Below are 71,718 nucleotides of genomic sequence, written 5' to 3' on the forward strand. Positions count from 1 at the left end.
AAGTGGTCAATAACTTATTTGAGAAGTTAAAGACCTAGAAGAAGTAGCTTCTGGAAAAAGTAGTCAATAACTTCTTTGAGAGGTTAAAAGACTAGTTTCTAGAGGAAGTTAAATGTTGACTGCACCGGGACATTATAAATAGAGCAGAGAGAGTTGAGTGGGTTAAGTAAAGAAAAAGAGAGAAAGAGAGAGAGAGAACTACATGGTTAGCATACGGTTGCTAACCACATGTAGAGGATTGTCTCCACAAGATTGCTAGTACAATTACAATGGTGATTACCTACGAGCTATTTTTCATTCAAGGTGAGTTGGTGGTGTGTTTGAACTAGAGGCCCGATGTTTGTGAGGCTCAAACTGAAGAACATTTGAATCAAGTCGTTTAAAGCACGCTTCAAGAAGTAATCCGTATAACCCCCTTCAATATTATGTTTTTGATTAAAACGCACGAACAATGCCTTTGGAGATACATGCATAGTAGAACTTTATCTTTACTTCTGCTGCATTTATGTTTATTTAGCTAATATATGTTCCGTAAAATCCCAACACCTGGAGCTAGAGCAGGCAGTGCTTGGAGCACCTAGATCCAATGGAAGTTTTTGATGTTTTGTTTTTTTGAGTGACATGGGTTAGCTTAAGGGATAGTGAAGTTAAGCTCCTTTTGACCACTTCTCAGGGTTGACGCATACACTTATGATTAATATCGTGTAAATATTTCTCTATGTTTGCACAATACATGAAAGCTCTCATGTTTATGTAAGTAAGAAGAGGTGATAATCTCTAAGAGAAATGAAATGGTGCCACTCCATCTATAATGAACCGTGTATGTTTATAGATGAATTGTTGGCAAAAATCGAAGGGATGAGATGATTGTGCCATAGAAGATTCCAAGACCTTGTAATATTCATGTTATGCATGCTAATTATTTAGGTTGGAATACATTAGCATAATTACCAGTTAAGATAGGTCCTATTAATACACTAAGAATTAGCTTTCGCTTGCGTTTAGTGCATGATGCCATTGGGACGTCACAAGGTCGGCAGGTCAAGAGACGACATGTGACATCCCGATTTTCTGATTCTATTTTCAATAAATTGAGACGGGCATTTCGTTGGCATGCATATAGTTCTTTTCCTTGAGTTGGCCACTCATGTGGAAACTAGTCTATCGGGTGAAGCTGTTAAGAGTTTCTAATGCATCAGACTCGAGAATTTGACCAGGAAGCGGCCTTTTGACCGAGCTAGTCTGCAAGGGTCATTACGGCACAATTAAAATCAATTAAAGATCAGAGATAGGTCGACTCGATAGAAGCATGCGATCAGGTGTGAGTGATTCCACCAGATCGCACAATTCGTGTCGATCGGCACTAGACCGACTTTTCTATCGATTGGGTACCCTGTGTTCGTATTTGAAATCTTGAGATTACCCCGACAACCGAAAGTCGCCAATGTTTCAAAGATGTACATTGTGGCTTGAGATGATCAACCACATGTCAAATGCATGAAAATCTCTAAAGGCTACCCGGTAGGTTGGGCCGCGCTAGTATCGTGCCAAAGTGAAATTAACCGTGGAATTGAGATCGAATTCAAAAATTGGAAGTCTGGGTGTGTCACAAATCATTTTAGGATCATTGACTTATCGTTGGAAGATTTTTCATGAAATCAGAGTTTTTCAGCAATTAAATCAGAAAATGGCTAATTTGGTTCGAGAAATTAGTAGGCTTGTCTTTGGTCGCGCTTTTGGGACTTAAGTTGGTTCTACGGACAAGTGAAGATGTGAATTGAAGTGTGGTGACATTGGATTAATTTTATGGACTTCAATTTGAACTCAATCGGAAGAGAATTGATGGGAATTGAAGAAATTGGATGTACAAGGATTTGGATTCCAGCGGAAATGATATTGCACCCATTGAAGAATGTTGTGGGAGAGGAGATAGTGGAAGATGACATCATGCGGGTGGTGTCATGCTGATTGAAGCCAAGCGAATGGGGTGTTGACAAGTGGCAAGAGCCCATTGGCCCTCATAAAATGGGGTTTTCCCTCTCACCCATCCCCATCATCTTCTTCATTTGGATTTTCTTCTTGGATTTTGGAGGAGAGAGAAAGCTCCGAACGGAACCAGCGTGCACGCCTCTTCGCCGCTCGCTCGGTCGCTCGACACCGCCACCCATCGCCGAAGATCGCCGCCTCGCCGTCGCGCCGAACCGCCGTTGGCGAGCCCCTCTCGTTTCCCTTTTCCTCTCTGTCCATCGAGCAGCTCTCTCCTCCCTCTTCTTTCGGTTTGACGCCCAGAAATTTGCGAGAGGAAGAGCTGCACGTCCCCTGGAGCCGTCGCATGCCTCCGCCAGTCCCCGTTCGTCGCTCGCTCGACGCTGCCGTGCGTCACCGTCGCTACCCATCCGCCCGCGCTCGCCCGCGCTTGGCCGACGCCCAGCCGCCTCCGTCTATCCCTGTTCGTGCGTTCCAGGAGCTACCGGAGCTCGTCTCCGCCGCCGTGAACCGCCGTACAGCCCCGCCTCAGCCCGCCGGAAGTCCCTAAGCCCATCTCGGCCCTTGTGCGCCTCAACCGGCGCCGGATCTGCCCCCAACCAGCAGCCATCGATGAGCAGAAAAATGGGTATTGCAGCCCGCTTGTGGCCCGTTTCGGCTGCCTTCCCGAGCCCGGATGCTCGGCCCGCCTTGAGGAAAGTCAATCCTCGTGTCGTCCTCGTCGTTTTGGTCCGCTCGGCTCGCTAATCCGGTGAGTTTAGCTCGCTAAACCTCGCTTAGAGGGTTAATTATGCTTTAGGTGTGCTTAGCTTAAGTTAATTAAGCTTAGGTGGTTAGTTTAATTTATTTAATTGTGAATTAGATTAAGATGTTTGTTTAATTTAAAGTATGCTTAATTAAAGGCTAAGAGAGTTTATTTAATAATAAATCCTTGATGTGACATAATAGGATTTTAATTTTCAATTATTTAATTGCTTCAAATTCTGGAAATTTATAATATTATATTATATTCCGAAATTATTAAAATATTATTATATTAAAAAAACAGAAAAATTATTTTTGATCCTGGTTGCTCGAGAATTTCGTGCCGATCATTTCTTTGTGTAGTTGGATTTTGAAATTGATGATTGGATTTTATAAATTAAGTGTGGATCGTGAAAAACATGGATATTATTATTTAATTAATTTTCGGAATAAATTTAATTATTTGATAAATTCTGAAAATTAGTTTGGAACCTTATTCTCACATAATTTCGTGCGATTGCTTTCAGTGTGTATTTAGAATTTGAATTTGATGATTGACTGTGGCAAATGGAGTGTGATTGTGATAAATAGGGATTCTTTATAAAATCCTAAGTGTAGAAATTGATGGGAGATTGGCTGTGATTGACCACCTATTAGAGGTCGTGCCCAGTGAGGCCGTGATGTACCACCTAGGAAAGGTCGTGCCCAATGAGGCCGTGATGTACCACCTAGGAAAAGTCGTGCCCAGTGAGGCCGTGATTAACCACCTATTAGAGGTCGTGCCCAGTGGGGCCGTGATGAACCACCTATGAGAGGTCGTGCCCAGTGAGGCCGTGATTAACCACCTATTAGAAGTCGTGCCCAATGAGGCCGTGATTAACCACCTATTAGAGGTCGTGCCCAGTGAGGCCGTGATGGACCACCTAATTAAAGGTCGTGCCGGGTGGGGCCGTGATTACCACTGATTGTTAAACCTTCCTATAGGGCCGGGATTGAGAGCAATGATTGATTTGCCAGAATGACATGTAATCGGCCGAGTCGATTGATCGCTGAGACGATCCAAGTGGTTGAATTGTCTTGATAATGTGATTGTGCCATGGTTGTTTGGTTATCATAATTGTACATGGTTGAATTATATAAATTGTGCTAACCTGCAGATGAAGGTTGAGGCGAGGTAAGTCTTATGTGTGATGTGGCTAGGCCACCCGGGGCGTATTTTCTTTCTAATAGGGGTTTAGGGGGTTGAACTTGCTGAGACATCGTCTCATCCCGGTTGTGGGATTAAAATTTCAGGTCCCTGGTGGACGGAGCGACCAGATAGCTTTGGTTGGCATTGAGGAGTTGCAGAGGTGAAGTGATAAGATTGGAGAACGTGTCCGACTTGTAAGTCGTAGGACAGTTCATTTTTAAGAGTCGGTCTTTTGTAGACTTTTGGCTGTAGGCTTTCGTCTGTAACTCCGTTGGTTTGTGTAAGTGATTGGTTGTGAAATTGTTTCATGCTTTTCTATCCCGTATTTTATTGTCAGGGGTTTTATAGTACGTTCCGCTTGCGCAATAATAAATGAATGGGGTCGGCGACACTACCTGGGAATGTTGCATTTGAATGACCATGGTGGGATGTTGACGCGCTCGAGGTTCGGGGCGTGACACGACAAGTGGCTAGCGAGGGCTCGGTGAGGGTCATGCAACCTCGAATGACTATTGCCTAGGTCGCTTAGGTCTCGTGACCTCAGGTGAGAGTCATTTGAGGTTGTGCGACCTTAAGCAACCCTTGCCTAGGTCGCGTGCCATATGGGTCAAGTGACCTCAACCTATAGCCACTAGAGCCGGATTTAGTTCACTAGTAGTTGTAGCCCTTTGCCAAATCCAACAAAAGGTTTGAGTTCTTTTTTAATTAAAATATATATAATATAGCCAAAACCCATTACAAAAGTTTTTTTTTTTTTGGTCAAATATTAGTTGAACTCAAAGTTCAATTGCAAAGAGTTTTCAATAAATACAATTCACATTTCCCAAAGGACTTTTGTATTACAAGCAAAGCCCATTTGAAAAGTTGAAAAAAAACCCAACCTTGAAACAGAACCTAATTCATAGCTGGATTGAGGAATCAGCGCAACTTCTTCTTCTTCTTCTTTTCCCCTATTTCCTAATAGAAAATTGAACAACACTAGAGCTAGATAAGGGATTGGAAAGAATGTTGTTTTTGAACTCTCGTAGAGGATAGAACACTCTTGCAGAGTGCATGTGTGGCTATGAATGTTATTTCTGCTATGTTCTTCGGCCTTTTGGCAATACCAAAAACAAAAACTATTAGGGTGATTCGGATGATATGGTCCACACCTCAAATAGAGAACCAAATCAATTATCACTAATTCCAAATTTTAGGTATCGAGAACTGGCTCGGATCCCGTGGTCGCTGCTATTCTCATCAAGTGGTATTTTCACTAATTAAAGAGGCAAAAAAATAAAAATAAAGACTTATTAGTTACAGAAAATTTTCAATCTTTAAACACTAAACATCGAGGGCTATTTCTGTTCTTTTTTCCCTCAACATTCATGCACTTAGTGTATTAGTTAAGAGATTGACGGTCCATTTAATCGCAATAATATAATGAGTCCATAATGTACGAATTATTAGATTGTGACTTGATAAATGCATGATGGCTATTTTTAGTTTTTGATTCAACTAATGCGATTCCGACAAGTAATACACATTAAAATAATTAATAGAAGCTTGAAGGAAAAGAGGACTAGAGTATTTTGATAATAGTTATTACAACTCGGTTGCAACAGGTAATATATAAAGTCCAGCTATCCCAGCTATGGCCATTAACATGAACAAACATTGTAAAAGGTTGCAAGTAGTCATTAATTTTTGCAGCCGAAAGTGTTGACAATTGATGGTAGATGGGGTACCTATCTATGCTTTAACCTTTTCTATTTAGCTCACACTCTCATGTTGACCCTCAAAACCGCTTATTCCTAACCGATAAACCTGACTGACAAGGCGGGCAGCCAACTAGGCATGGCCAAATCTTGTGGGGGTGAGATGGACAAGAGCCAAGCCCAATTAAATATGTATAATATATATATATACACACACATGTGTAAATTGATGATATATTTAAGCTAATTTACAAGAAGTTTAAGGACTTAAATTAAGAAACATATCAGAGGTAGGGGTGCAAATGAAAAATCAACCCGGAAAACATGGAAAAGCAACTTAAAGTGGTCATTTAGCCTTCAAGCGGATTTTATATTTAAGTTATGACTAAGCCAAAATTTCAAATGATCTGATGGTAGCAAGTGAAAAGGCCATCGCTCTGATGAAGCATCAGATGGCTCGACCCCAAAATTTTCCGCAGTTTTATAATTTTGCTAAAATAAACATGATACATTTTTCGTTCCAAAATATTATAGATATTGAATTCTTATCGATTATGAGGAAAACAGGTGGCGTGAAATTTGAAAGGAGTGCCCCAAATGTGCCAAAGAAAGAGTGGCTTTTCGAGGCTGAAAATGGCCCATGCGCTTTTGATGTTCGGCCCATGGGAAAGCATTCCGAACCGGATCAAATGTCACGATGCTCAATCAAAGTAACGACAACTTTTTTTTTCTTTTTCTTTTTTTTTTTTTTAATTTCAACTCCATTTCTTTCATGAAAAATTGATGATTTGAATGGGCCTCTCTCCCATATCGATATAAATGGGAATACCATTTCCTAAAAATAATCATTGATATGATCTGAAATGATTAGTCAATAAAAAATATTTAAATTATCAACACTAGTTTATATTTACATTTTCTTAAACAATGAAAATATTTTTTGTTTATTCATTTATATGTGACAAAAATGATTATTTTTAGAAAAATATTTCAATATCATTTATATTCCACAGAACAAAGGGACCTCATGTCATTTTCTTTTTTTTTACATTAATAACTTAACAATTTCTTTTTTTCTTGAAAATGTATTGAAAAAGGAGTTTGGGCTCCACCCTTTCATTTTTTGGCCAATTGGGTTGAGCCAAAATTTTTGCCCTTGTTGTGGCTAGCAAGGGCTCGTGATGCCCTTGTTGGCCCTTAGTCAATGGTTGGCAAAGGTCGTTGGCGGCTCCATTGGCCCTTTGAACCAAAAAAGCAAGAAAAAGAAAAGGAAGAAAAGAAAAATGAGGAAGAGAAATATTAATTGATTAATAAAAAAATCAATAAAAATTAAAATTATTTACGTCAATAGTGCATGTACTATATAAGACGATTGACATCCATATTAGCGATGTCCGATTAAAATCGATCGAACAAGCTCAATTGACAAATTATGAAAAGGTTTATGACTTAATGAGTAAAGTTAAAAGGTTTATGATTGAATTAACAAAAGTTTAATAGGTAAAGAACTTTGTCGGCAATTTTCCTTGTCTTTATTGTCATGGGCCGATGAGATGGTTGGTTCCAAGAGATGTTACCGTGTCGTTTGGTGGGTCGTTTTAATGTGTTAAGGCCTAAGGCCCCACCTCGGGTCCAACCGAACCCGATCACGTAGGTGTTGCAGATGACCCAACACCAACCTCCTTCAATTCTTCACGGTCGAAATTCCAAGTCAATCTTTGGTGGCTTTCGAAAATGAAAAGTAACATTAAAAGCCAGCAGTTGAAAACCTATTCAATCGAAGGCTGAAGTTAATCTATTATTCACCTATGACTACGAAAGGTATGTGATAGATGGGATGCGTTTGATTTGACTTTTGAAGAATCTTTTCAAAAGAAAATACAAACATCCTTATGTCAAAATGATTTTGCAAAATGCAAGTGAAATTTTATAAATTGTAAGTTAAAAAACATTGAGATATAATTTTGATTTAAATGGCATTGGGAAAATTCATATTTTGTAAAGCACTTCTACTTTAAAAAAATTCGAATCCAATAAAGGACTCAATAGTTGGCAAAACTTCAATTAGGCCAAATCTAGTTAGGGATGAGCCATATCTAACGCCAGTGGCCTCATCTCAGCTTCGGCGACCTCAGGCAATGCAGCCCGAGTTGCACAAACCCATGTGGTCATCGCTTGGGTCAAGCGAACCCAAGACAACCGTCTCAATTGTGCTCACCTAGGTGATGTGGCCTAGATTGTGTGACACCGTGTGAGGCTTGCCAACATCTACATTTGGCCTCGCCAAAGTCTTGCCAACTACCTATCGGTGGCCTGAATCCTTATCAATAACTTGCGTAAGGTAGAGACAATTCTGAAATTATAAAAATTTAGCAAAAACAACATAGCCTGAAAAAGAAAAAAAGTTTTTGCATGCCAAAAATATTTAAAGTTCAAAGCAATTCCAAACTTGCCTTACGCCAAAGAACTTTAGAAAATGCAATTGTATCTCCCCTAACTCTTAAAAAAAAGGGAAATTTCCAAATAAGGACACGAAGTGAATTTTGTGGCACCCCTCGACCGGCCCCCGATCCGCTAGGGTCGCCACAGTTCGCTTACCATTCACTTTTCCTACTAACATGTCACTCGATACCATTTTTAGTTGCGGCGGGTCCATACAACCATGGGGGTTTACATCTTTTATTAACGGTCCCTTGCCCAATTTACATAACGAAAGCATATCCAACAATTCCCTTCCCTACATTCAGAAATCAATGCACACCTACTAAATATTTATAAGTAAAAGCCATACACTTTTATTTACTTAAATTAGATGGACATCATTCATCGGTACATCAAAATGCCGTAGTCTTTTATATTCGGCTACACTCCAAAAGATGACCGACATTTCCTCAAACAGTCATACACTTTAAGTTCATCGATCTGTGTCAGCGTCCAAAAGCTCCTTCCCTTGCTATCCTCCTCATCACGATCACATCAAACCGTTCAAACCATCTACTAATCTGAAATGTTGGTCCCCAAAAGGGGTGAGTACAACCACTCAGCAGATAAGGAATCCAATAACAACTCAATGCATCATGCAAATCATACATGCATTGCAGGCGTAACTTACCTTGCAGCCATGCACATACTATCATGCATCATCATATCAATTTATAATACATACATGTGTATCATCTTCGTATCATACATGTCATCATCATCATGACATCATTACATTACACATGTCATCATCATCATGGCATCATCACATTACACATGTCATATCATATATCATCATGCATATCATCATGCATATCATCATCATCATCATCATCATCATCATCATTATCATCATGCATATCATCATGCATATCATCATCATGCATATCATATCATGGGTGATCATCATTATTTCACATCACATATCATCATCATTTCCATGCATCCATGCATGTAACATCATCACCATATCCTTATATCACATGTGCCATCATCATTACCATGCATCCATGCATGTAACATCATCACCATATCCTTATATCACATGTGACATCATCATTACCATGCATCCATGCATGTAACATTATCAACACATCATGCATACATCATCATGCATAATTTAATTTCAATTTCATTTTGAACTGCCGCATTTCTCTTTTCCCGGGATCAATGTTTGCATCCCACATTCATCACTCACGCCCAATCCTGGCATTGCGAGAAACCATCCGGGCATGTATCCAAGATACAACCGGTCATCCGCACCCCACATTCCGGCATCTCGTATCCCAACTAGCATCACGAGGCATCCGGGCATGCATCCAAGATACAACCGGGCATCCAAAGGGCATCGACTCATTCGAACCTCTAGGCATCTCGCACCCCACCTGGCATCACGAGGCATCTCCGGGGCTCGCCATGAAAATGGTTACCCCTACCCTCCGGGCATGCATCATGATACAACCCCTCACCCTCCGAGTATGTATCATAATACAACCGGGCATCCCGATACTCCCGGGGAAAACCTCTGGGCATGTATTCATAATACAACCAGGCATCCAAAGGGCATCGACTCCTTCGAACCTTTTGGCATCCCGACTCCCGGGGCATCGTCGGCTCACACCTCCGACGGTATCATCATCCACCACAACCACTTCCTCATTTACCATCATCCACATATACCATTTCTTTATCTCAAATTAACATGGCAATTGGCATGGTATCAAAACAAATCACACTTGACATGGAATTCACACTTGCATCTCAATTCATGTGTCATACACATGCCAAAACTTTATCCCATACACATCTCAATTCAATACATGTACATGGACCATGTCACACGCATACCATGACTTTATCACATATACATCTCAATCCAATACATGTGCAAAGACCTCATCACACATATGCCACACAAATAGAATTGAATCCATGGCCAAATAAAAATCCATTTTATTTTATTATTATTTTATTATTATTTTATTTATTTATTTATTTTATTATTTAATATCAATAAATTCCCAAAATTACAAAAATTCAAACAATCACTAAACAAACCCATAGGATGATATTTATTTGCAAAATTCATGGCCAATATGAAATTTTGCCAAATTCCACAATTTTCCAAAACATCCTATGATTCTCGGATTTAAACCAAATGCACAGTTTCCGAATAAATTCGATTAAAATATCCATTCGGCCTCCAAAAATTACGAAATTTTACAGGGTGATAGCAAAGACATTTTCGTGCATCTTTCATGAAGAACTCCAAGTCAAATTCCTTATATATTATTTTATTCAACCTCACGAAGCTTCTGGAACCCTTACCGCATCGTCCAGAATACACATCTCCGAAATACTGAGATTTAACCTACCTATCCTCTTTCGTTTTCTCTATAATTTGGATATGTTATGTATCAAGGTGTCCTTTACAAGTTTCATGAAGAGATCTAGGTCAAATAACCAAATTATGGTCACCATTTAAGTCCATGAAGTCTCGGGTGTCTCGGAACACATCACCAGAATCATCGTCCCCAAGATCTAGCCGATTTACTAGGCTATACTGGTTCATTTCTCTTCAAATTTGATTATGTTGTATTTTAAGATGTTACCTACAACTTTCATGAAGACATCGAAGTCAGATCTTCAACAAAAATCAACATGCAATCAAGAATCCAACAAGAGGTCAGTGAAAACTTCACAGATCTGAGGTCTCCGTATAACAAGACTTAAACCCCTCAAATCTCCATCATTTTCCACGAAATTTAAGTATGTTATAGTAAAATATGTTAGCTACAACTTTCATGAAGATATTACAGCCAAAATCGAACTCTAAACATGCATGCAAGCTCTCACAACATTCTGACTCAAACAGTTCATACGAAAATATTCCAGATCTAGCATCTCCGTAGGATGAGAGTTTGACCCCTCAAATCTCCATCATTTTCCACGAAATTTCAGTATGTTATAGTTCAAGATATTAGCTACAACTTTCATGAAGAAATTGAAGCCAAAATCGGACTCTAAACACACATGCAAGCTCAAACAAGTTTCTGACTCCAAACAGTTCATGCGAAAACATTGGTGCAAGAGTAGAAAGTGGATTCCCAACTTGCCTCTAGACCTCACGGACAGCACAAGCGGACGGCGGCGAACGGGCTCCTTTCTCTCCCTCTCGGCTTCCTCTCTCTCTCGCACGATTCTCTCTCTCTCTCCCTCACTTGGCCGAATGGCTAACCAGCCATTCTCTCTCCTTTCCTTCCCTTTTATATTGCATGCACTCAAGGTTTGCATGAGGGACAAGTGTTCTCATGAGGAGAACAAGTGGCAACAAGGAGAGGACAAGTGTTGGATGACATGCAAGGTTAATGGGCCTTCTTCTTGGGCCAACCTTGGGCCATCAAATGGGCTGGTCGACCACTCCTTTTTGGGCCTCTATTGGGCCGGCCAACTTGGCCCATTAAAAGCTTAGGCCAATGGGCCTAACGCCCATCCTAAAAATTGACATTTTCCTCTCTTTTTTTTTTTTATAAATATTTTAAACTTTAAATTTTCCACATGACCAAAGTCTTTCGACATTTCATTTATTGAAATTTAATTTATAAAGTGCATGGCCAAGCATAGATTATTAATTTATCCTATAGTCCTAAATTCAAAATTCATAAACACAAGCACAATAAGACCTATCCTTAAGAAAACTAATGGCTAACACATAGACCATAGGTAATTTCATTACCTAATTATAGGCTTTAATTTCTCTAGAGGATGACTTGAATTTTGGGATGCCACAAATTTATTTTCTCAATAAGGACCAAAGTGAACTTTGTGTCAAATAAGGATCCGAAGTTGACTCATTGTTTCAAATAAGGATTCGAAGTGAATTTTGTGTCAAATAAGGACGCAAAGTGATCAAGTTAATCTCTATTGAGGACCTTAGTTCGGCAATTAAAATAGGGGTAATTTTGTCAGAAATTTGTGATTGGAAAAAAAAAGGAAAATTCTAAATTAATTAAATTTAGGTTATTCATTTAGATGTTTACGTTTTCTTCTTTCTTCTCCCCCACTGCTCCTCGACCAAATCACTGCCCAGTCATCGTCGCAACTCGATTCTCGTCGCTCCTCGCCTTGCTCGACCAGTGGAGAATTTGGGTTTTCGACTTTGCGGAGGATGGGTACAAGAAATTGGGAGAACTTCGGTCTTTTGACTTTGTAGAGGATGGGTATAAGGAACGGGGAGACTGTAGAAAACCTACAGTTTTCTTTTTTCTTTTTTTCTTAGGAGTTGTTAATTTTCCCTTTTTTTTTTTGGACAAAATTGCCCAAACTCCGGTTGTTAGAAATGTCACATGCTTGATAGCCGGCGAATATTTAGCTAACCAGCAAACTCAAGTTCTTATTGGGAATTGATTCAACTACTCCGGGTCCTTATTTGAGACAATGTGTCAATTTTAGGTTTTTATTTGACACGAAGTTCATTTTGGGTCCTTCTTTGAGAAATTTGGTCAACTTCCGGTCCTTATTTGGAATTTTTCCAATAAAAAACATTAACAGGTGATATTTGTATTTGCCTAAAAGATTGCCTAGAGCCCCTTGGCAAAGCGCTTTCCAAACGCACCCCGAATGGTCAAGTCCATTTGGAGTCATTTCCAAATCAATTAATGCCACAAAATATAGGCTTTTTCTTCAAATATCGTTGCTTTAGCCTAGAGGTCCCAAATTGCCAATCAAATCATTCATCCTTGCACGACTTGTTGCGCTATTTCCGGTCTTTCTCGCTCATACCCACCTACAAATGAGGCAAATTTAAGAGGCGAAAATAACTGTGAGTCTTCTAATATATTGCATCGGCTATCTCCGATCTTTTTTCCTTATGCCCACCTGAAAACGAAGGAAATTTAAGAGGTGAAAATAACGTGAGCCTTATAAAATATTGCATATGCTATTTCCCGTCTTTCTTGCCCATACCCACCTACAAATGAGGTACATTTAAGAGGCAAAAATAACGTGAGTCTTATAAAATATCACATCATCTATTTCTGGTCTTTCTTGCCTATACCCACCTAAAAACAAAGGAAATTTAAGAGGCGAAAATAACGTGAGCCTTATAAAATATCGCATATGCTATTTTCGATCTGTCTTGCTTATACCTACCCAAAAATGAGGCAAATTTAGAGGCGAAAAGAATCTATGCCTTATAAAATATCGCATGGGCTATTTCTAATCTTCCTTGCTTATACCAACTTGAAAACGAAGCAAATTTAAGAGGCGAAAATAACGTGAACCTTATAAAATATTACATCGTCGCCGAAAACAACTTTGCGCAGATTGTTTACAGTGCATATGGTGGCATTTCTGTTTTTGTGAATAATTTTTGTTCAAAAACAATTTTTTTTCTATTTTTGTTCCTTGGACGTGTTTTTGAACATTTGAAAATGTTTGATAACTGCAAAAAAAATTTATTCCCAAAACAGAAATATGTTTAGTACAACCCTAAATATTTTTGTGACTTGAAATTTCTTTTAATTTATTAATAATTTTAAGCATTTTTCTCTTTTCTTTTTCTTTTTCTTCTTATTCTTCTTGTCAGCAAGATCCCAACAAGCCTTGCCATGGTTGGGCGACGCAACCTCACCTAGCCGGTGGTCAGCCATCACCAAGGCTGGCAACAGGTTAGGGGGAGAAGAGGAGGAAGAGAACAAGAAAGAATAGAAAAGAGAAATGTTTGTTTCTTGAATCATTCCCGAGAACAAAAAAGCAATTTTTTTTTTTCTTATTACTGTTTCAAATTTGTTCTCGGGAACAAAACCCTATACAAAGGGATTTATATTCTATTTTTGTTCCAGGGAACGAAAATGAATATATATATATATATATATATATATATAAACGTCACCAAACGTGCCATTAATGGCCCCTAGTGAGTAGACTCCTCTTGGCAATACATACATTTAAGCCGATATTTTGACATCACTTCCGGCTCTTCCTTTACTTAGCAGAAACTATTAATGTAGAAATGAAAATTGATATTTTGAGTTATTTTCAGAAATTGATTCAAATTTTAATGAATCCGTTACTTTAATTCGTCGCCCCCCGAGTAGGAAAAAGGCTTTCGATTGATGTTCGAGACGGATCTATTTGCGATTCCACAATGATCCGACGAATTCCCGGAAGAACCGTTCTTCGGTGGATCGTAGAAAATTAGAAATGGACTTGTGCTCATGTGAGTTTGCTGCCCAAGGCACGGTTGGGCAAAGCTACTGTTTATAATCTACGTAATTAGTATTGTCTCAATCATTAATTATGGAAGCCTTATCTTGAGCATCCTTAATCAATTGGATTTTTGTTTGTTTGTTCATAACAATAGATATGGGCTTGATTTTAATATTATCTATGAGAAAGAGAAGTAATGAATAAAAAAAACAAGATTATAGAAAATCCAATAGGTACCGTAGTTGAATGAATAAAGTTCTACTTTTCCTTAGATTAAAAAAAAAAGGAATTTATTTGCCTAAAGAATAAGGGGTGGACCAATCGTGCTACAAAGCCAAACAATTGTTCAATGAACAATTAATGTCATTGTCTTTAAAGTCTCTTTCTTGTTTGATTGAGATTGAAAACAAAATCGATCGTGAATTTGTCATTGTCGGCAGGCCCTTTTCACAGCTCCTTACCAAGGATTCTCTAAGAGATACAAGCAAACCTAGAATGAGACAGCTTCCCTTACTTGTAACATCCCGGGCCCCACTATGTAATATTGTCCGATTTGGGTCACCCGCCCTGGCGCGGACGCACCGCCATCCCAGCCACGGTCTTTTCCCTCACGGCTTTAAAACGCGTTACACAGTTTGAGGGACCAAGCCTTATAAGCTGACCAAGACCTCCCTCCTTAGGCGATGTGGGACAAGAGAGGAGGTTGTTACACTCTCCACCTCTTAACAGAATAGCCTCCTCTCTTGTCCCACATCGCCTAGGGAGGGAGGTCTTGGTCAGCTTATAAGGCTTGGTCCCTCAAACTGTGTAACGCATTTTAAAGCCATGAGGGAAAAGACCGTGGCTAGGATGGCGGTGCGTCCACGCCAGGGCGGATGACCCAAAGCGGACAATATTACACAGTGGGGTCCGGGATGTTACAAGTGGTATCAGAGCCGACTCCCGACCGAGTGTGGGACCACGGCTTGAATGCTTTGTTACGTGCCCGTGGGGCCATAGCGAGGACGTTATTCTGTTAAGAGGTGGAGAGTGTGATAGCCTCATCTCTTGTCCCACATCGCCTAAGGAGGGAGGTCTTGGTCAGCTTATAAGGCTTGGTCCCTCAAACTGTGTAACGCGTTTTAAAGCCATGAGGGAAAAGACCGTGGCTGGGATGGCGGTGCGTCCGCGCCAGGGCGGGTAACCCAAAGCGGACAATATTACACAGTGGGGTCCGGGATGTTACATTACTCATGTCATTTTTTCTAGTCTTTCGTTTTTTTTTTTTTTTTTTTTTTTTTTTTGCTAAAAAAATTTCATACTTATCTTCACTTCAAAACTCCAGCCCTTTTTTGGTTGCTCGGTGATATTGCCGAAGATATGCCCACCGTCGTTCGGCAAGCTTGGGCAGAGATTTTTGCTCGTTGGATTCAATTCTTTTCTTCTTCTTTTTGGTTGAAACTATTGAAATATTATATTAGAGAAGATAAACATCCAGATGCTAAAGCATCACCGTACACTATATCTTGCAACATAAAAGGAGGGTAAATGTTCCAATTGCGGACCGGGCCTTGATTCCGGTGGGCTTTTGCAGCCCAATCTGCAGCTGCATTAGCTTGTCTGCAACAGTGCTTGAGAGAGAGATTAGGGCACTGGAATAGTAGCTCTTCAACTTCAGCAAAAAGGTTTCGTTCCGTCCATGGCGGCGTCTTGTTCTCCGCGACAATCTCAACCAATTGTAGGCAGTCCAATTCCACTATTAGTTGTTCCTCGTGAAGCCCCTGCTAGATCAGATGTTGAATCGACAAAATGAAAGCATAAATCTCCACCTGGAAAGCCAATTGAGCTGGAAAGCTTCGGGCAAAAACATCAGTGAGAATTCCTTTGTGATTTCTGCAAATACAAGCCATTGATCCTTCCAAACCCTCTGACTAAAAAGCACCATCGATATTGCATTTTAAACTGCCTTTTTCAGGAGGTTTCCATCGTTGATCTTGCATGAGGGCTGAGATTGGAGAGCAATGAGGAGTTGGGTCAACAACCATATAGATCCGGCTCTATGCAAAGGCATCCTCCACTGCTTGGATGGGGTCTGGACTCCGGTTTCTGAAGATGAAGTTGTTTCGCTGTCGCCAGATTTGCCACAACAAATTGGCGAGCACCTCAAATTCAGGGAAGGCCTTCAAATCAGTGGCTCTGGCTGCTACCCAAGCATCAAAACGATGCACTAAGGTAGGTAAGATCTGAACCCTGATCTAAGGATGAGTCCATATCTCTCTAGTCCACGTGCAAAAGAAAAATAGATGTTCTACAATCTCTGGCATGTTTTGAGTGCATAGGCTACAGACAGGAATGGGTGAGATATGTCTGTGAAAAAGGTTCGTTTTAGTAGCAAGGGCGTTCTGACAAGCTAACCACATAAACACTCGAATTTTAGGAGCAGTTTTCATATGCCAAATCTTACACCATAACTTAATGGGGTTCTGATAAGAAGTTGAAGCCACATTGAGTTGGGTATTTAGGTTTGAAGACAGACGATGGTAACTGCTTTTCACTGAATAAACACCAGACGAATTAGCAGTCCATACCAAGTGGTCAGTAAGAAGTAAAGGGTCAATAGGAATTTTTAAAATATCTTCACTGACCTAAGAATCAAAGATTGGAGATAAGAGTTGAATTCCACGCATTATGAGAGTGATCAATGAGATCAGCCACTAAAACCGGTTCGCCATGAGCAGCTGTTCCTCCTAATTTACCCATAGGTAGCCAATTGTCTTCTCTGATATTAATCTGGGAGCCATCCCCAACTAACCAGCGAAGTCTTGGAAGAATGGTTTCTCTTCCTTTTAAAATACTCTGCCAACCCTATGAAGGACGATTTCCTACTTGCGCACATTGAAATGATGAATTCCTGAAATACAAGCCCTTGAAAAGCTAACTCCATAGAGCATTAGGTTGTTGAAACAGACGCCATGCTAGCTTACCAAGCATTGCTTTGTTGAAACTGACAAGGTCTCTGAATCCCATTCCTCCAGAGTCTTTTGAGAGTTTTAAATCTGTCCAATTTCGCCAATGGATGCTTGCATTGCCATTATTATTGCTCCACCAAAACACCAATATATTCTTTTCTATTAATCTGCATAATGATAGGGGGAGCTTGAAGATCGACATGGCATACTAAGATAATAGTCGTTCCTTCTAGCCATCTAATTTGGCATTTACTTTGGCCAAAATCCAGGAAAACATCTCCCGTTTCGATCGCCCCCAATCTGAGGGGATTCCCAAATATTTCCCATAACGATTCATCACAAGTATTCTAAATTCACTTGCTAAATTTTGTTATAGAGACAACGGGCAGTTTTTGCTGAAATACAAACCAGACTTATTCCTATTTATAAGCTGACCCATAGCTAAACAACACTAGTTTAGAATATTTGCAAGATTTTGGCATTCAGAGACTGTTGCTTTTAGGAAGAAAATAGAGTCATCAGCAAAGAATAGATGGGACAAAGTGGGGCAAGCTCTATTGAACTTAATTCCTTGTAAATGACCCATATCCACAGCTTGAGTAATGAGAATTGAGAGCACATTTGTTAGTAAAATAAAAATATATGGGGATAGGGGGTCACCTTGTCTAAGTCCTCGAGATGGTTGGAAATAAGCAAGCCATTCCCCATTGAAACAAACACTTAAGGAGGTCGTTGTAATGCAAGCCATTACCAACTTTACCCATATGTCATTGAAACCCAGCTGCAGCATGTAAGCTTGGAGGAAATCCCATTCAACCCTGTCATACACTTTTTGCATATTAGTTTTTAAAAGAAGATTGAACTTTTTCTTGCTCTTTCGCACTTTAAACTGGTGAAGCACTTCTTGGACCACCATTATGTTATCTTGTATATGTCTGTCCCTAACAAATGCTACCTGTTCTTTGGATATCAAGTTAGGAAGCCAAGGTTTAAGTCTGTTGGCCATAACTTTGGAAATGATTTTATAAGCGAAATTACAAAGTCTTATTAGTCTGTACTGATCAATGCTTTCTGGATGATGAACCTTAGGAACCAATGCAATTATCATTCTGTTCAGACAATGAGGCATTATACATGAAGTGAAGAAGTCTCGAATAGTTTTGATGACATCTTCTTTGATAATTTCCTAGTGATGCTGAAAGAAGAGGCCATTAAGACCATCTGGCCCTAGAGCCTTGGAAGCACCCAGCTGGAAAGTAGCCTAGCATACCTCCTCTTCCGTTACTATTCTCAGCAGATGATCATTTATGTCTGTAGTTACAACTTCAGGGCATTGTTGTAAAAAGGGGCCAAAGTCACGATATCCCACTAACTGATATAAATTGGAAAAGAAACCCATCGTCAACTCCTTTAGTTGTTCGGCTCCCTTATCTAGTTCTGGAGTTCATCTTTTAACATACATATTATGTTTCTTTGTCTTCTTTGTACAGTACTGGCATAGAAAAATTTGGAATGTTTATCCCCCCACCTCAGCCAGTTGATGCGAGAACGCATAGCCCAAAACTGCTCCTCTTGATACCAAATTTTTTGAATTTATTCTCAGATTGAATGGGCCAGCTCTTTATCATTACTCTGATAGTATTTTCTGTTCATGATAGTCTGTAGCTAGTGTTGTAAATGAAGTATACGAAGATGGCCTTTACTGAACTTTGATTTACTCCAACTTGCTAATTCGTGAGAAACTGCCTACAATTTTGATACAAGAGTGGCTTTGTATGCACTGGATATATTCCACGAATTTTGAATTACTTCTTTGCACTGTTGATCTTGATTCCAGAAAGCTTCATAAGTAAAAGTCTTCTTTCACTTGACAGGCTTTGAAGATGTGTTTAGCAAAATAGGATAGTGATCTGAACCTAAAGCAGGAAGGGCTAGCACTTCTGCAGTAGGATACAACTATCGCCATTCCAAAGAGCAAAAGACTCAATCCAATCTCTCATTTACCAAGTCATCCCCTGTTCTATTATTAGACTAGGTAAATTCGCACCCTTCGCTTTCCAATTCTAGTAAAGAGCAAGCACTAATCACTGCTCGAAAGGATGCTAGGCGAGAGTATATAGCTGGTCTCTTGCCCACTTTTTCCCAGGGGTAGAGGATCTCATTAAAGTCCCCACGCACAACCAAGGAAAGGTATTTACAACACCGATATCCCTTATGCTATCCCAAAGCTCTTGTCTAGCCTGGTAAGTAGAAGGAGCATGCAAACAAGTGATGTGCATAGAAGTAGCTGCAGAAATATCATAGCAAAGCATATCAAAATAATTCTCCTCTGACTTCAAGATTGTTAAATCATAAAGCTCAGTCCAAAACACAGCAAGACCACCAGCCAGGCCCACTGGATCCCTTATTAAGGAGTGAGGAAAATGAAACCGACACTGTAATCTATTTAAAACTAACGCTGCATTCTTAGTTTCCATTAAGAAAACTATTTCGGGCTTTTCTTTGGCCAAAACGGCCTTTAGGGCTTAAACTGTCAGGGGGTTGCCCAACCCTTGACAGTTCCAACTAGGAGTTTCATTTGAGATGCGGTGGCTATTTGGGGCCAGCCGCCAATGCCCAATGTTCTATCGCATTTGCAGCATAAATAGGGGTGTCCATGAGTTAAGTCTCATCCAAATCTAATGAGTAGCCAACTCTAGTCTCATACGGGGAATATATCTTTTGTTTCTTGCCTGATCCCATAGCAATGATCGTTCTCGGAATTTTTGGCTTCTTTTGCTTAGGAATCTCCAGGGAAAGAGTCTGAACACTCTTCAATTTTGCCCTTGCAGGTACCAGGTCAGTAGTCCTTGGAGCTGGCTTGACTATTTCCATCATAGAGGAGGATCTTGAGGGGATGACAAGGGTCGTAGCTAGAGCTGCTGAATCAAGAACAATGGGAGGTAGGGCTGGGATTGGCAATTGCATGGCAAGGGGAGTTTCGGGTACAGCTCCATCCATCTGCTCCATAGGTTCCTGTGGATTATAGAACATGTCCCAATATAGGCTATGTTGTCGAACCTCCGCTCGCAACCAGTGACCATAGGCCATTTTCGATAAACCATCGTGTTGATCTTCCTCATAAGGATATTCTTTACAAGTTGTCACATAGTGTCCTAGCTTCCCACACAAATAGCAGAAATGTGAGAGTCGCTCATAGCGAAAATCTAACCATAATGTCTTCCCTTTGATACGAATTAGCGTCCTCGTCCTTAAAGGTTCTTTCAAATCAAGTTCTATCTGGACCCTCCCAGAAGTGTCTAGTTTCACTTTAATTACACGACCTACCTGCTTAACTACTTTGCGCAAGAGGTGTTCAGTGTTCCACTCCAAAGGTAATCCAATGACATGCATCCAGAAGGAACAGTAGGAGAAATCATAGTAGTATAATGGCGTATTAGGTTGCCATGGTTGGAAATGAACCAAATGTCCTGAGAATAGCCATGAACTCCCAACAAGTACTCTCTGTTTTTCAATTTTTGACCGAAATTTGACTATATACAGGCCACCATCACAAAGGGAAATATCAACCTGGTCTAAACACCACGCTTTCTTCATAGCAATTTGGAAAGCAGGAAGATTGACGGCAGGATTGGTAAAAATATTACCTACCAAGATGAGGCGACACTCTTTCAGCTTGTCTGTGGAAGGTACATCATCCCAAACTTCCAATTCTTGTTCTAAGCATAGTCCTCCCAGTCTTTGACACAGCACAGCGATGCGCGAGGAGCTGTCGATCTCTTCTGTTGCCATGAACTTACAAATGCTCAAAACCCTTTGCAAAATTAAAACCCAAGTGTTGCATGTCCATGATCGAAGACCCACATCGCTATACAGTCAAATTCAACCCAAGCAAGATGAACTAAAGCCATAAGGAGATGGGAAAAACTCAGGACAGGGAGAAAATAGGCCATGATGATTCACTTGACCCAAAAAACTTCACATGCAATGTCACGCCCCGATCCTCGGGCACGCACACATCATTCTCAATTGGTCGATTTTATAATGCGATATCCCAGGATTATGTATCGCCGACCCTTTCATTTATTAAGCACATGCGGAAGCAGTTAAAATCCCCAGACAATAAAACGATGGGATAGAAAAACATGGCCATATTTTTCATATTGAAACTTATAACCAAACTTTTATACAAAACACAAACCAGAGTACTTCACAACTTTTTACTCTGTCTCTATTCACCTCAAAAAGGAGATCTCAAAAAAAGATAGAATCTCAGTCCATCCGCACCGTACTCAAGGCCCCTCTCGGGATTATCTTCTTCTCCCAAAAATCCTTCTCCTTAAGTTTCACCGCGAAGTACTCCTTCTCAGATTCCTCCTTAGCTACTCAACGGGGTCCTGAAATGATTTTCCCCAAATTGGGATGAGACTACGTCTCAGGGAGTTCTACCCCACTAAGGCCCGATTAATAAACCATTATACTATAGGCTGTTTAAACACATACAGGGCAGAGGACTTACCTTAGCCTCAGATCCCACCTGCAAGTCAATACAATTCACAATAGGCACCCATTTACTCCAAACAAATCGAACCAATCGATTACATGTCACGCAAATCATTCCCCACGGAGGAATATCTAAAAGTTAGGCCACGTGCATTCTCCAGGACGACATTCCAAGTCTCCGAGCCATGTGCCTCGAACCTTGGGCCCACGTGCATTCTCTAAGGCGACCTCTTCGCCAAGGTGGTAGATCAAGTCACCGAGCCACGTGCCCTTTTAGATGCTATTCTCAAAAGCTGGACCCACGTGCATTCTCTAAGGCACTAGTTCACCAAAGTGACGCATCAGATCACCAAGCCACATGTCATTTTAGATGCCGTTCTCAAACACTAGACCCACGTGCATTCTCTAAGGTACTCGCTTACCAAAGTGACGCATCAGATCACCGAGCCACGTGTCCTTTTTAAGATGCCCGGGCCCACGTGCCTTCTCTTAGGTGCTATCTCATCAAAGTGATGCATCAATTCACCAAGCCACGTGCCTTTTTAGATGCCAAACTCTGTCACCGAGCCACGTGCATTCTCCAGGAGGACATACCAAGTCTCCGAGCCACGTGCATTCTCTCACGCAACCTCTTCGCCAATATGACATATTCAACCACTGAACTCACATGCATTCTCCAGGTGATATTCCAATTCACTGAGCCCACATATTTTCTTTCAGGTGATAACCATTACTCAACGATTTCTCAATTAAATAATTAACAATCAACTCAATATGAATAACTCCTAAAAATTCATAATTAAATCAATTCCATACAAATTGCAGCTCAATTAAATAAACGGACTATGTCACGATGATCGGCACGAGATTTCGGTCGTCGGCCATCTAAATCTTAATTTCCGAAAATTAATTAATAAATATTAAAAATTTCATTTAGCTCAAAATAAAGCCCAATTAAATAAATGGACTTCACCACGGTCACCAGCATAAAATTCCGGTCTGGGCCATTTTGAATTTTTGGAAAATAAATAATTATTTAATTTAATTTCGAAAAATAATACTTAAATACCAAAAATTCCACTTAGGCCCGAAAAGCCTAATTGAAGCCCGATTAGGGTTGGGAAAAATCTCGGGCTGCCCTCAATAAATAGTAGACCACGTCTACTTGCTAATTACACAATTAATTTGTCTAATTCGCATCACAATTGACTAATAAACACTAATTTATTCTAATCTAACCACCTAAACCTAATTAATTAAAACTAAACCACCCTTAAGCATAATTAGCCAACTAATCAGGGATTAGTGAGATTACTCACCGGAATCGCGCGCAAATCGGATCAATCCGACGTGGGCGACGCGAGGAACAACAAACTCCAAAGCGGGCCTCGGGTTTGAGGCCCGGAAACGGCCCAAAAGCGGCCTAAAGCCGCTGGAAACCCACTTCGTGGGGCTGCTGGTTTGGCCTGGTCGAGACTGATCCGCGGCTAAGGCGGCTAGGGGAGGCCGGCGGATAGTGAAGGGAGCTCCGACGGTCCGAGTGATGGCCGAAGGTGGTCGGACAACCGCCGGTGGTGGCCGAACAGGGGCTGGGCAAAGGCGAACAAGGCTGTCTCGCGCGGGGAAGAAGCGCCTGGGTGGAGGAGAGGGCAGGCGGCGTATGGCAGCGAGCAACGGATGCGGGGGCGTGCGGGCGCGGGTGGCGGGACGGTGGCGAGCGGTGGAGCAAACGACAGTTCGGCGAGCTCCTCTGGTCTTTGGTCTTCCGCTTCTGTTCGAACTGTGAGGGAGACAGAGAGCGTCGAGAGTGAGAGAGAAAAAGAGATAAGAGAGAGAAGATGAGGATTGACCGATCAAAATGAAAAGAGAGAGAGAGAGAGAGAGAGAGAGAGAGGAGAGAAGTGGGGGGGAGGAAAGCTGTCCACACGAAGGGGGAGGGAAAGGGGAGAGAAGAGAGAGAAAAAGAGAGAAAAGAAGAGAGAGGGAGAGAGGGAAAAATAAAATAAAAATAATACAATTATTCTTATTTTATTTTCTTTTCTCTTTCATTTTTTTTTATTTTCTTTCGGTCTTCAATTTTTCCTCCGATAATTTCTTTATTGAAATTTCGAACTCGTCAATAATTTGACAGACGATGAGACAGGATCCTAAAAATGAATTGTGACATGCTCAAATATTCGATTCCCGAAACCAAATTAAATTTCATGGTTAGAATCAATCAAACGCGATTTAGTCCGATCCAACCAATTGAGTAGCTTTCAGGGATTTTACTGCAAATACATCTCTTAACGGTTTCACCCAATAAGTTAGTTAACTCGTGAGTGATCAGTTCAAAGAAAAAAGACCATAAGCACATCGACGAAATGCCCATTTCACTTTATCAAAAACAGAGTCGAGTTTCAGAATGTCACATGCAAGCCAAGCTGAGGGATAGGAAAGATTACTAGAAGGAAAAGGAGGTGACGGTTGGAGAGCGATGGAGATTAGAAGGAAGGAATCAACCCGAACGAGAAGTGCAGATTGAGTACGAAAGGAAAGAAGAAAATACAGAGAAGGAAGAGCTCGAGCATATCTCGAGAGGAAACTCTAACATAGGCGAGAGAATTTGAGTGGATAAGATTTGGGCAAATTTCAAAGATGGTTTTTCATTAAAGCTCCAACCAGGCTTGACTAGACAAGCTCAATTCTGACATTTTACGTGGACCCTTTAAATGTAAATGTCATGGCGAGTCCTGATCTCAAGTCCAATCAAACCCAATTATGCATGTCGCAAAATTCCATTAGATCCAACCCCGGTCCACCTGCGACTCACCTCCAAAATGTAAATATATATGGCCTCCCACGTACCTTTCTCAATATGGAGTCGTTTCTAGATCAATTTAATGCACCAACAATGTCATTGAATTCTCCCTGCCTTTCCGGCAAAAAACATAAAGTGATCTCTCTCCATCGAACCTATGTTTTTTTCTTAGAAAAACACGAACGCATTAGGGTTTTCTTTCTGAACAAAAGAAAACTCAAAAAGTTATGAGCCTCGAGGTCCACCACCAAGCATTCCTCCACAACTTATCTTTGCTAATATACCAAGAAAAAGGCCAAAGGGTGAAGAAGCTATAGTCAGGTTGAATTCTCGAGGCGCATATGTTCTCGAGAAAGAACAATTTTGCACGAGCAAATCGTTGGTGCTCGACTCATGAATTCTCTATGGTTTTTGAGTTCCCGTCTGTCAATTAGAATTAGGAGAGGCCAAGGAAGACACGGCGAAAGTAAAAATTTGCTAGTTGTTGGGAGCTCTTAGTCGGCAAAGATAGAGAGTTCGACAAGATGACTAAACAGCCGCCGGCGTCTAGAACAAAGAGAAATTACTGAGTTCCAAGACACAAGGATCGATGAATAAAGCTCGGTTCGATCAACAATAGGGCCTAAGAAATTGGTTTGATGATCTCGGTTGCAATTCCCTCAGGTAAGGTGATAATGGCCCCGTTTAGTTCAGCATTTTTAATGGGTTTTAGGACTCTAAAGTCCCTTGGCCAAATATTGGCCAAATACAAACGTGTTTGGTTCATGTTTTCGCTCAACTTGGGAAAAATATAATTACATCTCCAAATGACTCTAAAGCCCTTAGTCCAAAGTAGGGGTGTAGAGGTACTTTGGGAACTTACATTTTCGGAATGCAAGTCGATTACTATTTATCTTCTTCAAAACCATCACATGGAAAAGCCGATCAGAGGCTGACAACCGCTGGCCAAGGGGTCACGCGTTCTGGCAACCGCCGCTTGAGGGTCGCCAAACCCCAACAACCGTAGCCAGACCTTCTGTGATGCCTAGGATGCGTGACCCAGGCGACTAATGGCCTAAGTCGCGCAACCCAGGCGGCCACCTGAGGTCGCGCGGCCACCTGAGGTTGCGCGACCTCAGGCAACAGTTGCTAAGGTCTACCCTAGGCGACGGCCACCTGAGGTTGCACGACCCAAGGCAACCATCGCCTGGGGTCACCCAACCCAAGCAGCTGTCACTTGGGGTGGTCGCTCGACCCAGGCAGCCCGTCGCCTGGGGTCGCTTGACTTAGGCAGCCTGTTGCCTGGGGTCACGCGACGGTCGCCTAGGGTCGGGTGATCTCAGGCGACGGCATTTGACGGCAAAATCCGGTGGTTCAATAGCCAAATTTGGCCGGTCGGTGACCAGACTTCAAAAAAAAATTAGAAATGTTTTTTTTGTTTTTTAATTTAATAAAAGTCATTTACAAATGTAAATTTTACCAAACAGTATTTTAGTCAAAGTTATTTTTCAATACACGTTAGAATTACAATTCACCAAATGCTATTTGTATTTCGGAAAACTCCATTCACCAAAGGTATTTATATTTTTGTAAAGACATTTCCCAAAAGTTGGACCAAATGGGCCAATGTCCTCCGGAGATCATGTTGCAATAGAGCCGTAGATGATGGAGGCCATTGAATCTGAAGGATAGGCTGTCGTAACCATCGGGAAGTGGAGCCAGGAGCCGCAGAAGCAAACCGTCGTCGTTGCTGGACGGTGGAAGAGTGGAGAGGCGACGACGGTCGAGATGCGGGTTTGCTCGGTAACCATTCGTAAATGCACGTCGGTGAATTTTAAGAGTCGGGTCGCATATATTTGCTTTTTCTTTTCTTTTTTAAACCGTCGGCGATCATCAATAGTAGTATAAATATTGGTTCGGGATCTGTAAAGTGACGTGGGCCGACCAATCAACGAACGAGCTTGACATCATGACCTGCAGACTTGGACCCATTAACCGCGTTACACGTGGCAGTATGGCCAACGTACCCAACCCCCACGCCCACGCTTCCCTTACGCCCGCGCACGTCGTCGTCTGCCATAAACCGAGGAGAGAGAGCCCCACCATCATCGTGCCCTGAATCTCGGCAATGGCGACTTCGGCGAAGAAACCGGCCCCATCCTCGCCGGAGATGCCCTGGAAGACCCGCGTCGCCATCGCCGTCCTCACCCGCGTCACCGACTTCTGCGGCCGCTCCGACGGCACCGTCAACCGACGCCTCATGGGCTTCCTCGACTTCAAGTCCCCTCCCAACCCCGCCCCGTCCGCGGCGTCTCCTCCTCCGACGTCGCCGTCGACCCCTCCCGCCCCCTCTGGTTCCGCGTCTTCACCCCCTCCGACCCGGCCTCCCCCGCTGCTTCCCTCCCCGTCCTCGTCTTCTTCCACGGCGGCGGCTTCTGCTACCTCAGCGCCGCCTCCTCGGCCTACGACGCCGTCTGCCGCCGCTTCGCCCGCAAGCTCCCCGCCGTCGTCGTCTCCGTCGACTACCGCCTCTCCCCCGAGCACCGCTTCCCCTCCCAGTACGACGACGGCTTCGACGTCCTCCGCTTCCTCGACGAGACCCCCTCCGCCCTGCCCCCCGTCGCCGACGTCTCCAAGTGCTTCCTCGCCGGGGACAGCGCCGGGGCCAATATCGCGCACCACGTGGCGGTGAGGGCCTCCTGACGGAGCGGAAGCTCGCGAGGGTCCGAGTGGTGGGGCTGGTGGCGATCCAGCCCTTCTTCGGGGGCGCCGAGCGGACGGAATCGGAGATCCGGCTGACGGGAGCGCCGCTGGTGTCGGTGCCCCGGACGGACTGGTGCTGGAGGGCGTTCTTGCCGGAGGGGGTGGACCGGGACCACGGGGCGGTGAACGTGAGCGGGCCGAACGCGGCGGACGTGGCAGGGCTGGAGGGGTTCCCGGCGACGTTGGTGTTCGTCGGGGGGTTCGACCCGCTGAGGGACTGGCAGAAGAGGTACTGCGAGTGGCTGAGGAGGTCCGGCAAGGCGGCGGAGCTGGTAGAGTTCCCGACCATGTTCCACGCCTTCTACATATTCCCGGAGGTGACCCAGTCCACCCAGTTGGTCCTCAAGGTCAAGGATTTCGTCCACAACCTCCTCTCCACAGAATAAATCTTTCTTAATCTATTCAGAAATCATTGCTAGGAGTTGTGTTGTTTACGGTCGAGGCTATAGGTTCCCAACCTGAAACCAGGAAACCGACCTCCAAAATTTAGAGCCAGGATCAGATCGGGCGGTTCTAGAGCGGCTGGTTCCGGTCTGGTTTTCGGTGGTAGAAAAGCATAGGTCTTAGGACTTGTTTTTCTTTGTACGGTCCGCCTGGGCATCGATGGCGATGTAATAAACCAGAATTTGTTTTGTTGGATGATGCAGTGGTTTGACCTCTCGCCAGCTCCCTTTTTGCTTATGCCACCAATTACCCTCCTTTAATCCGTCATTAATTTTAGATGTAAAATTCTAGTAGTACAAATATTCTTCTTCACTCGAGTCGGTCGCCATGGAGGTGCACGATATTTGATTTGTGGCATGCTCCCGGGCGTGCTTGCGAGACAGACTCGAACGATGCAATTGAGTTGTGTAGGTTGAGATTGCTCATGTCATCCATGTATTTGCAAGACAAATAGGCCCCGATGCCCCCGCGCATCGACTCAATCCCCACCCCACCAATTCCCAAAATAAATCTGCGACTTGCCTCAATGCCCCCGCCGGTTTCGAAAATGCACAATGGAAGTCAGAAGTCGGGCTCAGATTCGGCTATTCAAGTAAACAGAGCCCCAAAAATTACATATTTCCTCCCTAAAATGAGCATGGCATGTCACAAGTAGTCTCACATTACAAGCCATTCTGCCTACTCAGCTGTGATTGCAAAAAATCGCAGCAAGCTGAGACGATCAAATACAAAGGGGAAAAATGAATACGTGAGAGAAGAAGGTAGACCAATCCAAAGTCAGGAGGATAATATACAACTAACGGCAAGAGATGCAAAAAGAATGGCTAAAATGAATCTTACAAGTGAGGTGATCATCTTTCCTCTCTCTCCAGCACTTCAAGTATCATGTTGGCAAGACTAGGACTCTCATAAGAAGAGATCTTTAAGTAGGGAAACAGAAGTGCATCGACAGCTTATCCGATATCATGGAAGCCAGACAAGCTTGTTGACAGCAGAATCTAAAGCATCAACATTCCTCCTCAGAATTTTTCTGAAGCAATGTCAAGGAAAACACAAATGATAGCACAAACCTTTAATTCAACTGGGAAAAAAAAAAAAAAGAAACTCTATGCCTTTTACTTTCCAACGAATGGGTGTCGCTCGTTTGTAAGAAGTAAAATGATGCTTTTCGATAAATTTCTAAGTTCATAGGACAAAAATGTGTTCAGGACAAACAGTGCAACAACCATAAAGACTTTTTCCACCTAGTCAAGGATACAATTGTGTCGCTAGACTTTCCATGCCCTTCATTTCTTCATTTAATCTGCAATAACAAGAATCAAGCCAAAAACTTACTGACACTAGCAAACACTGATTACTAAAGAGCAAAATGTGACTAAATTCCAAATAGCAACAGAGGTTCAACAAGATGTAATGTTTGTCATGACTGATCATTCAAAGGTTTTCTTAAGGTGCATATACGAGAGTTTGAGTTTCCATCAAATGAGGAAAGAAGGGAATATCCACCAACTTAGTGTATAATGAACAGTCTAAAAGCTGGAATGGTGTTAGCAACGGGTTCTTCAGCTGAAGTAATGCACATCCTTTGCTCTTGATTCAAGAAGCTAATAATCTAATGTTCCAGTCACACCAGGAAATCACTCGCATTCTCTCATTGACAATAAGAATTTTTATGTGAAAAGAAAATGCAAAAACCTCACCATTAGTTTCCACAGAAAAAAATTTCTTGAGTCAAGTTAAGCACATCACATGTAAAACATAGAAGAACAGCATTCTTGCATGTAACATGAAAGATAAGGAATGATATTCAGATTAGCAGTTTTCATAAGTGTAGACAAACACAACATGAAGTTCCAAAAGGCAAAGTTAGGCATCAAAGCCTGTCTACCTTAGACAGGAATTTATGTACCGATTTCCTTTTGTTGCTGCATCAAGCACTACAAAAAAGGGAAGGAACAATAAGGTTCAGATTAAAATACACATAAAGAAGCATCCATTAACATATAAAATATCATGGAATAATTTTAATGAGACTATCCTCAACCAATTACCGCCTCTAACCCAACTTAATCAGCACGAAGATTACAAAGATCTCATGAGCTTCATATCAACAGCATGCACTGAATTGCCAAATGTTGTGAAAATCCCATTAATTATCTTCTTTTAGTTACACTTTCAAATCATTCAAAATTACATTTTGTGTTTAAATAGCATTTTAGAAAACCAGCAAACAGCCTTGAATTATCTAGCATGCGAAAACCGTAAGCATGTGCGAATGCATACACATGTATCCATCAATCTCCAACATATATGAAGACAACAGTCCGCCAGCCGTGCGTCCAACTGTTAGATGTCAATACTAGTGAGCAGGTTCCACACATGACCATCATCACTTGATGTTGGGAGAAAATACACATAACATGCTTGCTGACCAGAACAGGTTGGTGGGTTTAGCTCAGCAAATGAACTTATCTCACAGGGCAAATTTGAGATTACAAGTCCATTAGCAGTCATTCATTGTCGGGAAAAGAAACAGATTTTTACTTTATTTTGAGGAACTTACCAGATTCTTGAAGGCGTCCAGCAGCATCATTGAAGCACTGCATATGATCTGTTGAGCAAGAAGTTACCTGCAATTTTACAATACCTAGCCAGATAAACACAGAGCTTGTAATATCGGGAATAGCCACCAAAGAGTGATAGTTCTAATTTCTCTTTTAACAGAATATGGAGCTATTCCAACAGCTCAAGATTCTGATTTTGAAAGGTATCACACCTAAATAAAAATTTAAGACACTTCTCGAAATGTAAATTTTAATAGGAAAGCACCTTAAAACTTCACGCATTTAAGACATCTCAAGAGCACAGTAATATGCTATATTTGGCTCATAATTTTTTCCTTCAATGTGAGTATCATCAGAGAAGCCTCATAAAAATTAATAAATCTTCCATATTTCAAGGTAAATGAACTCCGGACTGCAAATAATTCCTAAAACATACCAAAGAATCTCATGAATTAAATGCAAAAGCACATGGGAAATGTGTCTTCATTGACACTTTATTAATGCTAACAATTCAATCTCTCTCAAATTTATCTTGACCAATCTAACGTGTGACAAAAGTAAACCTTTACATAGCATCAAAGAATTCTCAAAGTTCCTCTCATGGTTTGCTGTCAAAAAGTTACCAAAGAACCTAGATAAATCATCAATCTTCAATCTCTTATTTCTTTTAGCTTCATCAATCTTCAAATTATAATTTGATCGAAATCCCTTCTTATGATTTACTTTCCATGAAGATGACAGGACTGACATATCTGATAATTTTATTAATGCTGCAGCAGTCACACTGAACCATGAAAAGCCAACAGGGATGTCAAATCATTCAGTGTCATCTTTAGGATGCATGAATCTCCTCTACAAATATACGGCATTGAACCAACTTAGGCAAGCTGGGAACGCTAGACAAAAGGGATGAGTCATGGCCACAATTTGATCAAACCAACCTCAGATAGAGCCAAGCGAAGCGAAGCAAATAGAGATGTGAAACTCTCGGCGATAGCAACAGAGTCTCTCTCAACCACTTCAAGAGCTTTAACAATGTCGGTCTGGTTTGGCATAGGCCTCTCTCCAGTGTTATCCTGCCCACTGCGGTCCGTCAGCATTGGCAGAGATGCAGATGACGAATCCTTATCTTGTTCTTCTATCAATTTGTCCTGGTCCCGAGAGTGGCATTTCTGATCTTCATGATCCATTTCCACTAATTTGCCTATGCTTGTGATGCTTTCTGCAGAGCCAGCTACTGGAGGCGGCGATCCAACAAAAAGCCACTACCTCAATTTATACTGCATTTCAAGAGGTGATGAAGGCAGCCCACTCATCATGCACAAGATATAGACATTGTCTTGATCTAAACCCTAATAGAAGTGACCGAAACCGTGACTCAAATCTGCTAAACCGAGCCCCCTACATGAAGATAGCCCTCTAAAATTTACAAAGCAAGGGGTACTGCAAATAGATTTGAACTCCAATTCACATGAACCCACGAAAGAGCACACCAAGCTTGACATGTAAGTGGGGAATATAGAACAGAAAAAGAAAACCCAACTCACCAGACCACCCACCTTGAACTTCTAGGAGATGAGCATTGATCAATGCCCCCAAAAACTAGAACCTTGACATATGTCGTCGACTCAGACCTCGAAATTCCAACGATTTCTCGCCCCAAAAAGTCGAGAGCAAAGCAATTCCTATTTGTGCCGCAAAATCAGAATCGAAAGGGAAAGGGAGAGTTTTCGTCAATTTCACGGTAGATAGCTGAGAAAAATGGGAGCTTTATTTGTCGAAATTGAGGAAAGCAGTTGTCGAGAGCATACCCTTAAAAGAAGAGATGGCGGGTCGCCCAGTCCAAGCTACGACATTCCAATCCGCAGTCAGGCGATCTACCATCAGCAAAGTGTTTAAGCCCCGACGGAGCCAGCCGGTTCATTCGGTTGAACCGGGAACCGGCGCTCAGTTCGGTCCGGTCATTCATTGGCACTTGGGTTGGTCAAAACCTGGAACAAACCGGTTCGCCAACGGTTCAATCATTGGATTGGCAAACTGGACCGTGATTTGTACCGAATTGGACCAGTCTAGCGTGTGAATTGGCAAGATGAATTGCCATTTTCGACTATTGTGTCGGGTTCTAAAGTTGGTCCATCACCATCTAACTCATTGCAGACTAGACCTATTAAAATGGGTCATCAACCCATTTTTAAAACATACAGGTATTAAATGAGTCATAAATGAATTGGTTATATTAAGTAAATAAGTTTAAACATAATATGAGTGTTAAATGGGTCATAAATGGATTTACAACTTATTTAGACCCAACCCATTTCAATAACTCTCTTTTCATTCTTTCTTGCCATCATTCAATCTCACATCCGCTCACTTCACACTCTCATCTCAATTTGAGTTTAGAATTTTGTAAATTGAGTTAAATATGAAATTTTTTAACAATATGAGTCAATTGGGTACAGGCCGGGTATAAGTCACTAGATTTATATTATGTAAAAAATGGGTCATGACGAGTTAAATTAATGTATTTGGATCAGACTACTTTCAACTTGACTCATCTATTTGACTAGTCTACTAGACACTAAGAATTTTTAGAAATGTATGTTTAGACTATCATTTCTATTTTGTAGCTCTCTTTATTAAATGAAAAATGTGATATTTTTGGAAGATATTTTTTAGTAAGTCATCTTCCACAACATTTTCAATTGTTTGGCTGATTGTAGAAAATAAACTAGAAAATATCTTTTGTCATTTGATATTAAAAATCTAATTTAATTTTTCTAAATAGACATACACTATTTAGTAGGGGTGTGAATAATTTGGTTTGGTTCGATTTGTTTCAAAGAAACTAATCTTTATGAAATTGTCATGTTTCGTGCAGCAGGAGAGCATGCTCTATTGGTAAACTATGATAATTCCAAGGGTATTGGGGTAACCATGCATCTACGTTTCGTGTCCCTATTTTATATAAGATAAGCGACAGATTATGATAAGAAGAAAGCAAGTCCATAGTTGTTAAAAAAAAGGAAGTTTTTGCATTCTCTCTTAAATTCCATTAAGCATACTATGAGAATGCACATCTCTCCTATTAAAGGCCCTATTTTTTTTTTATCAGTCATACTCTATTCCTACTCTACAATTCCTACTTTACACTCATTCTCAGACTTTTGACCTGCCTTTTGCAGGGCGAAAGAGTCGAAACCCACTCCTGAAACTTACGCGTCCCCATCCCATCCCCCCTGAGAATGTAGGGATTTGAACCCCTCACCTCCCCCTTCCATATTGGAAGGGTGGCCACTGAGGCGAATCCTAATGGTTTATTAAAGGCCCTATTGAGTGGTTGAACTTTCGAACACCTATATTATACTCTATAGCATCATGAAATTGGTGCCCTTTCACATTCTTTCTTTCCTTTTTTCTGTTTTGACGGGCTCCTGGTTCTTCTATCTAAATTACAAGACCAACATTGTATAAAGGCCAAAAAAGAATAATATTGTATTGGAAGATAATGCGCCTTATTATATTTTCAAGAACCCACTTCGTTTACTAAAAAAAATTGAGATTTTTTGGAGAAAAGAAAGGCGCCAACTTGATGAATGAAGCAAATATATAAATGTGCACATTTTGACAGAAAATTATAGGGATGGGGCAAATACCGCTTGGGTAAAAGTCGGTGCCTCTCTATGTGTTACTTGCAAATTTGGGCCAAAATTATCTTTCGAGTGAAAATTGGTGTCATTCCATGCGAGAGTTAGGACCAAAGGTTGGCTTGGAGACTTAAAGTTGTAAATATTTGCATAAAAACCCAAAAAATATAAATTGGGAAGTAGTTGATACGATTATGATGTTAGAAAAATTATTTGTGGGTTGTTTCCAATGAGATTATTTGGAGTGATATTGAGAAGTTTAGTGGGAGGAATAACTTTTGGTTGTGGTGCATCAAGAGGTGCCATATTAATAACACAAGGTTTGGCGAAAGCATTGAATGGCAAAAATAAATTGTCAGAAACAAGAAAGAGACCGATAAGGTAGACAACAAAACTTATCTAGATGACTTTAACCATTTCGTAAGTTTGTACGCCATAATACAATTTATGAATCTAAGACGTGCTTAGCAATGGATTATTTATTTTTGGTACAAACACATAAGACAAGGACTAATAGCAATATCTTGGCTCCCGCTCAATGCTCAGCAATCCTCGCCATGATTTCATGGGCTTTGTACATGGCTTCCAATGGCAACGCCTTAGGCATATTCATTCCTTCTTCACTTCTTCCTTTCCATTCAAAACACTGGATCAACGATCCCAAAGCCACATTGATCACCCGTTGGGCCATGTTTGCACCAGGACAGGCTCGCCTTCCAAGTCCAAATGACAATAGCTTGCATTGTCCATTATCTTCATTTTCAAATCTTTCAGGTCTGAAACTTTTCGGATTATCCCACAATTTCGAATCCCTCTGAATGCTCCAGATATTGATGAATACTATGGTTTGACTAGGTACATCATAACCACCTATGATGCAATCCTCTGATGACATGTGTGGAACTAGAAGTGGTGCCGGTGGTTTCAAACGTAAAGTTTCTGATACAATGTTTGGAGAAAAGGAAGTTTTGCAATGTCTGTCTCCTCTATCAAGCGTTCTTGGCCAATCACATTATCCAACTCCTCAATAGCTCTTTTTTAAGGAATGCGGATGACTAAGTAAAAAGAACATTGCCCTTGCCATTGTCGAAGCAGAAGTATCGGTGCCTGCTATAAGCATGACCTATAGAAGAATATAGAGCAAAAACGAATTGTCATTACATTGTTGAAATGGAAGAAATGTAAAAGTAATAATTTAAACATTAATATCAGAGAAATCTTACTGCAATCCATAAGTTATTAGATCAGGTATTATAAATGACTTCAAAATTAACAATTGTTTACAATTTAATATGTATATCCGCATAAATGTGTGAGTAATAGGCCATAACTTTTAGCTCATAACCATTTTCCTCTAATTTCATAAATATACTAACTTTCATTTTGAGTGAGGCATTAGATAGAGAGACTTTTTATATTGTTATTCTGAATAGTTAACAGAAAACAAATATATCCATGATTTAAATCTCAATCTTTTCCTGGAAAAAATTCAGTTAAACCTATCAATTACTTTAGACGAATATAATTATATGCTGAACTTCATGAAAAAGACGATTGACAACATAAGAGATCTATGAAATCTTTCAAATTTAGGAAACCTTGTTTTCCTACTTTTAACTATTAGAGGTTGCAATATTTGGATCTATAGATATATCTAGACAATGTTATGTGTTGGTTTTTACGCACGCTCTTTGCTCCTTTTTCTAATTTGAGAGCACGGAAACCTACACTTTCGCAAAACCAAAAACATTCGTCCATTGATATCTCTTCAGTGATAATTACGTAAAGAACAAGTTAATTGATCACAACAAGAATTTACATCTTTTTAAACAGATGTTCAATGTCGCAATCAACTTGCAATATTCATTCTCAAGAAAACTATCACTGTCGATGAATGTACTCACGAGTTTCTAAGGTGTTCAATGTTAGGACATGCTACTATGATCCACAATCAAATACGTTTTTACATATTTGTTTTGCTCTCTAAGGGTTGGTAATATTAAAATGTTGCAATCAAATGGAGTAGCCAAATAAAATCGTCAATGTCAACGGTTTCCATAATGAGGATGTGATGCAATAGATATAGGATTATTTTGGATAATTTTCCGCTTGATTTACCATAGGACCATAATTTACCATAGGACCATAAGATCGTCAAATTCTACGTACCAATAGTAGCCCTTTGATGATCTCATCAGTGTAAAACTCGGGCTGCTTCTCTTGCAACAAAAGCAAATGATCCAGCACGGTCTCCCTACTCTCTCCACCACATCTTTTTCTGCGACTATTTTTCCGTTCTTCAATCAGATTCTGTAACAACGCGTCCGATCTTTTGCTCAACCAAGACACCCTCTTCTCATAATTCCTAAAGAACAACCTCAAGATACTCAAGTAATCCCCTGGATACGCACTAACAGTATATTCCAAAATTTCAGACATGATCTCGCTAAACACCTTCGCCTCCTCGGCATCGGTCACATCTTCCCCATAATACCTCTTCCCAGTCAACATCCTCATAATGATGTTGAATGTCATCTCCCAGAAGATCGGTTTTAGTTCCACCTTAGTGAATTCGTCCCCAGATGATGAGGCTCTTTTGTTTAGATTAAGCAGGAGTCGCTTGATTTCGTCCCTCCGATCGGGCAGAAAGGAGTTTAGACGGGCCGAGGAAAACATCTCAACAGTACAAACACGGCGGAGACTACGCCATTGTTCGCTGTACGAGGCAGAGAGGACCATCGTGTTGTCATACGCAATGTGCCTGCCGGCGACAGTAGAGGGGCGGTTGGCAAGCGTGATGTCGTTCTTAGTACAGCATTCTTCAGCTGCCTCAGCCGACGAGACGACAACCACTCGGCGGTAGCCAAAGCGGAGAGAGAGGACGGGGCCGTAAGATTGGGAGAGGGAGTGGAGGGTTCGGTGGAGGGGGTGTTTCAGGAGGTGGAGGTGGCCCAGGATGGGGATGGAAGGCGGGCTGGGCGGAAGGTTTTTCGGTTGCTTGAACCATGAAGAGAAGAGCTTGAGAGTGAGGAGTAGAAGGAAAGCCAGAGGAAGGGCAGTGTAGAGCGATGAAGTCTCCATGGTTGGGACAAACTTAGTATTGGCGAAAGGCTACGGAGTCCACGCTACTTATATAGAAAATGGTTACATAGTCCTTCCTGGTGATCCAAAGTTCATCAAACGTGGGCAGAGAAAGATCATCAAACGTGGGCAGAGAAAGGTCATCAAACGTGGGCACAGAAAGGTCATCAATCGTCATCAACCACGAAGAGGAGACAGTTTGCATTCTTTCTTTAGTTCCAGTCAAAGGTACTCTCATACTGGACATCTAGCGTGCAGTTCACCTTCCTACCAGATGTAGTATGCATTGTAGCGTCATCCTTCGCCATCTTTTTATTTTGCCTTGAAAAGCTCTTGATTCTTTTTGTTTAGATTAAATAGCTCACTTTGTACTCTAGATCTGCTTAGAAAATCAATGGTGAACTTGCCGGCCTCCCTACTATCTAGAGCGAGCCACCTTATTTTAAGGTCCTAGGACGCAAACGCCTCACACCCCTTGTTGACTGGCCTACATTTTTCTTGCGGTCAAACAGGGAATATAGAAGACAGCAGGAAGCCCCACCCCCCCGAGAGTTTTTCCCCTGTTTCTTCTTTGAGCCTTTTTTAAGCACCCATTCAAGTCTAACCTTCCTATCATATGTAGTACGCACAATATCATCATAAAATCGGTGCCCTTCACCTTCTTTTTATTTTTGTATTGACTAGCTCCTTGTTATTTTGTTTTAGATTGCATAGCTAACTCTATACTCAAAGCCTAAATTTAAGACAAATGAAAGAATCAAAGAAAAATTATCTAAAATGTTAAAAATCTATTGTGCAAATTGCAAGTCAATTTTGAACCTTTTCATTTGGTCGATACAGTCCTAATTTTTTTGACGATTTATCAATGTAATCAATCCTTTTAATTTAAATTTGAAATCACTAACATGGTAGAGCAATTAACGGCGTCTATCATATACAGCACTATCGATAGCTAGTAATTAAATGTACAACTCCACTCGAAACAACATCGTTATGACAAATTCGTAATTTTTTATTTTCTCCTTTCTTATCTTTTTTTTTTTTTGGCTAATTACAAATTGTTAGGGAAATCCCTTATGATGTTTTGAAGATAACAAAATAAATCAAAGGCTACTAACATGTTTGATGGTTGAGTAATAGACCATGCAGATGTTAGAACATGTAGAGGATATTATCAAAGTCGAAGACGGCGGAAGACTGAATGTAACATATGCCCAAAGTATATTCTGAAGATTTCCGGACTTCGTGTCAAAGTCGAAGACTCGCCCCGGACTCAAGACTCAAAGTCCGAAGACGCTGACTTTAGTGTCAAAGTCTGTTCTACATCAGAAGTCTGTCATCTCTGACTAATTCCAGACTGAACGTGAATGCTGAACCAGAAGACAGATTTTATGGTGAAGCTGAACCAGAAGACAGACTCTATGCTGAAGCTGAACTGGGTACAGACCTTAAAGCTAAATCTGTTCAGAAGCAGATATATTCAGACCCAGATTGTAAAGTCTACAGACTCAGATTGTAAAGTCTATTGCTCTCAGACTTTACATCCAGATTCGAGGAAACATAACTCAAGCCCAATCATATAACGGCTAGTGATCTGGTTTGGATTCCACATCAAGATTGATTTGATTGACTCAATCTATTTGATTGACAATTGGATGTTGAAGACGAGATCTTTCTATACGAAGAAGCTTTACTTATGGAAACCAAGATTTCGTTTGTATGGGCGATCGGAATCAATTTGGGATTCTACCTTTGTCACTCAACGGCTATCAAATCTTCTAGATATAGAGCTGTCCAATTGGTATATTGGAAGACGATTCTCCGGGATACTATCCAACGGGTAGTTTGGAAGTGGAGGAGTATTTAAGGAGATCATTGACCGATGAGCAAGTAAGAGACGGAGCGTAGAATTTATAATTCCAAAGTCTAAGCGACTTTAGATCATATACTTGTCTCTTGAGAGCTTAAACGTTTATAATCGTGAGAGAAATACCAAAAGAGTGACTTAGTGAGATAGTGTGATCTACTACTAAGTGTTTGCACTCGAAGTTGTAATCTCTTGTTGATTGCATAGTGGAATCCAGCCAAGAAGGCTGTTAGCGTGGGAGAGTGGACGTAGGCTTGGATTAAGCCGAACCACTATAAATCGTGTGTTCTTATTTTCTTCCCTAACTCCTTTATTTTGTTCATACTAGCACTATCAATTGGTATCAGAGCCAAGTGCTCGGTTTATAAAAGTGTTTTTACTTTTGAGCTAAAGATTCTTTATGGCTAGTATATTGGCACCAGGACTTATGGAAGGGCAAAGCAACACAAGGCCATCATATTTCGATGGAAGAAAATACAAGCAGAATGGCCAGAAAAGAACAATAAAAGAAGATGATGAGCAAGGAAATCTATGCTTGATGGCACATTCAGAATCTGAGTCTGACTCAAACACAGACTCAGAATCAAAGTCTGATTCAGAACCAGACTCAGAATCCGATGAGGAAATCAAGGAAATAAAGGAAAAGAAGAAGTTGGTAAGGAATGTTTTTTTTGGGCACATAATTCTCATTATGCTTGAAATTCGATATATCAGATTTTATAATGATCATATTTTGTTTTATTGAAGAAAGAATCGCATGATTTGTTTTTGTGATTCGAAATTTAATTTGATACGTGTGATCATTTTTGATATCATGCTTAAAGACAAAATAATTTATTTGGTTTAATTTTATACTCTCAGATTTAGTCATATTTTGCAAAGTGAAAATCTGTTTTACGTGATATTAATTTATGATGCAAGATATCATTGTGCATAATATTCTTTCTTTGAATACTTTGTTATGATGAATTAAGAAAGAATATTTGATTATGGAGATTTCATATTTTACTCTAACGTCAAGGAAGGATCCAAATTGATGGATACCAAAAAGGGAAATGAGTTGATTGCAGGAAATTCTTTAAGGGATGAATGATCGCAAATCTATGCAAATCATGATGCAATCAGAAATGCATCTCTTGCGAAGATTGGTAATGTTTTTTTTAATCAATGGTATATTGCAAACATATACCATGGGTAAGAGAATATTTTTATCATCCCGCCTTGCAAATCTCTACGTGCATTTATTATGATTTTGGATGATTGTTTATATCTTTTGTCATAAATATAAGATATTGCAATTTTGGCACGTGACAGAAATATCTATTTTCCTTTTGCAAAATGCATATCTGAAATTTATGCTCAAGGAAATCTCTTTGATCTTAAAAGATATGATTGCATATTTATGGATATTCTTGCTATATTCTTAGAAGATATATTCTATCTAGCAAGTTTGATCCGCAAATCGAAGGAAAATATTACGTGACATTTTTGCAAAGATGATTATCTATTATACAAGAATTTGCAGGTATCAATAGAATCTTCCATATGGATTTTTGGAAAACTCAATCAGAAAATCATGGAGATTCTATATTATCTTTTGGAAGTTCAAAGATTCTATTCCTTATGCAAAAATTTTGCAAATTGTTGAGGAAAACCCGTATGCATTGTACAAAAGCTTATTTGTGCAAAAAGTTTGTTAAGTTTATGCAGGTTGAATTCGAGAAGAGCTTGATTGAAGAAAATAATTTTTTGCCTCGAATTTCAAAATGCAAGTGATCGTTGCGGATGTTGTTGCTACAAAGGAAATACTGAAATAAATTATGTTCAACAAGCAGCAATTATTTCTATTCGCAAATATTGCCATGATCACAAGGGGAGAAAGCAAATCCAAAAGAAAAGGAAAAGAATCGTGATCATCTCAAAAAGGCAACAAATTGAGGGGGGCATTGATCAATTATGGAAAAATCTTTTTGGATTGATCGTGATCTTATTATGAATAGAAGGAAAGGTAAATGTATCAGAATTTGTTCTAAAAAATCCAGTTAGTACATTTTTTATTACCTTTTGTCATTAACAAATCTCTTATTGAGATTATCATTTTATTATGACAAAAATGATAAGTGAATTTTATAATGCATCCAGGATTTTTATTGAATATTTGCTGATATGATCGAAGTGAGCTATATTGCATATCTTCAATATTCGATTTACCTTATAAAAGCTGATTTTTGGAAACTATGCAAGACATATTTGTTATCATTCTCTATGTGATATTTTTTCCATCATAATCGCTTTTTGATTATGACAAAAAGGGGGAGAAGATATGAATATGCATATGTGTTGATTGGTTGATATTATCTATGGCATAATATTGAGCTGAGATTATTTTCTATATATTATTATGCTCAATCTATTTATTATCTTCTGATATCCTTTGATTTAAATTAATATTTTTAAAAGCATGTTTACAAATCTGCATATTCAGAGATTGTTTTGTCATCATCAAAAAGGGGGAGATTATTAGGGAAATCCCTTATGATGTTTTGAAGATGACAAAATAAATCAAAGGCTACTAACATGTTTGATGGTTGAGTAATAGACCATGCAGATGTTAGAACATGTAGAGGATATTATCAAAGTCGAAGACGGCCAGAAGACCGAACGTAACATATGCCCAAAGTATATTCTAAAGATTTCCGACTTCGTGTCAAAGTCTCCAAGACGCCGAGACTCAAGACTCAAAGTCAAGACTCCGGACTTTAGTGTCAAAGTCTGTTCTACATCGAAGTCTGTCATCTCGACTAATTCCAGGGCGAACGTGAATGCCGAACCAGAAGACAGACTCTATGTTGAAGCTGAACCTGGTGTGACCTTAAAGCTAAATCTGTTCGAAGCGATATGTTCGACCCGCATTGTAAAGTCTACGACCGGATTGTAAAGTCTATTGCTCTCGACTTTACATCCAGATTCGATGAAACATAACTCAAGCCCAATCATATAACGGCTAGTGATCTGGTTTGGATTCCACATCAAGATTGATTTGATTGACTCAATCTATTTGATTGACAATTGGATGTTGAAGACAAGATCTTTCTATACGAAGAAGCTTTACTTATGGAAACCAAGATTTCGTTTGTATGGGCGATCGGAATCAATTTGGGATTCTACCTTTGTCACTCAACGGCTACCAAATCTTCTATATACAAAGCTATCCAATTGGTATATTGGAAGACGATTCTCCGGGATACTGTCCAACGGGTAGTTTGGAAGTGGAGGAGTATTTAAGGAGATCATTGACCGATGAGCAAGTAAGAGACGGAGCGTAGAATTTATAATTCCAAAGTCTGAGCGACTTTAGATCATATACTTGTCTCTTGAGAGCTTAAACGTTTGTAATCGTGAGAGAAATACCAAAAGAGTGACTTAGTGAGATAGTGTGATCTACTACTAAGTGTTTGCACTCGGTTGTAATCTCTTGTTGATTGCATAGTGGAATCCAGCCAAGAAGGCTGTTAGCGTGGGAGAGTGGACGTAGGCTTGGATTAAGCCGAACCACTATAAATCATGTGTTCTTATTTTCTTCCCTAACTCCTTTATTTTGTTCATACTAGCACTCTCACAAATGGTCTCCTTCTCCGCGCTTCTCTTGTAGAACTCGACTAGCAACCGCTCCACGATCAACGATCTCACCACATAGGCCCTATTGTTGAAGAGGTGGACCCTAAACTCCTCTTGGAAGGCATCAAGGAGCTTATAAATCCAGGTGATGGAGAGCGTGTCGTTAGCGGTGATGGTGGAGAGGTCAAGGAAGCGACCCGCAATTTGCCTTTGGAAGGCCTCGAGCTCAAGCTCCTAGGTGGTGGCCTCACGATGGTGGGGCTTCATGGAGTGGGCAGAAACAGCTAGTCGTTGCAAAGGCTGAAAATTGAATGGCCAATGTGGGAGCCCTCGTAATATAATGCGCACATCCTCTCATAGGAAGTTTTCGCAAACTACATTAAATCAAAACGAATTAAATCGAGCTTGGATCATATTTCCTCGGAGAATAAAAAGCGATTTCGCAGAGAATTGAGTCAATGTAATCATGTAATTTCATCAAAAATTAGGGCTAAAAACATAGCTCAGAGAGAGAGACCTAGACCCCCTTTTTGCCGGCCAAAGGTGAGGGCTATGGCCTTCAGCAATGAAGTGGAAGGAGGCGAAGACACAAAGGCGAGGGCAATGGCCTTCAGCAATGAAGTGGAAGGAGGCGAAGACACAACAACCATTAAATTACGATGGTCTCACTTAGGCACCACACTTTTCAATTATTGAAATCAAGTGAACTCACATATTCCAAATGCGCACTTAAATGTTCATAACAGAGCTACTACGCCGTGCCATCAATGGAAACGTTGTCATGCACGCCCTTAGCCGGCGGGGAAATATAAGATTTTTACAGGAATTTAAATTAGTTTGAAATATTTTAATTGTGGAGTTTCAGTCAATTTTTCATTATGGCAGTTTAGCCGAGCTAGGTAAACTCATTCCATGCTCTTTGTAGTCCTACATCTTCAAGGGAAAATGCAATTAAATTTTCAAGTTGAAGTCTAGCCCGAAATTTTCAAGGTGGCAATTAAGTCAACCTATATGTCATGATCCGCAACGGGACGTGGAAAAATGCCATCTTCTTCCTTTGACTTTTCTTTCTTTTTTAATTTTCTTTTCTTTTCTTTGTTCTTTCCTTTTCTTCTTTTTTCATCAAGAGAGGTCCTTTTACTACTGATCATCTTTAGCCTCTCAATTGCTCGCCTAAAGCTCCTCAAGCACTCGTCCATCGTGCCCACTACCGCCAAAGCACGGAATGAGCTTACTTAACTTCAGGAAAAATTCAGGGCTTACTTCACCAGGGCACCCACGATGGGCGACGGTGGTTCTAGGCAAAGCTCGCCCAATTCCTTAGAGCCAAGCCTCGCCGACTTTGGAGGAGACTCCACCTCACTAGATCTGGCAAGGTCAGGCTCGCCTCGACACCGATGATGCTTAGTCTTGCTAACGTTGAGGCTAGCAAAGCTCGCCTTAGGCCGGTGAGGCATCGGCCTTGCTCGATCGATGAGCTCTAGGCTCCCTGGTGGAATTGTGTGAGGGCTGCAAACCTAGCCTTCTTGGCAAGGGTCGGGCACGAGACTTCGTAAGGAAAAAGGGTAAAAGAAGGAAAAATAAAAAAAGAAATCAAAATTTATTTAAAAAAATCAAAAATAAAAAAATAAAAATGATAAAAACTGTAATTAGGTAATTTCATCCAAAATTAGGGCTAAAAACAGAGCTCAGAGAGAGAGACCTAGACCCCCTTTTGCCGGCCAAAGGTTAAGGCTATGGCCTTCAGCAATCAAGTGGAAGGAGGTGAAGACACAACAACCATTAAATTACGAGGGTCTCACTTAGGGCCCACACTTTTCAATTATTGAAATCAAGTGAACTCACATATCCCAAATGCGCACTTAAATGTTCATAACAGAGCTACTACGTCGTGCCATCAATAGAAACATTGTCATGCGCGCCCTTAGCTGACAGGGAAATATAAGATTTTTACAAGAATTTAAATTAGTTTGAAATATTTTAATTGTGGTGTTTCTGTCAATTTTTAATTGTGGCAGTTCAGCCGAGCTAGGTAAACTCATTCCATGCTCTTTGTAGTCCTAGACCTTCAAGTGAAAATGCAATAAATTTTTCAAGTTGAAGTCTAGCCCGAAATTTCCAATGTGGCAATTAAGTCAACCTATACGTCATGATCCACAACGTGACATGGCCAAATGCCATCTTCTTCCTTTGACTTTTCTTTCTTTTTAATTTTCTTTTCTTTTCTTTGTTCTTTTCTTTTCTTCTTTGTTAATCGAGAGAGGTCCTTTTACTGTTGATCATCTTTAGCCTCTCAATTGCTCCCCTAAAGCTCCTCAGGCACTTGTCCATCGTGCCCGCTACCGCGAGAGCACGGAATGAGCTTACTTAACTTTGGGAAAAAGTCGGGGCTTACTTCACTAGGGCACCCACGATGGGCGACAATGGTTCTAGGCAGAGCCCTCCCAATTCCGATGAGCCAAGCCTCGCCGACTTTGGGGGAAGCTCCACCTCACTAGATCTGGCAAGGTTGAGCTCGCCTTGACACCGATGATGCTTAGTCTTGCTAACGTTGAGGCTAGCAAAGCTCGCCTTAGGCCGGTGAGGCAACGGCCTTGCTCGATCGACAAGCTCTGGGCTCCCCAGTGCAATTGGGTGAGGGCTGCAAACCTAGCCTTTTCGGCAAGGGTTGGGCGCAGGACTTCGTAAGGAAAAGGGTAAAAGAAAGAAAAAAATCAAAATTTAAATAAAAAATTAAAAATTAAAAAAAAAATGATAAAAACTATTCAAAAAGATTGATATATCCTTAATGGGTTGACTCAGCTAATAACCTTTATAAGTTTAATGGGTTGTAAATGGGTTTAAAGACAAATCCATTTATCGAGCACATCCATAAAATCTTCTCCACGGATTCATTTGAGTCAATGATGTTCTTTTTGAACTCGGTAACCCACAAAAATAAAAACGCTCACCTTCTCCTTTGTTTCAGTGAGAGGATTTCAGCCACACTGAAAGTCCCGCTTTTCATTTCCAATTTTCGATAGTGAAATTTGGGGTAAATCAAAACTAGGGTTCGAGATTAGGGTTTGAGCGCTTCAATGGGAATTTTGGCCGATTTAAGATTTTAGGCTTGGCATTCTTTCTTTAGTTCCAGTCAAAGGTACTCTCATACTAGACATCTAGCGTGCAGTTGACCTTCCTTACCAGATGTAGTATGCACTGAAGCGTCATCCTTCGCCATCTTTTTATTTTGCTTTGACAAGCTCTTGATTCTTTTTGTTTAGGTTAAATAGCTAACTCTATACTCTAGGTCTACTTAGAAAATCAGTGGTGAACTTGCCGGCCTCCCTCCCACATGGAGCGAGCCACCTTATTTTAAGGTCCTAGGACGCAAACGCCTCACACCCCTTGTTGACTGGCCTACATTTTTCTTGCGGTCAACCAAGGAATATAGAAGACAGCAGGAAGCCCCACCCCCGAGAGTTTTTCCCATGTTTCTTCTTTGAGCCTTTTAAGCACCCATTGAGGTCCAACCTTCCTATCATATGTAGTACGCACAATATCATCATAAAATCGGTGCCCTTCACCTTCTTTTTATTTTTGTTTTGACTAGCTCCTTGTTATTTTTGTTTTAGATTGCATAACTAACTCTATACTCAAAGCCTAAATTTAAGATAAATGAAAGAAAAAACGAAAAATTATCTAAAATGTTAAAAATTTATTGTGTAAATTGCAATTCAATTTTGAACTTTTTAATTTGGTCAATACAGTCCTAATTTTTTTTACAATTTTTCAATATAATCAATCCTTTTAATTTAAATTTGAAATCACTAACGTGATAGAGCAATCAACGGCATCTATCATATACAGTACTATCAGTAGCTGGCAGTTAAATGTACAACTCCACTCGAAACAACATCGTTATGAGAAATTTGTAATTTTTTATTTTCTCCTTTCTTTTCTTTTCTTTTCTTTCCAATTTTTTTATATTTGGTTAACTACAAATGGTTTTCTCCACGCTTCCCTTGTAGAACTCGCCTAGCAACCGCTCCACGATCAGCGATCTCACCACATAGGCCCTATTGTTGAAGAGGTGGACCCTAAACTCCTCTTGGAAGGCATCAAGGAGCTTATAAATCCATCTGATGGAGAGCGTGTCGTCAGTGGTGATGGTGGAGAGGTCAAGGAAGCGACCCACGATTTGCCTTTAGAAGGCCTCGAGCTTAAGCTCCTGGGTGGTGGCCTCACGATGGTGGGGCTCCATGGAGTGGGCAGCAACAGCCTAGTCATTGCGGAGACTGAAAATGGAATGCCAATGTGGGAGCCCTGGTAATATAATGCGCACATCCTCTCACATAAAGTTTTCGCAAACTACATTAAATCAAAACGAATTAAATCAAGCTTACATCATGATTCCTCAGAGAATAAAAAGCGATTTCGCAGAGAATTGAGCCGATGTAATCAAGTAATTTCATCTAAAAACAGAGCTGAGAGAGAGACCTAGACCCCCTTCGCTGGCCAAAGGCAAGGGCTATGACCTTTGAAAATGAAGTGGAAGGAGGCGATGACACAACAACCATTAAATTACAAGAGTCACGTAAGGCCCACACTTTTCAATTAATGAAATAGAGTGAACTCGTGTATCCCAAATGCGCACTTAAATGTTCGTAACAGGGCAATGAAGCGGAAGGAAGCAATGACACAACAACCATTAAATTACGAGGGTCTCACGTAAGGCCCACACTCAATAATTAGAGTGAACTCATGTATCCCAAGTGCGCACTTAACTATTCATAACAGAGCTAGGCATCGCACCATCAATACAGCAATGGCAGCGGTGGAGTGACAAGGGGACAATAGTCGCATTCGAGTGGCAGAGCCAGTGGTAATGGCCGCCTTGCAACTTATCAGATGCGAGACAGACTTGAACGATGCAATTGAGTTGTGTAGGTTGAGATTGCTCAGGTCATCCATGTATTTGCAAGACAAATAGGCCCCGATGCCCCCGCGCATTGACTCAATCCCCACCGCACCAATTCCCAAAATGAATCTGCGACTTGCCTCAAATGCCCCCGCCGGTTTCGAAAATGCACAATGGAAGTCAGAAGTCGGGCTCAGATTTGGCTATTCAAGTAAACAGAGCCCCACAATTTACATATTTCCTCCCTAAAATGAGCATGGCATGTCACATGTTGTAGTCTCACATTACAAGCCATTCTGCCCACTCCTCAGCTGTGATTGCAAAAAATCGCAGCAAGCTGAGACGATCAAATAGAAAGGGGGAAAATGAATACGAGAGAGAAGAAGGTAGACCAATCCAAAGTCGGGAGGATGATATACAACTAACGGCAAGAGATGCGAAACAATGGCTAAAATGAATCTTACAAGTGAGGTGATCATCTTTCCTCTCACTCCAGCACTTCAAGTATCATGTTGGCAAGACTAGGACTCTCATAAGGAGATCTTTAAGTAGGGAAACAGAAGTGCATCGACAGCTTATCCGATATCATGGTAGCCGGACAAGCTTGTTGACAGCAGAATCTAAAGCATCAACATTCCTCCTTAGAATTTTTCTGAAGCAATGTCAAGGAAAACACAAATGATAGCACAGACCTTTAATTCAACTGGGAAATTAAAAAAAAAAAACTGTGTACGTTTTACTTTCCAACGAATGGGCGTTGCTCATTTGTAAGAAGTAAAATGATGCTTTTTGATAAATTTCTAAGTTCACAGGACAAAAATGTGTTCAGGACAAACAGTGCAACAACGATAAAGACTTTTTCCACCTAGTCAAGGATACAATTGTGTCGCTAGACTTTCCATGCCCTTTGTTTCTTCATTTAATCTGCAATAACAAGAATCCAAGCCAAAAAAATTACTGACACTAGCAAACACTGATTACTAAAGAGCAAAATGTGACTAAATTCCAAATAGCAACAGAGGTTCAACAAGATGTAATGTTTGTCATGACTGATCATTCAAAGGATTTCTTAAGGTGCGCATATACGAGAGTTTGAGTTTCCATCAAATGAGGAAAGAAGGGAATATCCACCAACTTAGTATATAATGGACAGTCTAAAGCTGGAATGGAGTTAGCAACGGGTTCTTCAGCTGAAGTAATGCACATCCTTTGCTCTTGATTCAAGAAGCTAATAATCTAATGTTCTAGTCACACCAGGAAATCACTCGCATTCTCTCATTGACAATAAGAATTTTTATGTGAAAAGAAGATGCAAAAACCTCACCATTAGTTTCCACAGAAAAAATTTTCTTGAGTCAAGTTAAGCACATCACATGTAAAACATAGAAGAACAGCATTCTTGCATGTAACATGAAAGATAAGGAATGATATTCAGACTAGCAATTTCCATAAGTGTAGACAAACACAACATGAAGTTCCAAAAGGCAAAGTTAGGCATCAAAGCCTGACTACCTTAGACAGGAATTTATGTACCGATTTCCTTTTGTTGCTGCATCAAGCACTACAAAAAAGAGAAGGAACAACAAGGTTCAGATTAAAATACACATAAAGAAGCATCCATTAACATATAAAATATCATGGAATAATTTTAATGAGACTATCCTCAACAAATTACTGCCTCTAACCCAACTTAATCAGCACGAAGATTACAAAGATCTCATGAGCTTCATATCAACAGCATGCACTGAAATGCCAAATGTTGTGAAAATCCCATTAATTATCTTCTTTTAGCCACACTTTTAAATAATTCGAAATTACATTTTGTGTTTAAATAGCATTTTAGAAAACCAGCAAACAGCCTTGAATTATCTAGCATGCGAAAACCGTAAGCATGTGCGAATGCATACACATGTATCCATCAATCTCCAACATATATGAAGACAACAGTCCGCCAGCCGTGCGTCCAACCGTTAGATGTCAATACTAGTGAGCAGGTTCCGCACATGACCATCATCACTTGATGTTGGGAGAAAATACACATAACATGCTTGGTGACCAGAACAGGTTGGTAGGTTTAGCTCAGCAAATGAACTTATCTCACGGGGCAAATTTCAGATTACAAGTCCATTAGCAGTCATTCATTGTCGGGAAAAGAAACAGATTTTTACTTTATTTTGAGGAACTTACCAGATTCTTGAAGGCGTCCAGCAGCATCATTGAAGCACTGCATATGATCTGTTGAGCAAGAAGTTACCTGCAATTTTACAATATCTAGCCAGATAAACACAGAGCTTGTAATATCGGGAATAGCCACCAAAGAGTGATGGTTGTAATTTCTCTTTTAACAGAATATGGAGCTATTCCAACAGCACAAGATTCTGATTTTGAAAGGTATCACACCTAAATAAAAATTTAAGACACTTCTCGAAATGTAAATTTTAATAGGAAAGCACCTTAAAACTTCACACATTTAAGACATCTCAAGAGCACAGTAATATGCTATATTTGGCTCATAATTTTTTCCTTCAATGTGAGTATCATCAGAGAAGCCTCATAAAAATTAACAAATCTTCCATATTTCAAGGTAATGAACTCCGGACTGCAAATAATTCCTAAAACATACCAAAGAAACTCATGAATTAAATGCAAAAGCACATGGGAAATGTGTCTTCATTGACACTTTATTAATGCTAACAATTCAATCTCTCTAAAATTTATCTTGACGAGTCTAACGTGTGACAAAAGTAAACCTTTACATAGCATCAAAGAATTCTCAAAGTTCCTCTCATGGTTTGCCGTCAAAAAGTTACCAAAGAACCTACATAAATCATCAATCTTCAATCTCTTATTTCTTTTAGCTTCATCAATCTTCAAATTATAATTTGATCGAAATCCCTTCTTATGATTTACTTTCCATGAAGATGACAGGACTGACATATCTGATAATTTTATTAATGCTGCAGCAGTCACACTGAACCATGAAAAGCCAACAGGGATGTCAAATCATTCAGTGTCATCTTTAGGATGCATGAATCTCCTCTACAAATATACGGCATTGAACCAACTTAGGCAAGCTGGGAACGCTAGACAAAAGGGATGAGTCATGGCCACAATTTGATCAAACCAACCTCAGATAGAGCCAAGCGAAGTGAAGCAAATAGAGATGTGAAACTCTCGGCGATAGCAACAGAATCTCTCTCAACCACTTCAAGAGCTTTAACAATGTCGGTCTGGTTTGGCATAGGCCTCTCTCCAGTGTTATCCTGCCCACTGCGGTCCGTCAGCATTGGCAGAGATGCAGACGACGAATCCTTATCTTGTTCTTCTATCAATTTGTCCTGGTCCTGAGAGTGGCATTTCTGATCTTCATGATCCATTTCCACTAATTTGCCTATGCTTGTGATGCTTTCTCCAGAGTCAGCTACTGGAGGTGGCGATCCAACAAAAAGCCACTACCTCAATTTATACTGCATTTCAAGAGGTGATGAAGGTGTTGAAGATACCATTGCCATATTGACATTGATTTTAATTGATACCGATTAGTCTATTGTTAGAAAATTAGAATATTGTGTATTAGGAAAATTTATTTTCCTTCTTTTCCACATTATGTATATTTTTCTTCCTAAGATAGTTTTGCTCCTATGTATTACAAATAGGAACCGGATTGTACATCATTAATCAGTGAAAAGCAATAGTATCAGAGCGAGTCTTCTAGCTTCCGCTCCTTTTTCAAGTTTTTTTTCTCCACCTTTCACCCTCGATTTTGCAGAACTTCCGTCCCCATCCTGCAAAATTTTTTTGAGCTAGATAAGCAAAAGGAACAGTATGCCAAGAAACCCAACAACCAAATCTGGAGTCGTTCAAGATCCAGAAGCTTCCTCCAACGTCCAAGAGGTGGATGATTCACCTTCGAACCAACATTCAGATCCTGTAATAGAAAACCAGACACAAGAACAGGATCAATCGCAACTCATGAAGTGCTGCAACGTCCCGTTCAGCCCAATCCGGGGCAATTTTTTCAAGGTTCACATGTACAATGGATTCCTGTTCAAGTTCAACCAGCCCAGAGCACAACGGGGTCTACAGAAAGCGTCGGACCAGGAGGAGGCTCAACAGCAGGATCCGGATCTACTTGGTCCTATCCGAACTCGAATCTCTCGGGTCCGATGGGTCTCCCTTACCCGGGATTCGGACCTAGTTTTTTTCCTTTTGCAGGCACCTTCGGCGGCCGGCCAGAACCAGGAGATGCCCTGTACACAGCCGCTACCGATGGACCCCAGCTCCGCCTGATTTCGCAGCAACTTTCGGGATCGGAGAACTACTCCGTTTGGTCCCGGGAGCTTCGGCGGGCACTTATAACAAAGGACAAAGATGGCTTTATAGATGGATCCATACCCATTCCAGCCGATGAACGACTGGCCCGGCACTGGAAGAAATGCAACCGGACTTGGATCGGTAATTGCCTTATGCCGGAGGTCGCCGCCGGACTCCCTCCGACTGAGGACGCTCACCAGTTCTGGAAAAGCATAAAAGAAATGTACGGCAAGCTCGATAGGGCTAGAATTTTCTCAATAACCCAAGCCCTATCAGAGCTAAAACAAGGAAATCTATCTATTTCGGCCATTTTCAATAAACTCTCGGCGTTGTGGAACGAATTAGAAGAAGCAGAGAAGAGAAGCTTCAAGGGCCAGAAGAAACTCTAGCTCAATACCGAGCAATTAGAGAAAGAGAAAAAGTGACACGTTTTTTGTTGATCCTAAATGAAACGTACCTGCCGTTTCGCAGCCAAATCCTTGCCATGGAGCCGGTTCTTCCGCTTGGCCGGATCTACCAGCTTGCTGTACAGGAGGAATCACAACGGGTGGCTTCGACGGAGTACCTCAAGGTTGGAGATCGGGTTGTTCTCGCGGCCAAAGCAACGGCAGACCAGCATCTACTCGCGGCAAGGTCCGGCCATGGAGTCTTCAGGGGGTCGAGCAACGTAGCAGCTGCGCGAGGATTAGGGCTTCTGGAGGAAGAAGATGAAAACCCACCCTCATTTCGGATGGACGGCCAGGATTGGATTCGGCAATCCAACGGCCCAGGACGGGTGCGTTACCCATTAAGCACGAACGGTCCAGATCTGATCGCGCAAATGGACGGCACCCATTATTTCGCTCGATCGGACGGTGGGCTCAACAATCCCGCCCGATCAGACGGCTCCGGTTTTATCCTTGCAGCTCCAAGATCGAACGGCCCAGATCGAGCCACATCGGCACCAGCTTGGAAAGGATCAAATGGCCAAAATTTTTCATCATCTTCCAACAAATTATATGCCCAAAATTCTAAAGGAAAAGGTAAAGTTTGTGATTATTGCAAATGCCCCTATCACACTCGAGAAAATTGTTGGAAGTTGCATTGAAAACCAGGAGAAAATGAAAAGAAAGGACGAGAAATCTCTATTGCAGCACATGCAAAGGCTCATCAACCCATCAACAAGGATCAGCTGCAGCATATTATGAGCACTTTAAGTCAACTGGGAACAGAGGAAAAGATGAGCAGCTATGCAGGTACTTCTCACTGCTTGAGTTCTATTTCCAATAAATCATGGATTATTGATTCAGGTACTAGTGATTATATAGTCTGCGATGAACGATTTTTTTCTAAAACGTATAAAGCATCTTCTCATACATCCGTACAACTTCCAAATGGGGAAGACACCTCTGTCACTAAGATTGGGGACGTTCAGCTTAGTCCTTCCATTACTCTCAAAAATGTCTTACTCATTCCCAAATTCCAATTTAACCTAATCTCTGTGTCGAAACTTTGTGAAGATAACTCTTGTCGAGTTCTTTTCAACTCTGACGTTTATTTCTTTCAGGCCCTTTCAACTGGGAAATTGATGGACTTGGGTAGAAATCATGAGGGGTTTTATTTTTGGGTTACTCTTCCAAAAAATACTTTACATTTTCCCTTGAATAAGGGCACTCTATGTAATGCCAGCATCAATAAAAGCATTTTATTCCATCAGCGATTAGGTCATAGTGCCTCTTTTCCTCTTCCGAAGTGTCCTGTTTGTCCTTTGGCTAAACAATCGCGATTACCTTTTCCAAAAAGCACTTCTCGTGCCAAAACAGCTTTCTCTCTTTTGCACATGGATATCTGGGGACCATATCACATTCCACATCGTGATGGATCCCGCTTCTTTCTCACAATTGTGGACGATCATACACGAGCAACTTGGGTTTTTCTAATGCAGTCAAAGCCCAAGTTCCCTCTTACCTAAGAGATTTTTTCACACTCATCAAAACTCAGTTTCATAAATCCGTACAGCAAATTCGCACGAACAATGCTCAGGAATTTTTTAATCGTGAATGTTTTGCCTTGTTCACTACAAATGGCATTCTTCACGAAAGTTCCTGCACCTATACCCCTCAGCAGAACAGTGTTGTCGAAAGAAAACATCGTCATCTCCTAGAAGTTGCTCGTGCCCTCAAATATCAAGCTTTTATTCCTGAAAAGTTCGGGGAGACTGTGTGGTCACGGCAGCATACTTGATCAATAGGATGCCATCCAGGGTCCTCAATGGCAAAAGTCCATTTGAATTGCTTTTGGGAAATACCCAAACATTCAACATCTTCGTGTATTTGGTTGTTTATGTTATGCATCTACCATGGGCACCCGTGACAAATTAGGACCTCGTGCCATCAAATGCGTTTTCATGGGGTATCCTAATCTTCAGAAGGGGTATTCAGTATATGATCTTTCCACCAAGTGCTTCTTCATCAGTAGAGATGTTATATTCCATGAGGATGTTTTTCATTTTCAAGAGGAATTATCTTCTCAACCAAGCGATCCAACTATTGAGAGTCGTCAATTTCTGGCTGATAATGATATATCAACTCCTACTCAGATGATGATTTCTCATGTACCTCCCATTGAATCTTTAGCTCCGAAATACGATGTAGGCTCACCATCAGATATACATGACACAACTCCAGATTTTCCACAAGAAGTGATATCAGCATCTCCTGTAGTTCCTTCATCACCAACATTTCTGGATGATATCTCTTCTAGATCACATGAGCGTGCTCCATCAGTCACACTAGCTACCCCTCGCCGTTCAAGTCACATTACTCGACCGCCCACTTGGATAGTAGACTACATTTGTCTTATAATGAAGTCATCTGGTACACACTATCCCGTCTCCTCATATGTTAGTTTTGCTAATCTTTCACCAGAGCACATGTGTTGCATTAGTAAAATATCTGAAGGACAAGAGCCATCTTCATATGAAGAAGCTGTACAAGACCCTCGTTGGCAGCAAGCAATGGCGGATGAATTGCAAGCTCTAACAGGGAATAAAACTTGGGACATAGTTCCTTTACCCACTCATCGGAAGTCAATTGGGTGCAAGTGGGTATACAAGATCAAATACAAGGCGGATGGTTCGATCGAGTGTTATAAAGCAAGACTAGTGGCTAAGGGGTTTACTCAACGAGAAGGTTTTGATTACACTGAAACCTTTTCACCAGTAGCAAAGGAAGTCACTGTACGTTCATTTTTCTCTATTGCTGCTATCCGTGATTGGCCTCTTCATCAGATGGATGTTCATAATGCATTCCTGCATAGTGATCTTGAAGAGGAAATCTACATGGACCTTCCGCCGGGTTTACGCAAACAGGGGGAGAACCGAGTGTGTCGTCTCCGTAAATCTCTATATGGACTCAAACAGGCTTCTCGTCAATGGTATGCGAAATTTACCAATGCACTCACGGCTGCAAAATTCCAGCAGTCCAAACATGATTATGCCTTATTCACATGGAGACAAGGTACGTCATCGATTTACTTACTTATATATGTTGATGACATACTCATTATGGGAAATGATGAGACTACCATCAAGAAGTTCAAGCGGTTTTTGCATTCGAGCTTTCACATTAAGGATTTGGGGCCCCACAAATATTTTCTCGGGATAGAGATTGCACGATCGGATAAGGGTATTTGTCTCAGCCAGTGCAAGTTTGTCCTGGAGATCATATCAGAAGCGGGACTTTCGGGATCCAAACCAGCGGTTATCCCAATTGAGCAGAATGTCAAGCTAATGACAGCTGAGTATGACAAGGGTTTATCACCCTTGAATGAGGATCCTTTACTCAAAGATCCTTTCGTTTATTAGAGACTTGTTGGGAAACTTATCTACTTAACCATGACCAGACCTAACATATGCTATGCAGTGCAAATCCTTAGCTAGTTTATGCATAATCCAAAACAATCACACATGAATGTCGCACTGAAGGTCGTAAAATACCTAAAAGGGTGTCCAGGTTTGGGAATATTACTGTCTCGTGACAACAACATGGAGATGACAGCATACAGTGATATGGATTATGCCACTTGCCCGATGAGTAGGAAGTCAGTCACAAGATTCTACATCAAATTGGGCAACTCATTACTTTCTTGGAAGACAAAGAAACAAACGATTGTTTCGTTATCATCTGCTGAGGCGGAATATCGAGCAATGGCAAAGACCAGTTGTGAGATAGTCTAGATAAGAGGATTACTCCAAGATCTTGGGGTTTGGATAAAGGAACCAATTGTTCTATTTTGTGATAATGATGCTACGCTTAAACTTGCAGCAAATCCAGTTTTCCACGAGAGGACAAAGCATATAGAAGTTGATTGCCATTTCGTTAGAGACAAAATTCAAGACGGATTGATCAAGACAAGTGGGATAAGAACTACGGAGCAGCCCGCAGACATCTTCACTAAACCTTTATGTCAGAGGCAACATTCGTATCTATTGAGCAAGCTAGGCGTTCTAGATGTGTATAGACCACTAGCTTGAGGGGGAGTGTTGAAGATACCATTGCCATATTGACATTGATTTTAATTGATACCGATTAGTCTATTGTTAGAAAATTAGAATATTGTGTATTAGGAAAATTTATTTTCCTTCTTTTCCACATTACGTATATTTTTCTTCCTAAGATAGTTTTGCTCCTATGTATTACAAATAGGAACCGGATTGTACATCATTAATCAATGAAAAGCAATATACAATACACTTATCCTCCAATTCTTTCACTCAAATTTCTGACAGAAGGCAGCCCACTCATCATGCACAAGATATAGACATTGTCTTGATCTAAACCCTAATAAAGTGACCGAAACCATGACTCAAATCTGCTAAATCGAGCCCCCTACATGAAGATACCCCTCTAAAATTTTCAAAGCAAGGGGTACTGCAAATAGATTTGAACTCCGATTCACATGAACCTAGGAAAGAGCACACCAAGCTTGACATGTAAGTGGGGAAAATAGAATAGAAAAAGAAAACCCAACTCACCAGACCACCCACCTTGAACTTCTAGGAGATGGGCATTGATCAATGCCCCCAAAAACTAGAACCTTGACATATGTCATCGACTTAGACCTCAAAATGCCAACGATTTCTCACCCCAAAAAGTTGAGAGCAAAGCAATTCCTATTTGTGCCACAAAATCAGAATCGAAAGGGAAAGAGAGAGTTTTCGTCAATTTCACAGTAGATAGCTGAGAAAAATGGGAGCTTTATTCGTCGAAATTGAGGAAAGCGGCTGTCGAGAGCATACCCTTAAAGGAGGAGATGGCGGGTCGCCCAGTCCAAGCTACGAGGTTCCAATCCGCAGTCAGGCGATCTGCCATCAGCAAGGTGTTTAAGCCCTGACCCGCCGGCCGGTTCATCTAGTTGAACTGAGAACCGGCCCTCAGTCCGGTCCGATCATTCATTGCCACTTGGGTTGGTCAAAACCCGGAACAAACCAGTTCGGCCAATGGTTCAATCATTGGATTGGCAAACTAGACCATATTTGTACCGAATTGGACTACTCTAGCACATGAATTGGCAAGATGAATTGCCATTTTCAACTATTGTGTCTGGTTCTAAAGTTGATCCATCACCATCTGACTCACTACTGGCTAGACCTATCAAAATAGGTTATTAACCCATTTTTTAAAACATACAGGTATTAAATGAGTCATAAATGAATTGGTTATATTAAGTAAATGAGTTTAAACATAATGTGAGTGTTAAATGGGTCATAAACAGATTTACAACTTATTTAGACCCAATCCATTTCTATAACTCTCTTTTCATTCTTTCTTGCTCTCATTCAATCTCACGTCCGCTCACTTCACACCCTCATCTCAATTTGAGTTTAAAATTTTGTAAATTGAGTTAAATATAAAAGTTTTTTAACAATATAAGTCAGGTTGGGTACGGGCCGGATATAAGTCACTAGATTTATATTACGTAAAAAATGGGTCATGACATGTTAAATTAATGTATTTGGGATAGACTACTTTCAACTTGACTCATCTATTTAACTAATCTACTAGACACTAAGAACTTTTAGAAATGCATGTTTAGACTATCATTTCTATTTTGTAGCTCTCTTTATTAAATGAAAAATGTGATATTTTTGGAAGATATTTTTTAGTAAGTCATCTTCCATGACATTTTCAAATGTTTGGCTAATTCTAGAAAATAAACTAGAAAATATCTTTTGTCATTTGATATTAAAAATCTAATTTAATTCTTCTAAATAGACATGCACTATTTAGTAGGGTTGTCAATAGTTTGGTTTGGTTTGGTTCGGTTCGATTTTCCGGAAAAACAACTGAATTAAATTAGATGCGATCCAAACCAAATACGAACCGAACCGAAACCCTAGTTTAGTTCAGTTCGGATTTTTGGTCTTCACTTTTACTTTTTGTTTTGTTCCACTTTTTTTGCCAAAAAAAAAAAAAGAAATCAAACAAACAAAAATTTATCCATCCACTAAAAGAGATTAACCAAAACTCCACAGACAAGAGTTTATATGTAGGTATATAAATTCCTCAAAACAAAGAGATGAGAGAGAGAGTACTCATTGGTCTTCCAGTGACTATATCTATAAGTGTGATTTTATATTTTATTGGTTCGGTTCAGTTTAGTTAATCAAAACATATGATAAAATCTAAACCGTTAAAAAGAAATGTGGTTTTTTACCATTATCTGAACTAAAAATCAAACCAACCCGAAAATGTACAAAATTTCAATTCGATCCAATTATGACACCACTGCTATTTAGGCAATAATTACTTGCACATGAGTAGTTAGGGAATTAGGTAGGGCTACTAGAGTCATGGGTTCGGCCTTAATGGACTGTGGATTGGGACATGGTCGCTTGGGTCTCGATCCTAGCCTCGATGGACCCGAGCATGAGCACCAGGGTTTTGGGTCTAGCCTCAATGGACCAAAGCACAACTATTGTGGACTCAAGCCTTAATATAGGTAGTCCAAGCTTAGGTATGGGGATCCTGCCCTCAGCCCTTATAGACCTGGGACCAAGTACCAAGCCATTGGGCACAAATAAGGGCACCGAGGTTTCGAGCCCAACCTTGAAGAACCTAGGCACTAAGGGCCCAAGTAAAAGCAATGGGTCTCGAAACTCATTGTTGATGGATCAGAATGCAGATGCTGAAGATTTGAGAACCAAAACTGAGGTAACCAACCCAGCCTCAATGGATTCGAGCCTAAGCATCAGAGATCTAATCAGGGCTTTCATGTCCAAGTGTAGAGTTTTGAATTAAGTAAGGGAAAATTCCAAATAAAGACTTGAAATGCCATTATTTTCTCAAATAAATGTGCAAATTAGATCTAAAATAAAGTTTGGCACCAAAGTGAATGCCGTACACAAGTTTTGGCATTGATAGTGTACTTACCCCATATGAAGTGTCATTATTTTCTCAAATAAGATCTGGAATTAGACCTTATGTTAAATAAGGGCCTAAAGTACCATGATTGTTTCAAATAAGGGTCTCACCTCGCTAGTCATCGGCAAGCTAAATATTCCAACTGGTCAATGACATTTTTGTCAAATTACAAATTTAATTTTAATTTATTTTTAATTCCTTTCGTTTCCTTTTTCACTTCTTCGTCTTTCTTTTTTGGCTCGACAAGGGCCAACGACCACTGATAGGGCTTAACCACTCTCACTGACCACTAATAAGGGTGGGTAAAGGCTCGACCAACCCTCGCCAATTGTGAGCAAGGCCACCCTCCCCAAATCTGGAGGGTTGGCCTCGCTTAGGGCCAATGAGGGCTCAGCAATCGTCATCGATTGCTGGTGAGGGAGACCTCCCCCAAGGTGACGGTCACCTTGCCCAAGCAAGGCCATCTCTCGCCAATCACTAATGAGGCAACCCTCGCCCAAATCTAGCAAGGGCTGACCTCATTGATGGCCACCAGAGTGGCCTCCCTTAGGGTAAGGGTCACCTTGCCCAAGCGAAGCCATCCCTCGTTAGTGGCCGGTCGGCCACCAGCAAGGGAAAGAGAAAAGTAAAAAATCCAAAAAAGGATGAATTACTAAAATATCCATGACTAGTTGGATAGTCAAGTCCTTATTTGAAAAAAATATAGTTATTTCAAACTCTTATTTGAAGAAAATCTACTTTGAGCCCTTATTTGAGAAAATAATTGCACTCCAGGCCTTTATTTGAAATAAGATCTACTTCAAACCCTTATTTGAAAAAATGAATGCACTTTCAAGCCCTTGTTTGAAATTTCCCCATTAAGTAATGATATCTAATCATATTTTGGAAAATAATTTCTAATTTTTTAAGGAGAAAATTAATTTTCTAAATGTAAGCGTAGGTTTTCTATTGACTTATCTTATTAAGCAAAACAAATGCGGAAAAATGCGAAAAATATTTTTCACAAAACAAACATAATTACAATTTATTTTGATCACTTAAAATTCTTAAATATATTTCATTAATCTGAGAAAATATAGAGGACGTTATGATACGAACCAACTAACAATTCGATTTCATAGTTACAATGGTCGTAGGCCCCATTTGATATAGCTTTTCCAAGGGGCTTTAAGCCCCCAAAACCCTTTGAAGAAAATATTAGGTGTTTGGCAAACATATTTGGAACTCCATTAGCCAAATGTCAACATTGGAAATATTGAAAGCCCAATGTAGATCCTGACCTATTTTGAGCTTTAGGCATTTTGGAAATGCAAGTTTGCTATTCATCCACATCATGTTCATCTCCCTCCCTATTCATCTTCGTCTTCCCCGATTTGCCGCTTAAGCGTTGGGCTTCTTTGGCAACTGCCACCATCGCCAAAGGGTCGCGCCTCCCCGGCGACCACTACCTAGGGTAGTGCAACTCTCCACTTAGGCAACGACATCACTTGAGGTCACGCCCCTACATGGCGTCGCCTAGGTTTGCGCCACCTAAGGGGCATCATCTAATGTGGCATCCAAGAATTTCAACGAATCCTCGGATAGGTGATGGTCATGACCAATCGATAGAAGTATCATCGAACTATGGCATCGGTATCAATTACGGGCATTAATCCGTATTTGTTTATTTGTTGGATTGATATGGTATCTTTAGCAATGACCGATCAACCGTGCAACAAGAGAAAATCTTTGGACTATGATGGAATAATATTTTTATTTTAGAACCAAAAGGATGGAATTCAGTCATGCATGAGGAACATGGATGCTGAAATTTAAGAATAAAATTTTGAGGAGTTGGACTGCACGCAAGAATTTCGGTTATACATTTGTTCATGAAGCAACTGGATTATGGGAATGTAAATTTATTCATTTAGAAAACAAAGTGCTTCATAATTATAGGCTTATATTTTAAAGACCATGGGCCTTTGAGTTTGGACTTTTTGCCTCAAATTTTTCGGGCCCAAGTAGGCCCAAGGAGCCTCTAAGGCTGTCGACCGAAAAGGGGGGGGGGGGAAGCCACTCACCACTTGTCCATGGTTGCCTCAACCTTCTTCCACTTGTCCCTTCCTTGAAGCCATCTGTCATTTGCATGCAAAAATTAGCAAATTAATTAACCAAAGAAAGCAAAAGCTTTCGATTTGAGCAAGGGAGAGTGAGGCCGAGAGAGTGAGCGGGCGAGCAAGTGAGATAGAGAGAGAGTTCAAGCAAGAGTTCGAGAGAGGGGTGTGCAATGAGTGGTCTGAGCATGTGAGGGCAAAGAAGGAAGGCCACCCTCCGCTTGTGCCATGTCCGAGCTGCCACCGTCGACACCGCCGATCCCCATTGCCGATTGAGCCAAGCTAAGATCCCCGAACCCTTGTTTTTGGCTAGCAACCGAGTAGGAAGACTTGAGGCAAGTAGAAGTTCATTGATCTATGTTTTGCTTGCTGTTATTATCTAGTGAGGAGTTGGTAAATGTGAGAAAATAAGGAATTGAGAGTTGCATGTTGATTTTGGACAAATAAGATGGAATTAGATCAAGAAACTAAGTAGAAACAAAACATGTTTTGATGGATTTCGGTTTTTGAATTGAGATAAGAACTCAAGGATCTAGCTATGGTGGATTTTTGGAAGTGAAGAGGCTGTAATGTGGTGTAATACACTTGTAAACACTTGGCTGTGGACGTGGGATGCTGAGATTCAAAGAGTAGGAGTAGTTCTTAGTAGACTGTTTTTGCAGAAGACAGTATGACCCTTCAGTGATTTCATGATTTTTCTGTAATTATCTAGCCAAAATTTGACTTTGAATCCTTAATGAAAGTTGTAGGGCATATCTTCAGGAACAACATATTAAAAATTTAGAATAAATGAACAAGGTTTGACCGATGAAACGATTTTTCTATGAAAATGCTAAAGCTGGAAGTCATTATAGAACGTTAGCAAGGAATACAGAAATTATTACTCTCGATACGTAAGGAATTTGACTTGGTGTTCTTCATGAAACTTTTTCCTTTAGGTCTTATTGAAAACATGTCAAACTTTCATAATTTTCTGAGTTCATTTAAGGATTATTCCGAAATTTTTACTAGAACTGTGCATTGTAATAATCAAGCTGTTTTGTTTCGAATTTGCACAAATTGTCCCAAAGGTGAATATATCTTGAATTGTTATGCGAGATGATGATACTGGCATTGGCATGTTATGCAATATTGAGATTAGATGAAGGATTCTTGGGACATCTTGTTATTGCATTTGAAAGTATTTTTGGAAATTAAGATGTTAATTGTTGCCGTTGGACCCTTGGGTCAACGATGCCCCGGGAGTCGAGATGCCAAAAGGATCGAATGAGTCGATGCCTTGTGGATGCCCGGTGGCCCTAAGTGGTTGAATGCCAGAGGTTTTTCCTCGGGAGCTTCGGGATGCCCGGTTGTATGCTAGTCGGTACGTAAATCCAGAGGGCCGGGGCAACCATTCTCATGGTGAGCCTCGGAGGGTTTCCTTGTGACGCTAGGTGGGGTATGAGATGCCTGGAGGCGTGATATGCTCCAGATGCCCGATGGCCCTAATGGCTGAATGCTGGAGGCTTTCGCGATGCCAGGGTGGATGCGAATGCCCGAAGGGACGCAAACATTGGTCCTCTAGGGGATGAAACATTTTGAATGATAAAATGGATGATTCTACTACGTGTGTGTATGGTCTGGTTATAGGACTAAGTTGTATGGCATGGAATGGGACATGTCATTACAATTTGGCCCTATGATCGGGACTTGAGTAACTAAATATGATGCATCTTGATTCTTTTGAAATTATATATTTGCCATTGCATTAAAGAATTTCATGAATTTGGTGTATATTTATTCTTGTGATTACTTGTTTTTGTCTATCCCGTATGAGTCTAGATTTGAACAGTAATGCTTGATATAGTTTGATGAACCTTTTACTACTGAATGGATGTACTCACCCCGTGTGGGGACTAACATTTTAGATTAAAAGATGCCTCTACTGCCTGTCACTCGCGGTACTTTTTATGGTGTCCTAGTCGACATTAAGTGCATGTGTTCAAAGCACACTCATGTCGGGATTCGAGGATGGTTTTCAGTACGAGTTCTAGTCATGTATGACGTTGGTTTAGCTGATGGCCCCGTAGTTCAGGAGTTTTTGTCGGTGCACATTCGTCGTGATGGGATCATGCTAGGGATATTGCCACCGCCGCTAGCCGATGGATTGAGCTGGGTGTGATCGTGTGTGACCGGTAGCAAATGAAATTTTTTGGACTATCGGCACTGTTTGATAGACTTTTGTATAGGGCTAATTGGAAAGGAAAGCCAGGGGGAGGTTGGGTTATCTTTTGTTATGAAGTCGGGTATAGAAAACCACAGCAAGTTTTGATGTACCGACCGATGTTATCTATCAGACCTATGTAAATAAAAGTGTTCAACTTAACTTATAAAATTGTCTAGTGAGTGTGCATCATTTCAAAAATTTTGGGATAGGGAGATGTGATTTTCGCTTCCGCTATGCATTTATACGCTACGCTAGGACTGTTTAAAAATTAGAAACCCCAAGATTGTTAGACCTTCAAGTCAAGTAAGAGAGAGGTAAGCGAACTAAGGCGACCTAACGGATTGGGGGCTGTTTAGAGGGGTGCCACATCTAAGCTCACGACGTCAAGCCACTAGATCTAGCAATCTAGAGACTAGATCTAGCTATCCAGCCTCCACGACCTTAGGTCGCCAGATTTGACCGTCCAGTGGTTGGCCAACAGCCAACCTACACTAGATTAATTTTCAAAGTAAAAAAGAAAAAAAAAGGAAAATCGCTTTACAAATGTTGGTTTTATCAAATTGTATTTATGCTAAAACTATTTTCCAATACTTTCGGAGGTTACGATTTATCAAATGGTGTAACATTTTGGAAAACTCCTTTACCAAAAAGATATTTGCATTCTTTCCATAGTCATTTTCCCAAATGCGAACCAAATGGGCCAGTAATGGTAATGATGAAGTGATGGGATAGAGGTTAAAACACAAGGCTAATTTTTTTTTTTAAACCCTTGAATTTCAATTCTATCATGAGCTTTTTCTTTATCTAAAGAGAATTTTAATTCTAATCTCAAATCAATGCAGACATCAAATAATCATCACCAATTCCTTCAAAATTATCAACATCAAAATATCACTGTCGTTTTGTATGAGGCAAGAGGGTTGATGAATTGTCCTTGGTGTTGATAATTGAAGAAGTTAGTGGTGATTTTTAGACAAATAGGTAGATTTAAGATTAGAATAAAAGTTGGCGATTAATTTTTAGACTATATATATATTTGAGACAGAATTGAGATCTGAACTAGAGTCAAGGATTTTTTTTCTTTTTAAAAAAAATAGACCCTAGAAGTTGTGACACTACTTTCAAAAAGTGAATATTTTAGCAAAGTTTGGATTGCATCAAAATGGGTTACTCGAGTCAATTGGATCTAAACTCAATCCAAATTCAATTTTGATCCACCCATTTCACTTCTACATAATATAGGCTGCGTTTGGTTCGGCATTTGCAATGGGCTTTGAGTCCAATGCAAATCTTTGAAAGCCCAAAGCTACTTGGGAAAAATACAATGGTGTTTGGTAAAAAAATTTTGCAAATGGACTTTGAGTTGAATGTGCGTTTGGTAAGAAGAACTTTCGCAAGGGGCTTTTGATGGGTATAATGTGTGTGTGTGTATATATATATATATATATATTTTTTTTCTTTTTTTTTTTTTTTTTTTTTTTCGGCTAAACCCTTCGCCGACCGGACGAGGGTCTGCGCCGCCGCCAGGTCACCCGAGGTCGGGCGACCTCCGTGGCCCTCGGGCTGGTCGCGCGACCCTCGCCGAGGTCGCCCGAGGTCGGGCGACCTCAGGCGGCCCTCGGGTCGCGCGACCCTCGCCGGAGGTCGCCCGACCTCGGGCGACCTCGAGGCGCGGCCCGGCGCAGATCAGCTCGCCGGCGGCCGTCGCCCTTCGCCGTCCGGCGAAGGGCTACTCCTTTCCATTTAAAAATAAATAAATACATGGACAATAATGGAAATATGAAAAATTAATAAGGATAGTTTAGGAAAAAAAAATTTTTCAAAGATTGGGTAGAATCTTTGAAAGCTGTGCGTCCCTACTGGCGCGGAACCCGGCATTCGAGGAGCCATTTGAAAGGCCTCAAGCCCGAGGTTGCCAAACACCCCATTTTTGGGTGAAAGAGCTTTGGGGCGTGGATGGAGCTTTAAAATGCCCATCCAAACGCACCATAGCCTCTTTGTTCCATTTTTTTTTTTTCGCTTTTGGTAAAGAACAAAAATGGCAGGCACATGCCAATTGGCCAATTTTGTTTTTTATGTTCCTTTTTTTTCCCCCATTTTGTCCCATTTTCCTATATTTATTTTCCTTCGAATTTTTCTTTAATCCTTCCCTTTTCCTTAAACCCTAGCCAAAGCCTCTCTCCCTCCCCCAACATCCACTGCTCGCCCCAACCCCCCCGCATCCCTGGGAAGGAAATGGCTGCTCGGTACGGATCGCTGTCGAGGTCGCTGATCCAGGCCGCGAGGTCCTCCACGCTCCGCTCGTCCTCCTCGTCCCTCCCCCGCGTGCGGCCTTCTCGCGTCCCCCGCCCCCCGTCTCGCCCTCCTCTCTTCACCAACCCGAGGTTCTCTTCTTCTCTCGCGCAGTGAAAGCTTGTGTTTTTGGGTTTCTAGTGGATGAATTCGTGCTCCGTGGTTTTGTTTTGGTAAGGAATTTGGGGCAGCTGGGATGCGTCCAGTCGCTGATGCCGCTCCACAGCACGCTGGCTTCGTCCCGGCTCACCTCCCACATCTCGCTCGAAGCGCGCGCCTACTGCGAGCTGTCTCAGGGTAATGACGACCGACCCTTTTACCCCCCCTCCGTGCCCTGTCCTGTTCTGGTGATCGGAATCGTTGCATTGCGTCTGGTGTCGTCGATCTTGTTTATCGGGTGTGAAGGGGGTGAGCCCCGAATATGTTGTTAAGCCGAAAGTCGGGTAGGAATTCGAGGGATTGCGCAAAAACGTTCGGGGGATTTTGAGGGTTAATGGTTATACCGGGAAAGGGTCGAAGGAAAATCATGAGGGAGAGTTGGAACCTAGGCTTGGTAGCTAAAGGAATGATTTTGTAGCTTTGATTTTCCTGTTGGTTGAATTGCATAGTTGTTCCTCACTAATGGACGGGTTTAAAAAATCTATGAGACCACCCTGAGGTGGTGAGCCTCGAAGAAATTCTTTTGTTTAAAGTCCCTAGATGTTTGTTCCGAGGTTTATCGGAGGGTACTGCAATGAAATCTCTGTAGGGCATCTGGTATGAGGGATCGAAATACAGATGCGCATCTACTCTCTCTTTGGTCGAGGTAGAACAAGAACAATTTTAATTTGATTGTCTATGGTATCATGAATATGCTGACTAGTGCGCAATGCACATTGTTGTCATAAGACTCCGGGGTCATCATCCCTCCTTTTGATGCAAATGTCATGGAGATACCTCTCATATAGCTTGCTAGAGCCAGCCTAGACATTTTGCATCACATTGTGTATAGTTTAGAGTTGGAGCATGCCACAATGTCTCCGGAAGCTGAAACTGCTCTACCGTGACATCCTGTTATTTAATTTATTATTGAAACTAATGTCTGAAGCACCAAAAGTGGGTCACGTATGTTCAAATTTAATCAATATTTTTAATTGGTGTAAGGAGATACCTCTCGGGTTGTTTGCTGGAGCCAGCCTACAAATATTGTATCGCATTGTGTGTAGTTTAGAGTTGGAGCATGCTACAATATCCCCGTAAGCTGAAACTGCTCTACCGTGACATCCTGTTATTTAATTTATTATTGAAACCAAGGTCTGAAGCACCAAAAGCGGGTCATGTATGTTCAAGTTTAATCAATGCTTTTAATTGGTGTAAGGAGATACCTCTCAGGTTGTTTGCTGGAGCCAGCCTACAAATTTTGTATCGCATTGTGTGTAGTTTAGAGTTGGAGCATGCCACAATGTCTCTGGAAGCTGAAACTGCTCTACCGTGACATCCTGTATTTAATTTATTATTGAAACCAATGTCTGAAGCACCAAAAGCAGGTCACGTACGTTCAAGTTTAATCAATGTTTTAATTGGTGTAAGGAGATACCTCTCATGTTGTTTGCTGGAGCCAGCCTAGAAATTTCTGTATCCCATTTGTGTAGTTTAGAGTTGGAGCATGCTAAAATGTCTCCAGAAGCTGAAACTGCTGTATTGTGACATCCTGTTATTTAATTTATTATCGAGACCAATGTCTGAAGCACCAAGAGCAGGTCATGTATGTTAAAGTTTAATCAATGCTCTTGATTGGTATAAGGAGATACTAGGCATCAAAAGATGTAGCTACTGATAAGCAACATTTCTGTGCATTTCACCATTTGTATTAATTGTCTTATTTAGGAACCTCTGTCTTCATCTGCTCAAAAAGATTGCTCTGTTTCTGAGCTAAGGCCAGGACTGCACTAGAACATCAAGAAAATTCTGAGACATATGTCACGCTTCCTTTGTGAAAGAAGCTGAACACTTTCAAATTAGTGTTGATCCTAACAATCACCCCCTTCTCTTCTCGTAACTGCTGATCTATGTTGGAATGGTGTTATGGATCATTATCATTGTGTTTGCTTGTAGGTACTTGAAGACACCTCTAAATTAGCACAGGAGGTGCTAAGCCATATGGATCCTGAAGTATACTTTCTGGGGGGCTACTTTCAAAAGTAGAATGCATCGTGTGACTCTCTTGACAAGCATTTTTCTGTTTCAATTTTAGTTTATTGTAGAAAATACTTTGGAATGCTTTAGAACTAGGTAGGTTCAAGTTCAACCAGTTAACCTTTAGTCATTTTTCCATCTTCCTTAATTTATGCTCATAAATTGTCGGAGTTTCAGAAACAAATAGTTCCTGAGTTGGGCATCTTGGAATTTCAGTAAATTTATTTCTTTCCAATAATGAGTATTGTATAGGTTTAATTCGATGGATCAACAGAAAATGGCATGATGGCATGGTTTTAGCTGCATAATTCACTTTTTGGGTTGAAGAGTTAGCTTTGTTAAATGCACTTAAACCTGAGCTTTTACACCTTTTCTCTAAGCCTCAATGTAATAACGGCACTTCTGCGACTAATCGGTCTTTACTGGTCTGAAAACTGGCGTGGATCGTTGGAAAACTAGAGAACTCTATCTTTTGCATCTCTTCTGGTGTTTCTCCTTTATTTGACCTGTCTGTTTCCTCGACGGCACTTACCGCTGCTCAGTCAATCTTGGTTTTCAAATATCGGACCAGTCGCTAGGTGTCATTCCGACTTGGTTGGTGGTCTCACGTTAAAATGCAGATTGCTCAAGTACTCAAGTATCTATCAGCAGAATGCTAGAAGGGAGTTGCCTTTGAGGCTCCATTTGGTTCAACATTCTTAGGGGACTTTGAGCCCCCAAAGCCCATTGGGAAAAATATTATGTGTTTGGTTCATTATTCTGAGGCCCCTCATTGGCCAAATGTATGCTGAAAGCCCAAAGTAGATAGGGATTTATTTGGTTTTTAGCTTTTTCGGAATTCTAAATGAAAGTTTAATGATTTTTTTTCTTTTCAATATTGCCCTCATCGATAATCGTCTTTTCCTCTTTTGCCCTCAAAAGATATTGTTTATCGTCTTCTTCTTGGATTTGCTAGTCAACTGACGAAGCTTGGCCATCGAGAAGCCTCACATGAGGTTGTGCAACCTCAAGCAAGCCACAACCCTACCACCACTAGAACCACCACCACCACCAATCGCCTACCCACCATCACAAACATTGCCACCACCAGCAACTCGAACTCGAACTGTTTATCTCACGATTTTGCCCTCTTCGACGTAGTTGCATCTCATTTTCCTTTTTCTATTTTCTTTTTATTTATTCCTTTTTCTTTTCACCTAAAAGTTGTTTTGCAAAATATACACATAAAATGAGTATCCAAACATTCTTGTCTTCACAAAATGCTTATTCATTCAAAGATACTTGGGAAATGTAAATTCATTTTCCCAAAGTTGAACCAAATAGCCCGAGTCTTTATAATATATGGGGCTTCCCTAAGGGATAGGTGAAGGGGGTAAATTGCATTCTGATGAGAGTTATACGAGTTTACCTGGTTTATCAATTTTATCTCCTCTCATCATGTTTGGCACATATATGGGGCTTCCCTTAGGGATAGGTGAAGGGGGTAAATTGCATTTTGGTGAGAATTATACGAGCTTACCTGGTTTATCAATTTTATCTCCTCGCATCATGTTTTGCATTGTGCCATAGGTGCAATGCTTAGTTAAGTAGGATCGATTGGATTCCATTTTACTAATTCAAGACTTTCCCTTTAACTCCAAAGAAAGTAATAGAACAAATATAGACAAAAGGGAAAGAACAAAGTATGGTATGGTTCTCTAGGAAAACTTCCTGAACAACTTCATGAATTTTGAAATCTCATATAGCTCTCCATAAAATCATCTAAAAATAAGCATAATTCAATCGGGCTCGAAGCACTCCGGTTTCATTAAGTTTGACCGCTATGACTTCTGAAGGCAATACACCGGTGTGCGTCAAGGGAGCAGCTCCTAATTCAGCTCGAGTTTAATTAGCTCATTGGTGAGGCAGTAACTCAACCGGGCGATGATCGGTGCTTTTAGGCACTGTACCCCCTCTTTTTCAGCACTTAGGATTCGGATGCAAAATGTAAGTCAAGATCAAATGACATTATTGCAAGATGAGCATATGCATAGACTAGGTTGATGCGTATATAATATGCTTTGCACTTTTGAAGGCGATTGTCAAAGATTTCATGTATTTTTTAGTTTTGTTGGCACGAGAGTCGATGTGATGAGTCCATCAAGTCGGCCCCTTATAGCCCTAGACCATACAAGAGACATACCACCAGCAGATCCTGAGCTAGAGACTTAGAGAGGCAGGCCTCCTCAGACGACAACCTAGGGTCGGCCCCCTCGGTCTCCAGCCTCAACGTCAAACCTCGTCGATATCCGGGCAATGATAAGCCTACCTAAATCAGGGCTAATCAGATTAAGACGTCAATTAGTGTCTATCGTTCGATTCTTTCTTCTTGTTTTGTTTTTAATTCCATCTCTAGGAAGATGTGAAGGGGAAAGTCTTCGATGGGGTGACCCTAGAAAATTATAAACTTTGTAGCCTTAGGAAAAAGATGGTCGGATTTCGTTTGCATGAACCTAGAATTGGCAACATCCCTAGTGATTACGTGGTGGTCTACTACTGGGGACTTGGACCGTGACAACCTTAGCCACGTTACACTAGTTTGTTGTATGTGTTTGTGACGTTGTTTGAATATTTAATTACGCAGTTCTAATAAATTACCCATTTTTCTTTCGAAAAAAGGTAACTAGGCGTCGCAACCTTTTTTTCCCATGATCTGAATACGAGGCTGTGGGGAGTGTATCACCGAGGATCGTTCGCAGCCTGTGCGGCAATAGTTGTCAAATTCCCACTGAGGTGCTAGAAGTCTACGACTCGCTCGCCAAAGTAAGACGCGTGACTCGTTCCTTCGACAGATTCCATTCGCATTAAAGCAATTAGATTGGTGAAATCGATTTATTGAGAATGTGATGATTGCAATTCAATCTAACGCGCATTGAGCGTAGGAGTTTGAAGTTTAGTTAGGGAAGATGCACTGATTGCAACTCAATCTAATGCGCACCGAGCGTAGGAATTTGAAGTTTAGTCAAGGAAAATACGCTGATTGCAACTCAATCTAATGCGCATTGAGTGAAAGAAATTGAGGTTCAGCCTAAGTAAAAGTCATCCACAAATACAATGATCTGTTTCGTTTGAACTTCGGTTCCTGAAAATGTGTAGCTAATCCTCTCTGATATGATTATTTTGTACTTTGTAGTATGCGCCCAAACAAATTTCATATTTTCTATGGTTTAGCCAGAGTGCCCGATATATAGACATAAAATGGGAGAAGAAGACTAGAAGTGCTAAAAGTTGTACACACTCTCATTTTCCGTAATACACAATTTACTCTCAAGTTTTTTCTTTTTTCTTTTGACACATCTGACACACAAGTCTATAATATTAATTACTTGTTTTTTTCTTTCCAAGTTTTATGGATTTGTTGAAATGGAGTTGAATTTGTCAAATTGAAATAATGAAGGATATTAATAAATTGTGGATTAATGTTTTTAGTGTAAATTTATTATATGATTTTATTTATTTATTTATTTATTTATTTGTGAATTTGAATCGATTAATTTAAATAATAGTTTATTATTTATATATAAAATATATATTTAATATATAACGTGTTTCAACGTATTGAAATTCTCTATTTTTTTTAAGAAAAGATGTGTTGGTGTATTATGTCGTGTCGTGTCGCGTGTCGATATCGATGTTAATTAGCATCTAGCTATAACAAGTGTGGACCATGGGCATTGCTGGAAAATGGACAAGGACTCCAGGAAAATGGACAAGGACTCCAGTGTAGGTGCTCATCTGCGGTCAAGGCCGGGAATCAAAAGGTCATGCCATAAGA

At 40.7% G+C, this 71,718-nt stretch overlaps 5 protein-coding genes and 1 pseudogene across 9 annotated transcripts; 2 read left to right on the top strand and 4 right to left on the bottom strand.

Moving 5' to 3' along the window:
- Positions 1-26,585: 26,585 nt before the first annotated feature.
- On the top strand, positions 26,586-27,970 carry LOC104418004 (annotated as a pseudogene).
- A 333-nt stretch (positions 27,971-28,303) lies between these two features.
- On the bottom strand, positions 28,304-31,606 carry LOC104457369. The gene is made up of 5 exons (XM_039300905.1): positions 31,250-31,606; positions 30,308-30,374; positions 29,633-29,681; positions 29,003-29,047; positions 28,304-28,774 (listed from the first exon to the last, which is right to left on the bottom strand). The coding sequence occupies exons 1-5, from the start codon at positions 31,496-31,498 to the stop codon at positions 28,708-28,710; spliced, it is 477 nt and encodes a 158-aa protein (XP_039156839.1). The 5' UTR covers positions 31,499-31,606; the 3' UTR covers positions 28,304-28,707.
- Positions 31,607-34,487: 2,881 nt separating this feature from the next.
- On the bottom strand, positions 34,488-34,847 carry LOC104416886 (cytochrome P450 81D1). The gene has a single exon (XM_018860332.2). The coding sequence runs from the start codon at positions 34,845-34,847 to the stop codon at positions 34,488-34,490; it is 360 nt and encodes a 119-aa protein (XP_018715877.2).
- Positions 34,848-36,308: 1,461 nt separating this feature from the next.
- LOC108954069 (isoflavone 3'-hydroxylase-like) lies at positions 36,309-37,033 on the bottom strand. Its single transcript, XM_018860333.2, has 2 exons — positions 36,368-37,033; positions 36,309-36,317 (listed from the first exon to the last, which is right to left on the bottom strand). The coding sequence occupies exons 1-2, from the start codon at positions 37,031-37,033 to the stop codon at positions 36,309-36,311; spliced, it is 675 nt and encodes a 224-aa protein (XP_018715878.2).
- Positions 37,034-47,769: 10,736 nt separating this feature from the next.
- Positions 47,770-56,487, bottom strand: LOC104431026. 5 transcript variants are annotated; one of them, XM_039300556.1, is made up of 7 exons: positions 52,190-52,434; positions 51,089-51,346; positions 50,547-50,885; positions 49,606-49,672; positions 48,931-48,979; positions 48,298-48,342; positions 47,770-48,070 (listed from the first exon to the last, which is right to left on the bottom strand). In XM_039300556.1, exons 3-7 carry the CDS (start codon positions 50,793-50,795, stop codon positions 48,004-48,006), a joined length of 477 nt encoding a protein of 158 aa, XP_039156490.1. In that variant the 5' UTR covers positions 50,796-50,885; positions 51,089-51,346; positions 52,190-52,434; the 3' UTR covers positions 47,770-48,003. The 5 variants fall into 5 exon arrangements, with proteins under 5 accessions (XP_039156490.1, XP_039156491.1, XP_039156493.1 ...); XM_039300557.1 differs by having other exon boundaries at positions 50,547-51,203; positions 51,326-51,346; positions 52,190-52,433; XM_039300559.1 differs by lacking the exons at positions 51,089-51,346; positions 52,190-52,434 and adding an exon at positions 56,464-56,487.
- Positions 56,488-65,605: 9,118 nt separating this feature from the next.
- Positions 65,606-68,139, top strand: LOC104457370 (protein NONRESPONDING TO OXYLIPINS 2, mitochondrial). The gene is made up of 3 exons (XM_010072312.3): positions 65,606-65,821; positions 65,908-66,026; positions 67,824-68,139. The coding sequence occupies exons 1-3, from the start codon at positions 65,673-65,675 to the stop codon at positions 67,829-67,831; spliced, it is 276 nt and encodes a 91-aa protein (XP_010070614.1). The 5' UTR covers positions 65,606-65,672; the 3' UTR covers positions 67,832-68,139.
- Positions 68,140-71,718: the final 3,579 nt, after the last annotated feature.

The sequence above is a fragment of the Eucalyptus grandis genome, chromosome 8 (assembly GCF_016545825.1).
Source record: "Eucalyptus grandis isolate ANBG69807.140 chromosome 8, ASM1654582v1, whole genome shotgun sequence".
NCBI lineage: Eukaryota > Viridiplantae > Streptophyta > Magnoliopsida > Myrtales > Myrtaceae > Eucalyptus > Eucalyptus grandis.

Coding starts and splice junctions, on each gene's coding strand:
- LOC104431026 (XM_039300559.1), bottom strand. CDS start 50,795: ATGGATCATGAAGATCAGAAATGCCACTCTCAGGACCAGGACAAATTG. Junction 48,980..49,605: donor TGGACGCCTTCAAGAATCTG/GTAAGTTCCTCA, acceptor TCTTTTTTGTAG/TGCTTGATGCAGCAACAAAA. Junction 48,071..48,297: donor GAAAGTCTAGCGACACAATT/GTATCCTTGACT, acceptor ACATTGCTTCAG/AAAAATTCTAAGGAGGAATG.
- LOC104416886 (XM_018860332.2), bottom strand. CDS start 34,847: ATGTCATCAGAGGATTGCATCATAGGTGGTTATGATGTACCTAGTCAA.
- LOC104457369 (XM_039300905.1), bottom strand. CDS start 31,498: ATGGATCATGAAGATCAGAAATGCCACTCTCGGGACCAGGACAAATTG. Junction 30,375..31,249: donor TTCGCTTGGCTCTATCTGAG/GTTGGTTTGATC, acceptor GTAAAATTGCAG/GTAACTTCTTGCTCAACAGA. Junction 29,048..29,632: donor TACATAAATTCCTGTCTAAG/GTAGACAGGCTT, acceptor TTGTTATTGCAG/ATTAAATGAAGAAATGAAGG.
- LOC104457370 (XM_010072312.3), top strand. CDS start 65,673: ATGGCTGCTCGGTACGGATCGCTGTCGAGGTCGCTGATCCAGGCCGCG. Junction 65,822..65,907: donor CCTCTCTTCACCAACCCGAG/GTTCTCTTCTTC, acceptor TGTTTTGGTAAG/GAATTTGGGGCAGCTGGGAT.
- LOC108954069 (XM_018860333.2), bottom strand. CDS start 37,033: ATGGAGACTTCATCGCTCTACACTGCCCTTCCTCTGGCTTTCCTTCTA.